The sequence below is a fragment of the Lissotriton helveticus genome, chromosome 11, assembly GCF_964261635.1.
Source record: "Lissotriton helveticus chromosome 11, aLisHel1.1, whole genome shotgun sequence".
NCBI classification, from domain to species: Eukaryota; Metazoa; Chordata; class Amphibia; order Caudata; family Salamandridae; genus Lissotriton; species Lissotriton helveticus.
In genome coordinates this window covers 636,163,679-636,235,767 of record NC_136072.1, presented here as the reverse complement: position 1 = coordinate 636,235,767, position 72,089 = coordinate 636,163,679, and positions in this window count along the sequence as shown.

Genomic DNA, 72,089 nt, shown 5'->3' with positions numbered 1-72,089 from the left:
AAATGCTTCTGGTGTAGCGTCTCGAAGATGACTGAAGTCTTGGGAGTGGGCACTGTCAAGGTAATGCCCAATTTCGCTGCACCACGTAACAGCACGTCCTGGAAGGATACCAGATCGTCAATCGGCGAAACCCTCGTATCTGGGGAATCCGACAAGGTCGGGGAGTAATCCCTGGTCCCTGACGACCTGGTCCGTGAACGAGACCTATGCCTCCTGTGGCGCCGCCTGGATCGTGTGGAGGACCTATGGCGCGAACGTTCCCTCCTTCCGGAACGGGAGCGCGACCTCCCCGCACGTGGGTGCTCCACCGGCTTCCGTGGAGGCGTCTTCCGCGGCCTATCCCGGGGTTTCGGAGTCGGAGTCCCCTTGGGAGGTGTCGGAAGCAGAGGCAATGACACCGACCTCGGTGGCCTGACCGGAGGCCTCTCTGGCAAAGGCGCCGGTCCATGAGGGGGAACCGGCGGCGGAGGTTGGCCTGTAGGCGGAAGTGGAGGAAGTGGAGGTAGAGGCGGAGTAACAGGAGGAGCCTCCTTCGGCAGAGGTGGAGGAGTCGTAGGCCATGGTGGTGTATATACCACCGAATACACCGAGCCCGGTGACTTCTTCGGGGGAGGGACCTGTGAACCAGACCCTCCAGAGCGTGAGCGACGCCTCCGACGTCCTTCACCAGATCCAGCGTGACTTTTCGCGCCAGAATCCCTCCTGCGCCGCTTAGGGGAGGTCGAGCCCCTCGAGGACGCTGACCTCTTCCTGCTCGACGTCGAGCGTAGTTGTTCAGGCGTGGAACGTCGATCCCTCGACTCTGGCATCGAACGCCGTCTCCTCGACGTCGAGTGCTTCTTCCTCGACGCCGATCGTCGTCCCCTCGACGACGAACGGTCAGACCTCGACGTCGAGCGTCGACTCTTCTTCCTCGTCGACCGTTTCCTCCTCGCCGTCGAGGATCCCCTCAACGGCGATCTGGTCGACGACGACCGGCGGTGTCGCTTCAACGGCGAGCGCCGGTGCTTCCTTCGTCGACGGCGATGCTTCGACTCCAACGTCGACGACGTCGACGACGCCGTCGGCGGAGATCTCGACGGCAGCCTACCCAGGCCTCTCGACGTCGATCTTCCACCGTGCCTCGACCCGGAGCCCCGGGGAGAAGGGGAACACACCGTCGTCATCCCTCTCGACGTCGTCGTCGATGCAATCGACGTCGACGGAGACCGGGACCTTGTGCTGGTCTTCCTGCCTCTGGGGAGCCCCCCAGAGGCCTCAGCAGGGGCAGAGGGAGCCTTCCCAGCCTGCCCAGACCCACCTGCAGCCTGCAGTCGCCTCTCTTCCAGGCCTTGAAGCCTAATCTTCAGCCTGTCCCTCAGGGTCCTTGTAGAAAAGGTCTGGCAGATGTCACAATCTTCAGGGACATGCTCTTCAGGGAGGCAAAGAATGCAGACGTCGTGTGGATCACTCTTGGCCTTCTTCCTTCCACATGCTGGGCACTTGTCGAATAAAGCAGGCATTTTAGATCCCTAAAAGCCTGAACAAACACACAGAAGTGAAAAGGAATTACCAAGAATCAATTGAGAACACTTTTAAAGCCAAAAAGTGAACAAAAACTCCAATAAACCCTTGAAAAGGGAGCACTCAATGCACCAGGGTCCTGTAAGCAGGAGCCGGAAAAAAGAACTGAAAGTAAGTTGGACCTGCTATGCATTCTGGGATACTGGGAGAAAGTTCTGGAAGGTTCTCTTAAAGGCACAGTATCCTATTTAAGCCACATAATGGCAGCCTATGGGGCTTGTCTGTCCATGCCTTCCTCTCTATCATTTCTGAGGGGTTTTGCAGTTAAAGCAAGGGAAATCTGGACAGGCTTTGTTGTTTGTGGATTTTTGGTGGAATTTTCTAGTTGAAGTACTGGACAGTGTAGCCTGTGGATATAGGCTGCATTATTTGTCTTTAAATTTTCTCTTAAGTGTCTTTGCAGTTCTGCAATTTTCTGACAACTTAAGAGATTATTTTTGATTGCCGGGGTCCACGCACATGGGCGGGACTATTCACTAGATTATGACTATACACAGAGATCCCCTACTACAGAAGTGCTGTAACTTTACCATTTGAGATCTTGCCCTAAGGAAGGAGGACAGGAGGGTTAAAGCTTGATGAGAGATACCTGGACCCAGGAGTGTAACCTGCAGCAGCGTGGGTGAGATGGTATCAAATACTGCTGATAGATCCAATAGAATCAGTGCCACCCCTTGTCCTTCATCCACTAGATGCCGAATACAGGCCATGGCCGAAATTAAAGCGGGTTCTGTCCCATGTTGTTTCCTAAAACCAAACTGGGAATCATTAAGCCAGTGTTGCTGTTCTGCAGTTTCCATCAAATGGATATCAAGATGCACCTCCAGAATCTTTGCAGTAACAGGAAGCAAGTAGATTGGGCAATAGTTTTTACAGTCCGTGATATCCAAATTTGTTTTTTTTATGAGAGGCCTAATGACAGCCTGCTTCCCTCTCCAAGGGTAGGATCTAGATAGGATGACATTGTTTATGAACTTACATAGTGGGTCAGCTATAATATTGGCCTCCACAAGGAGAACTGCTGGAGGGCAGGCTACTAAAGGTGATCCCGAGTAGGTTTTCAGGAGGTATTGTTCTGCCAGCTTGGGAGAGAGTGTAGGAAACACGCAGAGACCTTTCATCTCTTGGCTTTAACATGATAACGTCCCTTGGGATGTAAGTAAGGGCCAACTAGCGGCAATTGACTAGGTAGGCGTAATAGGAGTTGGGCCAAAACCTGCGTAAATATCCATAATCTTGGAATGGAAGAAAGTTGCTAGTTGGTTACAGAAAGCTTGAGAGCTCTCTAATTCTGCTCTGGGTTGTGGGGCCAAAAGCAGTTGTACTAGCCTAAAAAGTTCTTTAGTGGATAGGGCTATTTCAATTTTCCGGTTGCAATACTTTGATTTTTCTTCAATTAATGCGAGTTTGTATTCTTTAATGCTCATTTTATATGAGATTCTTTCTTGTTAGTCCTGGGTCTTCCTCCACGCCTGCTCTTGGCAATGGCATTCTTATTTAAACATCCTAAGCCTGTCATAATAACAGGGAGCAGATGGGGAGCCCCTTCAGAGGGGCTAGTTTATTGGCTACATTCTCCAGCCATGTAGCAAAGGCCTCTGCCCCGCTATCAGAGTCATCTAGAACTAGGCAGGGTATACAGTTTAGAGTTCTGGCTAGTGCCTCAGCTGAGACCCCTTTCCAATTTCTAGATTGGTCCAAAAGACAAGAGGATCTATTACATCTGGCTGCCAAATGGGGTTAGAGATCAAATGCAACTGCGCTGTGATCAGACCAGCAGATAGGGATGTTTTTTTTGATAGACCAATCTGGAATCATTAGTAAAAATCCCATCCAAAGTGTGGCCTGCCTTATGGGTGGTGCTAGATACCAATTGTGAAAGTCCAAGATTAGCAAGGGCCTCTAAGAGGGTAGTTGAATCTTGGTTATCCGTCTCTTCTAAGTGGAAGTTATAGTCACCCAAGATGGTCATCAAACTCTCAGCTATAAAAGATTCTAGAAGGAGTTTGAGTTAGTTGAGAAAAGGGGATCTAAGACCTGGGGGCCTATAGATCAGCAAAACCCAAACGAGCAGATGGCTGAGGTGATGAGTTTAAAGTGAAGGGCTTCTCAAGTTTGTAGATTGAAGCCTGATTCTATCAGACATTTAAAATTTGATTTAAAAACAACAGCCAGGCCTCCGCCTGTACGTCCGACCCTGTCCACCCTCTGGATAGAGTAGTTAGTCGGGATTGCTTCTACTAGAAAGGATCCAGAAGAGTTATTGGTCCAGGTTTCGGTGATAAGGACTCAATCAGGTTCAAAGTCTGCTTACAAGATATCACACCCCAGCTTGTGTTTAATGAGGGAGAGAGCATTTAGAAGAAAACCATTAAATCTCTCTCCTTCACCAGGGCTGGAGTTTCCAGGGTTATTGGTGGGTTTTTTAACCCTGTGCGGCCTAGAAGGGTTTTGGCATAAAGGCACAAAGTAACAACAAGAGACACATATACATTGATGTTGCTCATGTAGATTCTGAAAGGGGAAGGTAACACAGGAGGGGGGCTTCTCAGTCTCTCTGATCTTCAGCAGGGTTTCTTTACAGTACCTAAGTTTAGTTACCTGTTCCCTATTACAAAAGCCAGGGTTCCGGGTGCCGGGCGCAGTCCGGACTCGGTCGGGTGCAGAAGGGCATGCCTTTGGTGCGCCGTACCCGCTGCGCACGTCCGGGCACACATAGGGCTTATGTAGGTGTGTCTAGTGAAAACAATAGACTGCTAACGGCAGGGCTCTACCTCCCCGAGACAGGAAGTGCCTCAGGAGCCTGCTTCTCTACACAACAATTAAGCAGAACTGCTCATGGCGGACCGGGAAGCAGGAAACCCATGGAGAGAAGCGCAGGTGAGTGGGGTAGGTAGAGGACAGTGCAACCAAAGAAAATGAAATAAGCAGTTAAAATGAAGTTAAGAAAGTAATTTATCACATATTAGAACATTGGAATGTTGGGAGCTCCATTGCAGACAATGGAGTTCTCCCTGCTTCTACGGGCCAGTAAAGGCCCGCAGAGCAACATTCCAATGTTCTACAAAGGCTTCTCGAAGTTCGAGGGGATTTATATCCCCTCGAGCTTCGAGAACCCTTTGTTTAATTTGTTAGAACATTCTGCCCTCTAGTGGCAGAATGTTCTAATAGCCTTATAGCCCTTCGTAGCAGGGCTATACCGCTATTAAAGTCCCGCTGTTTCGTTAAAGTCCCTCACCTTCGGCTCGGGCCTTTAACGATTCAGCGGGCCTTTAATAGCCGGTATAGCCCGCTACGGCGGGCTATAAGGCTATATTAAAATGAGCAAACATTAAAAATAGCAAGCAGCTGTAAAACTAACAAAGCAGCAATTCCAGGGAGAGATAAAGGAAGAGTTAAAATGCGGAATATTCAAGTGTTCCGGACTGCACAATCTACCGACACGTTCGGGTACACATGGGGCTTATGTTGGCATGTCTAGTGAAAACACTAGACGGCAAACTGCAGGGCTCTCCCTCCCCGAGACCGGAAGTGCCTAAGGAGCCTGCTTTCCTCTGCAACAATCAAGCAGAACTGCTCGAGGCGGACCGGGGAAGTAGGAAACCCACGGAGAGAAGCGCAGGTGAGTTGGGCAGGTAAAGGACAGTGCAACCAAAGAAAATGAAATAAGCAGTTAAAATGAAGTTAAGAAAATAATTTTATCACACGTTTGAATTAGCACACATTAAAAATAGCAAGCAGTGGTAAAGCTAACAAAGCAGCAATTCCGGGGAGAGATATAGGCAGAGTTAAAATGTGGAATATTCAAATGTACCAGATGGCACAATCTCTTTGCCCATAACACTTCCAAACATGATTCTGATCTTGAAATCTGTGTTCTTTTTCTTGTCCATTTTTAGAGATTAATTCAGGCCTGGAATTAAAGTAACAACAGTAACAGCATCTTCATTCACCAACCTTTGTACAAATGTAACACAATACAACAATAGACATGAGGACATTTTTCATCATGTCTGTATTCATTTACTATGCATGCATTTAATACTTCTGTGAACTCAGGAACTTTTACACAGTACTTCTATAACATGATTATAATAGTCTATACATGTTATGATACATTCATCTACAAAACTGTGCCTAATCAATAAGAGCATTGAATAAAGAAGAACCTAATCTATAATACCTAGACAAAATTGTGCTGAATAATTAACATATACATAAAAATAAATCTTAAACAACGTAAACCGGCTGCAGTTGATCAACATATCATCTTTATAAGTATGTCCCCTTGTGTGGGTGTTATTTAGGGCCTTATCATGAGTTTGGCAATCCATAGGACTGCCGTACGCATGGCGGCAGTCCGACCACTGCCATACTGCGGGTCCATCCACAGTATTATGAGTGTGGCAGTCGGACCACAGGGATCAAGGATCCAACTGGGCCGGCAGTCTGTCACTGGCAGGAATATGCTGGTGATGCTGCAGCTGGCACACCCGAGCATATTCCCAGTTGCCATTTCACTGCCCCTTTCATTGCAGTGAACCCGTCATGAAAAGGGAGGCAGAATGTCAATAAAGGGGGCCCCCTGCCGGCACTGGGCCTAGGCTTGAATACAGGGGGCACATGTAGTGCCCCCCTGTATTTGCAACTCTATTTCATGCATGGTGCGGCATCAATGCCACTCCATGCAGGAAGGTGCAGTCGGCACTCTGGCTGCGGCAATCTGAACGTGAGGCTCTTCTATGAGCCTCACAGACCACCACTGACGTTGCACCACCCGCTGTAGGACCGCCAATGTCGCAATTAGGCCCTAAGTGCCCTACTACAACTTTGGCACTCCTGAAGTTGTGGTTGCACTGTGCTGTTTTCTGGAGGACCGCCAAAGGTGTGGTGCGCTCGCCCGCCTGATTACAAGTGTAACCTGGTCGGGAAGGTGATGCAGGGCAGTCTGATGGCAGAGGTCTGTTAAGCTCACAGGAAAGCCTAACATGCAGATTGCCGCCTTAAGAGTGTGAACTGCATGTTTCTGCTTGGTGTGCCATACATGCCACACCGTGCAGCAACTGGGGGTGCAATACCAGGGGGGCACAACATGTGTCACCCTGCATGCACTCCCAGGCCCAGGAACGATGTAGTTGCCTCTCTGTCGCCTTTTTCATGGCAGGCTCACTGCTATGAAAGGGGCGTGAAACACCAACTCAGAATTTGCTCGGCATATCGGGTACTTGACTGCAGGGAAACTGCCACACTCGTAATACTGCGGGCGGGCCTGCAAGTTCGGCAGTCCTAAGGAATGCTGTACTCGTAATAAGCCCCTAAGTGTCCATCAGTCCAAAGTCTAGGGCTCAATCCCTAGTTATAATTGCACCCAAATCACTCAGTATAATGCATATGCATTTCTATCTCCCACTAAGAGAACTCAATCGGATCTTCTTTGGCACCATGCACTTGTGAATATAACATGTATGGACAACCCTTTATCTCTCTCGTTGTTATTTAGGGTCTGTATGCATTCTTTTTTATGGAGGCTACCTTGAATTCCTCTCTCCTAGACCAAATACACGATTGAGTGACTGCTTCCTCCCTATACATCACTGAGGATGCTGGAGTAGGAGCAAGACACCACCAGCTGCAGTTATGTCCAGGACAGAGAAATTCAAGAAAACAGTTACTCGGCTGAGGACGCTGGAACAAGGGTCTGATGCTACAAGCTGCCCCAGTTTGAAAGCAGGAAAATGGGATTCCTGTGTATGATTTTGTGAATACTATAGGGGAAAGAAGGAAGAAGCCCCTCCATGAAAAATAATGCTTTCTGACCCTTAATCACTATGAAGAAAAACACAAGTTTCCCCAAATAATTGTTTGAAAGCAATTGTCACAATATTATGTTATTCCTTTTAGTCAGGACTGACCTGTAATGGATATTGGGATTGTCCATACAAGTTACGTTCAAAAGAGCAACCCCCAGATTCATGAAACCCATTTTCCTGCGAATTCTAAATTGCGAGAAATACCGAATCGCAATTTAGAATTCGCATAATGGGATTCATGAAATTCTGCGATAAAAAATAGTGATTCGCATTCGGACGCAAAAGCCGATTGCGATTTTCACTAAATCGCAGAATAATTGCTAATTCGGACAATTTCCGTGTTGAAATTGCGATCTCGCTTTTAGCGAAATCGCAAATTGCGATCTCGCTAATAGCGAGATCGCAAAAACAGGAAGTCACATTTCGAGCACAGTGATGACATCACAACCAGGAAGCAGGCAGTTCCCTCCCTCCTTCTGAATACTGAGGCTGATTTGGAAGCAGCACTGCCCAGAGCTCTACTCTAAAACACCTCCAGCTTTCAAACAGGATACACCCCACTGCAGCAATATCACAGGAAGCAGCAGGGAGCAGCTCCACTGGGAGAAAGAGAAAATTGAAATTCTCAGAACAGGAGCTTGAACATCTGATTGAGGGAGTCAGTAGAGATCATGATAGACTGTTTGGGAAGGACTCCAGGAGGGTGCCAGAGGCCGACAAACGGCGAATTTGGTAGCGATTCGCGCACAAGTCAATTCAGTTGGAGTCACCCAGCGATCAATCGACGATCTCAAGAAGAGGTGGTACGACCTCCGAGGTCGTGCCAAGGAGAAGATTGCCGAGAGGCTGGGTGAGCGTGTTGCAACAGGAGGGGGAGAGCCAACAGTCCCTCCCAACATCCCATTGGAGGACCTCATTGAGGACACCTTGCAACCTGAGGCATGCGTGGGGGTAACCCGGCTGGACTCCTCCCGACCCACCCAAGAAAGCCAAGGTAAGTGCCATGCGACTGCGACCCTGTCCCCTAACAATGGCCATGACCCTAGAGCTACCCATTAGAAACCCCAGTCATGCAGCCCATGCACATCAGAAAATCCCTTTTGCATTGTGGGACATGTAGTCTGACCACCATTTACATTCAGCCCCATATAGCCAGATATGTCCTAATAGAGTCAATCCAACAGCCAGTTAGGGAATGCTAGCCTGCATGCATGTAGCGACCTTCCATGTGCAAGATACATGTTATTAATCAACGTCCACTTTAGATCACAGGTGGCGCTGAAGATACCAGCAGCGACAGTGAGGGGCTGCAAATAGACAAGAATCCAAAGGATTCTGAGGATGACGCACATCCATCCACACAACCAGCTCCATCAGGGCGAGCACCAGCACCAGCAGCCTTACCACCACCTGCAACGCCAGTGACAACAGGTGCACCACAACCTCCAACTGTGAGACCCATGCCAGTGGCATCTGCAACACCAGCAGCCGCCAGGCCACCAACACAACGCACACCTACTGTGCCCACCCAGTCCAGCGGACAGGTCAGGGAGCGGTGCCAAACATCACCAGGCGCCGGCAGGAGGGGGTGACTGTGCGTGTGCCGGGTCTTTCAATAGAGCGCCACATGCTGCGCGTCCACCAACAACAGGCACACCTTGCAGCAAAACATCTGCAGCTGCACAATACAGCCAGGAATGTTGGCCAGCAGTCCGACCGGATAAAACGAATGACCACAGCAGTGGAGGCAAAAACTGAGGCCATGCTGACGCAGCGGGACCTCAACCGGCGCCGCCACCGCCAGCTCCTAACATGCCTCTCGGCGTACACGCGTTCCAATTATATAATTGGCAACGCAACATCCCAGATGTCCCGAAGATCATTGGCCATGCAAATACAGATGGTACAATGCTGCCAGGACGTGGCACGGGCACTTGAGCAGGCAACCACTGCAGTTCAGGCACTGCAGGCAACTGGCCACGGCCAGGCAGGAGGGGAGGACGCTAGTGAGGGAACATCTAGCCACAGCAGCCTTTCTTTGCCACCGGTTAGAGTTCCCCGCCGCAGCAGCAGGTCCACTGCGGGATCACGGGTGAATCCGGAGGAAGATGTGGAGAGGCGAATCGGAGCCTCGGGCCGGAGGCGCCATTGACATTTTTGCTCATCATGCAGGGACATGCTGATGATAAAAGCATGCCCACTAACAAATCAGGAGGTGTATGACGCAATACACCTCAAATGTATCTTTTGAAATTAATTCTATATTATTGTGAACACAACAATAATATTTATTCAATAACAGTACATCAGACTCATGTCATTATTTCATTTGTCATGCATGAGTGAAGTGTTGGGTGAGGGGAGTGGGTGGACTAGAAACAGTTATTTGTGATTTGGTTGCGGCGTCTGTGTCCTTCAGCTGGATTTTCCCCGCGTGCATGACGCGCATGTGGAGGTGGGCGGTTGTCCCCTTCCGACTCACTGCCAGATATCTCAACAGGTATCCTGCGCTTGGTAGCAATGTTGTGGAGTATTGCACACACGGCAACAATGCGGCAGCAGACCTCAGGCTCGTATTTGAGGGCCCCACCAGTCTTTTGCAGTATGCGGAAGTGGCTCTTCAAAAGCCCAAATGTCCTCTCAATGCAATTCCTAGTGCGGATGTGTGCTGCATTGTAACGCCGTTGCTGTGGTGTTGCAGGGTTGAGGTAAGGGGTGAGTAGGTACTCACGGAGACCATAGGCGCTGTCACCTGAATGAAAGGAGCAGAGGGTGAGTGCATGTTCTGCGCAGCTACATGATCACAGTGTATTATATGGGGGCATGTGTACTTACCTAGTAGATGTCCTTTGCCAAAGTCTCCCCTGGCCAGTCGTGTGTGAATGCCGCTGTGCCGGAATATGAAGGGGTCATGTGTGCTCCCCGGGTATTGTGCCACTATGTCCGTGATGTAAGTCTTTGCGTTGCACACCATCTGGATATTGAGGGAGTGGTAGCTTTTGCGGTTGCGGTACATGTACTCCATTTGTGCTGGTGGGCATATGTGGATGTGGGTACAGTCAATGCATCCGATGACTTGTGGGAATTGGGCAACGTTATAGAAATGTAGCTTGGTCTCATTCAAGTCCTGTTGGGTGGTGGGGAATGAGATGTAGTGGTGAAGCCGGCACAGCATTGCCTCCAGGAAACTCTTTAGGCAGCGGGACATGGTGCTCTGGGATATCCCCCCCTGCAACAGCGACTATCCCCTGGAAGCTTCCGGAGGCCAGTAGGTGCAGGTAGCACAAGACCTGGACATGTGTGGGCACGGCATTGGTCTTCCTTGTTGGGTGCTGCATCAGGGGGTCTAGGTCCCGGATCAGCTTTAGGATCATTGGCCCATTCAGGCGGTACTTTGAGGAAATTTGCTCCGCTGTTTGGTCCAGCAGGGTGACCCGCAAGCGGAATATTCTCTCCTGAATCCTGCGTCTGTTCCGTTCTGCAGCCTGGAGCCTGCGCCGCCTAACCACCATGTAGAGTCCTGGCATTGTGAGAGTCCTCATGCTACTACTGTGTTTCCTTAAGTGTGTTTGTTCAGGTCTGCACCTGTGGCTCGTTAGTGAAATGTATTATTTTATTTTTTTTCCTTTATGGTTACCACCTGCTTTTGGTTCTCCTTAAATTGCGTCTCGCAAATAGCGATTTACAGCTATTTCGCAATTTGTGAATTTTCATGAATAGCGTTTGCGATTATTTAGCGAATTCGCTAAATAAATTGCAGAATCCATAGATTCTCGCAAATTCCGATTCGTTATAGGGGTTCCTCCTAGATTCTGCAATTTTTTTTAGCGAATTCACAGAATATTTTTTGCGAATTCGCAAAATCTCTATTTTTGCCATGATGAATTGCTTTTCTGTAAATTGCGATCGCAATAGCTAATTTGCAGCTATTGCGATCACAATTTTGGTTCATGAATCTGGCTGCAAGTCCCTAAGAGAGATTGAAATGTGTAAGCATAGCGTCGGAGTGTTTGGGTGCAATTATAATAACTGATTGAGCCCTTGACATTGGATTGATTGACACTTAACACCCACACAAGGGGACATACTTCAACATATTGTATTGATCAACTGCAGCCACATTAAGTTGTTTGAGCACTATTTTGGCTATGTATTATTGATTAGTTTCTTTTTTATTAAATGTTCTTATGGATTAGGCACTGTTTCATGTTATGGAATCACTGAACAAAAATACCTCAGTTCACAGAAATATTAAATCTATGCATAGTAAATTAATATAGACATGATGAATAATGTCTGCATGTTTATTGTTATATTGAGTACCACTACCATCATTGTCCTAAATTGGGTCAGGCCCAAATTGGAGTTGAGGGAATTAAAGTAACAGTGTTTCACTCATGAATGGAGAGCTATGTATTTTGTATAACATATTTGTTTTGTTTAATACTTCACCGTTGCAATTTTTGTTATTTTTGCATGCCTTTTTATGCTCTACGACCGATTGATAATATGTATAGTACAGCTGCTGTGCTTCACTGCAAAAGGATCTGACAATGATTAAATGATGGGCTGGTTCAGTGCTTAATTTGAGCTGTTGTTTGATGCTGGTGCTCAGCACAGGACTTAATTCTCTTTTTTCACATTTTTTTTTATTGAAGTCCTTTAATATCAATACAAATTAATACCAATATACATTTCACCGTCATTTCTTAAACTCGAAAAATTAACATGAGCCTTTTTTGGATAAAGCAAGATCTATACACCAAACATTATAGCACAGCACTTAATTACAATATACTCGAAAAATCTCTCAAACAGAAAAACAATAATTCCTCTCAAATCTAATCAAAGCATGTCCCCCAGATCCTATCAAATCTTTTAATCCCCCCTACCCGCAGTTCAAAAATGTGCTCACTAGCTTTAACTCGTCTCATCTTTTGTAGCCATTCATACGTGGATGGAATTTGTTCTGTACGCCATCGCTGCAGCAGGAGAGATCTGGCCACTGCCATAGCAATATATAATAATTTAGCCATCTGATCGGAAAGTAAGAGATCAGGGTCAAACCATATAGGATTGGCTTCTCGTTCACTGTGATCGTGATATTACATTCGATCTGACAATAAGTAAAAATGTCTTCCCAAAATTTCCCAATCTTAACGCAATGAACCATGACATGTTGGCTGGTGAATGATGAGTACATCTGAGACAGTGTGCTAAATGATTAGAATACATTTTAGAAATAGAAGCAGGTGTACGATAGAGTAAACATTTACTAAAAAATAACATTCTCCAGCAATTAGCCCCAGGCAATGTACTAAAATTAAATCTATTAATGACTGACCAAGTATTCAAGGGTATTGCGTGTTTCTCCAGGTCCTGCCATTTTTTAATTGCCTTCTGACTTAGATCAGTCCTCCTATTCTGAGCGAGACAACGCTTCCAATCCCCAGATTTTTTATCAGATTCGATAATTAAGAGTTCATTAATCAATTGATTTGATTGGCCCAGCAGAGTAATGTCCAATTGGACAAGGAACTTATACAGAATATTGTAAGACCCTAAAAGAATAAAATACTTAGGGATTAATTGTGACATTTCTTCCAAGGTAATCCAAACCCCATATCTCAGGAAGTCTGACACTTTAACAAATCCTGCAGCAGCACAGTTACCAGCTAGATCTGAGCCTTGTATAACCCGAATCAAAGGAAAAATACTGGACAGTAAGGTTGTTGAATTGATAACAAGGAACCGAATATCTTCTAAACTGAGCCTTACGTTTTTTTAAAAACCATAATAGAGAGCTTCTTTAAACATTAAATCAAAAAAGAAATTAATATATAATTTTTACTATAAGTTTGACACTTAAATCTTGATAGATACTGTGCAAAGTATGCATTATAATAGTCCCTGAGATTTGGCAGGGCGAGCCCTCCCTGATCCAGATCCTCAAATAAGGTGCTTAGTGCAATGCGAGGAGTCTTTTTTGCCCAAATGAAGGTCGTAAACATAGATTCAACCTGAGTAAAAAACAAACCCGGTAAAAAGCATGAAATAGTAGAAAACAAAAAATTAAATAAGGGAAGGACGGACATTTTTATCAATGCCACTCGACCTAGAATGGTTAAAGGTAAAACATTCCAGCGTGAAAACAAAGCTTGAACTTTCTGAAGAAAGGGATCAAAATTCAGGACATACAAATCTCTAATCGATGCTGAGAAAAAGACTCCAAGATATCTCTTGGGCTTAGTATTAATACAACAGCATATATCGGGATGTAATTCCAAAGCTTTACCCCCACAAACTAATATTTCTGTTTTCTTTTTATTTATACGATATCCCCCCAAGGCTTCAAACTCCTCAAAGAGCTGGAATACTTTGGGTTGAGTTCGTAATTCGGGATTAATAATAAGCATGATGTCATCTGCATACAATTTCACTTTAGCCATTGATGGAAACGTGGGGAGAATTTCCGCACAGTTCCTCAATGCGACTGCCAAAGGCTCGATAAAAAAAGCAAAGAGGACTGGCGGTAAGGGGCACCCTTGCCTCGTGCTATGTTTAACTGAAACTGACCCAACCATCGAGCTATTTATGATGACATTAGCTTTAGCATTGGTATACAAGTTGCGAATCAGAGATATAATTTTAGCGGAGATACCAAAGTGCTCCAAAATAATAAACAGTGTCTCCCAAACCACCAAATCAAAAGCTTTTTCAGCATCCAATAACAAAACCAAGGCAGAAATCCCTTGTGTCTCAAAATAATCCAAAGCTTCAATTAAATAATGAGCGTTTGTAACGAGTTGCCTGCCCGCGATGAAACCATTCTGGTCAGGATGCATCAATTCTGCTGTGCAATGGTTAAAGCATAGTGATAGAAGTTTTGTTACTATTTTGTAGTCTGAATTTGATAAAGTTATTGGACGATAGGAATTAGGGTCTTTAGCATCCTTCCCCTTCTTCAGAAAGCTCACCACATTACCTTGTCTAAAGGATTCCAGTATCGCACCTCCCTCTAACATAGAGTTTATTAAGATAAGAAACAAATCAGCAAAGGCGCAAAAAAATACCTTTAACACCTTCCATGCTCATGACGAGCTGAGCTTGTCATGAGCATGGAGGCGCTGTGCGCGCCACCCCGCCCCCCAGCACAGTGGGGGAATTACCCCCCGCAGCGAAGGGGTTAAAAATTCGAGGGAAACCTTTCTGGGCCACAGGCCTTACCATTAGGGAGATCCTTAATAACTGTCTCTAGTTCCTTCATAGAAAATGGACTGGCCATAGTTAGTTGTTCAACTTCAGAAAGCGAGGGCAATATATGATTATGTAGAAAGGTTTCTAGCTTTCTAATGTCAATGCTATGGTACTGGTAAATAGAGCCATAGTGATTAAGCATTATATCACCTATTTTAAGTGGATCATCTGTCTCTAAATGGGTAGATGGACACTTGAACACATTAATAAGATTAGCGGCAGCTTGTTCCCTGGCCTGCCAGGCTAGGAATCTCCCTGTGAAGTTGCTTTCTTCGTATGTTTTCTGACATTGTTGTCGAAAGACATCTTCACTTTGGGCATAATAATAGGCACTGAGTTCTCGTTTGACCTGGTCTAGCTGATGTTGAATAGTGCTAGATGGATTATGCAGCCTTATAGTGCTCAGTGCCTGTACTCTTTGCTCTAAGATCTTCTTCTTGGTTCTGACTGCCTTCAAGCTAGTTGCATCCGTGCCAATGATAATTCCCCGGATAAAGGCTTTTAAGGAGTCCCAAACAATATTAATTGGAGCAGTCTCACAATTTTGGGAGATAAATTCTTTAATCTCTATCTTCATAGAATTGACCCAAACTTCATAGTTTAAATACTGTTTATTAAAAACCCACCATTTAGGAGTTCTTACCCCATTTTCTAAGAGAAACTCTATAACCAACATGGCATGATCAGAGAATCCATTGTTAAGAAATCTCTGCTGATTTAAGCGAAGTTTCCTAGAAACCAAAAAAAATCTATGCGCGATGAAGACTTAAATCTTCCGGACCAACATGTAAATTCTGATTTAGTTAAATTATTCGAATGCCACGGGTCGTGGAGATCAAGAGTTGCTTTATAATTTTGGAGAACTTTCAACGATTTTGGTTTAAGTTGTTTTCTTGTCTGAGTGGTAGAATCCAGTATTGGGTCGATAAGAATATTAAAATCTCCTCCAATAACCACGTCTCCTATCACCGTCAGCAGAGATTGAAACAGCTCTTCATATATCATAAAGTTGTCTTCAACTGGCGCATAAAAATTTACAAAAGTTATAGGTCTCTGTCTATGTTTAATTGTGCACGTAGCCCAACACCAACGCCCTAAATCATCGCTCTCAGAATTTATTATCTCTGCATGGATATTTTTGTTTAAAAAAATGGCTGTCCCTCTCTGAGATTCCGAAATCGAAGCGAAACCTCGATATGAGGCCCAAGCCCTGAACATCGAGAACTCAGGCAATTTTATGGATGGAATATGAGTTTCCTGTAGCAAAATTACAGAGGGATTCTCTGTTTTAATCCACATTTCTATAGCCCGCATTTTCTTTTTATTACTTAAACCATTGACATTTAAATGACACTACTTTCAATGGCTCCTTGCTAGACATCTAAATATTTACCATATTTTTTAACCGGTTCATTCTCTCGATACAGTAAGTAAAACCTTAATCGATGAATAACCAAACAGAAAACATAAAGGACTTCATTTTTTTCTTACTTTTACTCCCTTCCCATCCCCTAGGACCCCCCCATAGTGCTCCTACGCCAATCCCTGTGCCCCTTCCCATGTTGTGGCCCTACCCTCCTCCCCCACGCTAGCCACACAACCCTTCCCCCTAGCAACTCGGTTGTCCTGTTGTTACACCCCTGGGACCCATCCCCCCACAGTGCATTTTATCCAATATCTAGTGATTCATTCAAAGCATTTAGTGGATAATTAATTAATCCAAAACATTTTAAGAGTTAATTCGGCATCCCAGCCCATCATACCCACTAATACCCACTAATACTTCCTATCCAAAGGCCAAGTGACAAAACCCATTCACTTAGGTAACCATTCCAATATTTAACACTCATAGGATTTAGCTCTATTCATATTTATCTTTTCCATTCACCCCTTACAGCCCTGTGAAATCTCCTTCAGTAATTCCTGTGCTTCATCCAAGTCCGACAGCATATGGAATTTGCCTTTCACCAACACTTTCAATTTGGATTGCTGAGCAATCGTGGCCTGGGCACCATTCGCTTTGAATAGATGGAGAATTTTCACAAATTCCTTCTTCCTGCGCGCTGCAGCTGCTGACATATCTGAATAAATTCAGCACTTAGTTGTCTCATTAACTGCAAACTGTCTTTGCTGAATCGCCTTAGATAATATAGTTTATTTTAATGCGAAAGTCCGAGAAATTTAGAAGGATTGTGCGTGGCAGTGTGGAGTTAGGAAAAGGGTGGGCAGGTACCCGATGAGCTTGAGTTATAGTCAAGTCCTGTTCATTTTCTGGGATTACTTTTTGTTTTATAAATAACCTCATCCATTGAACTGTATTCGAGCCCTCTTGCCCTTCTGGGACTCCAACTACTCGAAGATTGGATCTTCTCGTATAATTTTCCAACTCATCCAGTTTTATTTCGAGCGCCCGTTTGCCTTTATTTACTACCTTGACCTCTTCTCTGACCTCCGTCATCTGGTCCTCCAGGGTTGAGATTCGGGTCTCAGCTTCTTGAAGTCTCAGTGGAAAGCTTGAAACCGCATCCTCAATCTTCTCCAATCGCTGACGGATAGAGGCTAGCTCAGCTCTCTGAAATCTTTTCAGCTCCCGGACTTCATCCAAAAATTAAATTTTGCATATCTTTCACTGTCATCTGGACCTCGCTTACTGATTCAGTATTCAGACTGAGAATGGGACTGAAGGGATCAACTATACAAGATGGCTGACTGTCTATGCAATCATCCATAGACATTGGCAAGGTCACCTTCTGTAATATGAGTTGTGGTTGTATCTGTGATTCAGTCAAAGAGGATTTAGTTTTGGAGAAGCTGAGGGCGCTGGAAACAACCTTAGACTGGTTGTCGCCTTGTGCTGTTTCGATGTTTACAGGACAGAGGTCCTTTTGTACACTCAACAACGATGATGCCTCGTCTTGGTGGAGTATCGGTCCAGGCAGTGATATGCCATTCGGTCCAAGGTCAACTATATCTAAGTCGGATATAACAGGCTTTACAGGACTTAATTCTCAACATCAGCACAAAGGACAGTACACCACCACAGTATTAAAAGACAAAATATTCTGTTTGGATTGCAGTAATTTAATTCCGGATGGGAGAAGGCTGTGTGTTCTGCATGACCGTGAGCAATCGAGGTATTGAAAAATCTGGTCGGTTGAGGAAATGTGCTTGCGGTTAGATATCATACTGTCTTAACTGTGGTGACTGAATGGTCCAACAAAAATACCAGCTATGACTGTAAAGTAACTTTGGTTGTTAACAACTTGCAATATATAACATTAGAGCAATATGATTCTGCCTCTCATCGAAATGTAAACAAATGTAGCACATGGCAATGTTGCACACTAGTTTATGGCCACAAACGTTACTTGCAGTGGGTGCACCTAAGCATTCCAGATCGTGAGCCTTGCACGCAAATCTCTGCCCGAAATGCATGACATTGTGACACTTTTGCGTAGAGCACCTAAGCTGAATACAGAAAGCAGCGTCTAAAGAAAGTGGCACGCCCACCATTAAAGGGGTCTCGCTTTTGAGATAGTTTGAGCTATTGCCAATATAAATTACAATGCCTTTTATTTATGTGTTGGTTTTCAAAACACATAAATAAAAGGCACTGTCATTTACAATGGCGAGACCTATTGCACTGCAAATGCTTGTTCTATTCCTTTCCATTCTGTTACAGGTTTGAGTTACTTCAACATTATGTATTTTAACTTGTGATAATGGTCAACGGAATGTTCTCTTTCTGGAGCCTTGTCATTATTGGGTCTTATATTCTTCCTATGTTCTCTTCACCTTTGTTAAATACGTTCTTTTTATGGCCAATGTTTAAAAGCCAAGCTGTGCATTTGAATCACCTAGAAACAATTCTTTGAAATCAACAGTAGAAGCTGATTTCTTTGTATTGTGGCTTCTCTGTGGGGTGTGATAACTTGTTGGTTTTAACTATAGTATTACAGTTTTGTTTAGCCTCACACTTGTGGCGAACCTTTCGTAATTTTGCCCAATATTCGCTCAGTTTCATTACATTGTGTGCATTGTGTTTATATAAAATCTGACAAGGTATCGCACTGCAGGTTTTTTTGTGATTTCAAATGTATACTAAAATATATCCTTTATTGTAGTTTCAGTTTAAAATTGGACATCAGCAAACTTGTTTCGTTCCGGATGGAACTTCGTCAGGGCTCATGTTTCTTGATCTTGCTCCAATTAATTTGTATACAACAGTCAATAAATTCCAAAGGATTAGTCCAAATAGGTAGAAGCCTGGATTCGCAAATCGCATATCAGTTGCACAGTATTTCAAACAGATACAAATGGTCCAAACAACATTAAACCAGGTCCTCCGTATCCACAGGGAGGCTAAGTCACGAACACTGGCCACTCTGAATAATACAGGGTCCAAGGGTCCAAGGGTCAAGGCAGAAGCTTTCTTGATTTCCGCGAGGATCATTTGCGAGCCCGCATGTTCTAAAAAAGGCCTTTCAGTATCTTTTTTGTTGGCTGGCGGCTAGACCTAGACTCATAAAAAAGAAAGCCTTACCTTAATTCATAAAGGATCTTCATTACATAGGCTAACTAGTGGATAATGAGAACCTTATCACAAGCAAGACAATCTTTAATTTATGAGCTGATTCAGGACTGCTTTCTTACTCTGCCATAGGTTCAGAGAAGGCACTCACTTTAATATAATCCACAATATAACTAAGTCCCAGTTCTTCCTGGCATATAAAATATGAAGAGGTAGAGGGGTCAGTCAAGAACCTTCGGCAGAAATGAGTTTCCTCCAACTGAATAGCAGCCCAATTTGCAATGCCCCAAATCTCTGCTCCATAAATTGCCGCAGGTACATGCTGAGTTTTGAATCCATTGCTTAGGAGAGCTTTAACCCATGGTGCATGAGATTTAGTGCCCAGGAACCCAAAAAATCAAATGTGATCTCCAAGTAGGGAAAACAATTAGGGGCTTATTTACAAGCCCCATCCACCACCGGTGCATCACTTTTTCCGATGTTAAAGGGATGCATTTGTAAATAAGCCCCTTAATTCTTTGTAAAAGCTTGTTACCAACTGCAAGAGTGGGAATGCGGAAATGTTTTGGGCTGCCTGGCATAATATAGAATATGCAGTAATGTCCGAACAATCTCAGCCTCCTATTCAGTTCTTCACCGTCAGCCTGGTGGAAATGTATCTCTGTGCACAATTGGCCTGGAACAAACTGCCATGATACAAAGGATGTCTGGAGCTTAGGCAGCACTGAGGTCTATCAGCATTGTACGCTTGTAACCCTGTGATGTGGCAGCTCATAAGACATTCCTGCACCGTGGCACCCCTGAATGTAACCTTTAACACTGGTGGGTCTGCATAGGCCTGAACTCAGGCTTACAGGGTGTCAGTGTGGGAGGGGTGGGTGGAAAAAGAATCAAGGAGGCTTAATGTGCTTCTCAATCGTGGCATACTTTATTGGTGGGGAGGACAGATTGAGGATTATCAGGTAATGTTCTTGGTATTTTCCATATCGAAGACTTCTTCTCTTCCTTTAGGGTGGTCTTCTTCCAGGAAGACATCCCCAGGAGTCTCAGGAAAAATAAGAAGGTGGCAGTGAATATTTTGGTAAGTTGATAATTAGATTCAGGATAGTATCCTTCACCACACCCCAGGAGTGATGGACAGAAACCTGAGCTTTGGGCTTTGTGCTTATATTACTAAGCCTGCAAATAATTGGGTTGATACATTTTATTATCTTGGGCCTGTTGGGCTCCCTCTCCTGTCTAATTGAACAAGGAAAGGGTAAGAAACTGAGCGTGCAGAAGAAAACAAAAAAGACAAAAGTGACCAAGCTTTCCTTTTCTCTTGCTCACTTCACTGTGAGTCATATAGACCCTTTCTTTTTTCCCACCTGCTCTTCTCTAGTCGATGCACATGTGCTTACTTTGCATTTTAAAGAGGATCAGCACTCTAAATGTGAAACAAATATGTCAAAACAATCACACAAAAAACACTGTTCTTGTACAGCTGTTGTACAGCGTTCTTGCCAAGCCCCCTTCTTTTCTTTTCCCTGCTTCTCCCCCACTCACCCAGAACCTTCCCGAGACTCCCTCCCCCGTCCATGTCACGTAACACAAAAGCCGCAACTATCCTGAGTTGTGGCGGCATGTAGGCACTCCCCTGGGGCATCCACCACTCTTCACTCCAATCCTTTGGAGCCTCAGCGTCATCTTCCACTTCCCTCGGTCCGGCATCTCCCAATGGCGTCTCCTCTCTGCTTGTCCATGTCTCCCTTGGTCCCCTGTCCTTGGTATCTTCCAGGTTCCTCCAGCTCCACCCTTCTTCCTGCAACGAGCCTTGTTGGATGATGACGTCCTTTTCTTCTCCTATCGAATTTCCTGGTTGGTCCCTGAAACGTGTGGGCCTGCCTCCTTCCTGTGTCAGAGAGTTCGTGTCAGCTGGGTTAACACTTTGTTCTTTTCCTTTCCAGGGAAAGTGTCATTGACGTTCTCCCTCGTGGCGGAAATGCTAGGATGGGAAAGGTAAGTCAGGGGGTTCTATGGGTGGCATAACCTGTTCTTCCTTACAGTAAGCCATGTCAGATGTTCTCAGGCCACACATTTCATGTGCGCTCCATATAGTAGGAGTATCTGTTTCTAAGTAAAAATAAATATCTTCCAAGGAAAGGGAACGCACAGCATCTGTTGCTCTCTGTTGGTATTGCAGTTTGCTTACCTCCTCCTGTGCACCTGTTCGATATTTTGTCCCTCAACGTTGTGATCACGATATTGTGGCCCGTTGATTTTTGGGAGTTGATATCCCCTACTACAATCTTAGCTGTCACATCAATAAAGCAGTATTGCTTCAAAATCTATAAATATATTTTGTATCAAGGCACAGGGCCCTGAAAGGACATGAGTCATGTCAAATAATGATGACCCTCTGACTCCCCTTCTCATGGATCTGCTGTGTGTAAGCTTCCTGTGCATTGGGATCCTAGTGCATCTGCTGTCCTCCCTGAAGCCAAACTGAACGCTAGGAGGACTTGCCACATGTTTTACTGCATATTGGAAACCCTATGTGATGATTGTCCTGTGCATAGATGCCCCATGCACTTGTCACTCAATTCTTTACAATGCAATTGCGGTCGCAAAACACTCGCAATCACCACCTACTTCAAGTAGACAGTAATGCATTCGCAAATAGGAGGGACCCCTTCCCCTTTGCGAATGCATGCAAAATTATGCTTGCCCTTAAATAATGAAAAGAAAACGTTTCATTTTCTTTTTTTTTTAAATGCATGGAAAATGGGATGCAGTTTTTTTTAACTGCTTTATTTAAAAGCAGTCCCAGACATGGTGGTCTGCTGAGCCCAGCAGGCCACCATCCCTGGGAGGGCTGCCATTTCCAATTGGCTCACAAATTGCGAGAGGCTCATTAATATTAAAGAATCTTGCAATTTGCGACCCCATTGGGAATCCCAAACAGTGTTAAACACACTGTTGTACATTTCATTCAGCGACTCGCAATTTGCTACTTGCAATGGGTCGCCAATTGCGAGGCGCTCAATGAAATGGTCGTACATCTGGCCACAAAATCCTTAGTTCTTTGAGTATTTGTTTTGCGTGCACATGTGTGTTTTTTTTCGAATTACTGTTATAATATTTGAAATTTAACTCATACAAATTGCTTGGGGGTCCCCGGCTTCCAGTGGTGACTCAATGGGGGTCCTCAGGAGTCAAAAGTTTGGGAACCACTGCTTTACATGATTGACTGTGGGAAGGAGGCACTGCAGCACGACAGAATTAATGCACAACTTAGCTTCACAAACACATTTGTCTTAATCATGCAAATAAAATAATGTTATATATTTTTGTGTCTGTGTTTTTTATATATAGCTCTAAATACCAAAATATTGTTATTTCTAAGTACTTTAGAACACAATTGTTAATATTATCCAATTTACTGTACTCGGTTTACCCACCTCAGAGGCAGGAGCAGCTGCTACCAGGCATCAGTGGTGGGTGGGCACAAGGAGGGGGAAAAGTTTAAAAAAACGGAAAAATTAACAAAATAAACTTACCTTACTGGCAGTCTCTCCTATGTCCTTCCACGTTGCAGGAACAGGAAGCACCCAGGCTTCCAGACTCCTCTAGCCAATCACGATGCTGCTATGCAGCGTCCTAATTTGTCTGAGCGCCGTAGCTCAGAGCTCAGTTGGGAAACATGCACTGTGCGCATGACTGTTTGGCCAGCCCGAGACGGCCGGCCATACCTTCATGCGCACTTGGGAAGTGCCTACCACTCCTCCCCTGCTCCTTGGGCAGCCCTGCCCGCACCTGGAGGTCCGCTAGGGTAAAATAAACTGATAATAACCTGGCATTATTATCATTTTATTTTGTTGTGAGACAATGCTTCTCCACCTTAGTGAGGAGCCGCCACTGCTCAGAAGAGCAGGTATGCCTAAGTGGACTGCTTCGTTTAACAGCAGCTCACTGAATCATCATCTCGGCCCTTGTCTTGGTGAGTGATGGAGGGATGGACGGGTGATGACTGCAGGCAACCATGCAGCTCTAAATCAGCAGAGGTCCAATAGTCCCTTGAGGGGCTTGTGAAACAGGTCAACGGGGCATTTGGCATTACTTTTAAAAGTGAGTCAGCATCTAGACCAGTTGCTCTTCGGAGTCAAGTGCCACAGTTTGCCTGTTTTTTAGAGCTGTCTCATATTTTGCAGTCTGCAATGGCACACATTTCTTCACTGCGGCACCAATTCTGGACAGACCTTTAATTCCACCGGGCTTTTCCCCGTTGGGATGGAGACCTTGGACTCCGATTTTGAAAGGCCAGGGCCACTCCTGGAGCCTCTGTCACTTTCCACACTCTCAGAGGTTAATTACAGAAGTACCTCGGGGAGGGAGGGGGAAGGTAGAGCGTAAGTGGTCAGAGAAGGAGGGGAGAGGAGAGAAGGAGAGAAAGAGAATGGATGGATAGAAAGAGACGGATTGTGCGAGGAGAATAAAGGAGTGGGGTTGATTTGAGCGTTTTGCGAGTGTCACTGGTGTCTGCAGAGAAATATTGTAGAAGAGATGCACAGATAATATTTTGATGCATTACTCGAGTTTGAACTGATCCAGCATTCCATAAAAATGATCTCGGTTTCTTTTAAAATATATCACATTTCTAGTAAAACAAGCTTCGAAAAGGAAACCTTGGTGTTAATGTTTTACCCTATTGAAGAGAACTATCATAAGCACTTGAAGGAATCCGCCATAAGGAAGCTTAAAGTCTTTCTACATTTGGCACACAAAACATGAGTAAAGGGCAAGTGTCCGGGCAAAATTCCAGCGAAATAAACAGTATCTGCCCAAGGCAATATTTTACCAAAGGATGATATCAATTTCCGTTTTTTTTTCTTTCCAAGGCACAAATCATTCCGATGTGGATGTATGAAGCACTTCTATAGGTGCCAAGATAAATACGGATGAAAGTCTGTGGCTGATGAAATATGAAAGATGAAATATTGCACTGAACAGAACCCACCCAAGTACAAAGTAAAATTAATTCAGTTAGAATTGAAAAACGATACATGAAGCTCTGGAGCAGTGTTTGTCAATGTACATCTCTTTTGCGAAATAAACATAGAATGTTTATATTAGATGTGGGTTTTATTTAAGGGTGCCCAAATTTATAATTTGTCCCAGAAAGATTTTGGACTGTGACAGATACTGTACAGCCATGAAATTGTTAAGCTTGTCACCCTAGCAGAGCTTTGCCTGCAAACAAAAAATTCCACAAAAAATGTTTTTGCTTGACAATTGTTTTTGCACCAATATTTATGTTTGAGAAGATGGTTTGGCACAAGAGTAGGTACTGTTGCCATTTATTTCCATGTAAAATCTAGCTTTTGCAATCTTTGAACACCACATTTTTGTTTTATAATGAATGAATGAAAGAATTATCAGAGTGTTAGATAGCACTACTGCTTCCCGAAAGGGAGTCCAGGTGTTGATAGTCTACCTTACAGTATAGATGCTCTTTCAGAGAGATGATATTGCGAAAGAGACAGACCCTAATCTTCTTTCTAAATGCCAGGTGGTCTACATTGTCATTTAGGTCATCTGATGGAGAATTCCAAGGCTTGGGTGATCTATGGAAACAGTGTTTAATTTGAGCGAGTGGTTGCAAGTGAGTCCCACTTGACAGGCACTTATTTTTCTGTATCAGACTTTGACCTAGAGCAAAAGAGAGAAAATGACAAATGGGGGAAAATAAGGAGGAAAATAAAAAGAGAAAAACAGTAAGAAAGAAAGAAAAATAACCTGAAAAGGGAAATATAGGAGCACTGAGTGTCTGGTGATGGCTGAAAGAGACAGAGTGTGAAATAAAGACTACATTGCCCTGATATTTGGCATCCTCAACATTCAATAGCACCTATTGTAGGCTTCTGAGCAAAAGTTTGGTCTCCAGCACCTATTTTTTTTAATGGTGCATTGGATGCATTCATTTAACTCTATATTTCTCTCAGTTATGTTCTGAGTTCCATGCAGTACAGCTTTGAAAAAGGGAATAGGCTTTATGTCTTTCTGTTTCTGAGCTGTGCTATCTACATTTATGCACTAAATCAGAAAAATATCGAGATAAATGAATGTACTTTACACACTGCGGGCCAATATTTGTGAAAATTGGTGTGCAGGGCGTCAAAGGTGAAGGGCAGGAATGTACTGTATTTATCCAATATCGTGGATTCCTGTCCTTTCTCTCTGTGCTGGCACGGTTTTAGAAGCCTAGCGCCAATGCAGGTACCCTTGCACCATGGTGCAAGGGTGCCTGTAATGCAGGCAGGATTGGTTTTGTGCAGGAAGGGGTTCACTTTATGCACAAAAATAATCCTGAAAGGCTTTTCCCTCTTTCTATGTGTGCTGCAGAATGCAGCACACAGAGGAAAAAACAAGGTGAAATCAAGATATTTATCCTTGTTACGCCTCAACTGGGGAGGCATAACATTTTGGTGCATTCCCAGGTTTTCAATTCTTTGTAAATCTGTGAATGCATAAAAAATCATGGGAGTTGCGTGGGAACACCCACAGTAGCGCCCATGGAACATCTCCTTTGCTGAGTGTAAGGGAACACAACAATGTGTGCTGTGTTGCCTTACTCCAGATTTATGAAACCTATCAAAGTCATTCAAATTAGCTTAGTGTGGCTTCATTAATCTGACTTAGAGGATTGGGTCACGCATGTTCCACTTTGCGAGCTGCAAACGTGATGCAAGCCTCTCATAAATATGTTCCTGCAGGATCTTAAGAAAACAATTGTTCGGCTCAGCACTAAGCCAGTCCATTGTGATACAACCCCACTTCTGCCTTTCTTCCATGAATATCCTATTTTACTGTCTTTTACCTTTCACCATTACACACATTCTCTTCAACAACATTAATAAGCTTTAAAGCCAATTTCAGGCACATAGAAATTATGAGCAATCTATCAGACCACATTTTATAATGTCAGTAATAATGAAAACAAATTCAATCTATATTTGATTTTCACAATGTCACTCTTCATCAACTAAATCTTAATATACATCGATTACTGTGTTGCAGTAGGTGCTCCCAGCACATTTATGGAAGAATCATCCTAAAACATATAAAGGTGTGAATTTGACAAAGGAAGATTCTGATACAATGGAGGTGGCTAGCCCTCAAAAATTACATTTGGTGGTAAACATAATTACAAAACCCCCTTTTGCAGAATTCTGCAACAAAAGGGCGCATTTGGAAAACAAAAAAAAACATTTTTTATGGAAATTTAACTAGAACATGAAACTGGCAAACTTTGGTGGTAAACATAATTACAAAATCTCCTTTTGCAGAATTCTGCCATAAAAAAGCGTGCATTTGGAAAACAAAAAACTTCTTTGATGGAAATGTCACCAGAACGTAAAGCTGGCAAGCTTGCAAATTCTCGTAGTAGTGAAATTTGTCAATTTTGTAAACTTCGCCAGTAGAACTTTAACATTCAGATAGTTCTACCATGAAGATGTGGTGTTCTCGAGTAAGTTATATACCCATTTTTTTCTGTTACATCTTAAGCCGTATAAAATGGGGAATTGCGCAGCTTATGAGCTCAGCAAAAGATATTGTAAAATATATTTTATTGAAAAATATATACATTAACTGACATTCATATAGCGATTGATAAAATTCAGCAGTGCTGCGTTGTGGAAATAGAAAAAATGGAGCTGTCATATTTTGCAAGGTTCAGATACTGATGATATAATTGTTCTTCCTAATGCCAAAAATGCTATTTTAGCACGATGCTAAGCAATGAGCTGCTTGGCAAAGGTGAGTCTGTGCTGCTGTGTGTGAGATTTATATTTGAGTTACACCCTCCAAAATAAACTTCAATGAGATAACAGCCGTAGAGAGTAAGACACATTGAGGTATATTCAAAAGAACGTGTGATAACTACCGCAAGAGTAGGGTAACGCAAATTTCAACATCGCAGTCTATTGCTGGAAAATAACCATGGGTCAACGTGGAATGCACAACGAGGCGGTAGCATGCGATAGACACCAGATAACGCATTAAATGTCCGCATGAAAATCAATGCCACGCTGCAAAAATGCAATACGCGAACGCTAAAAAACATGTGATGAGGCCAACCGCGGTACAAAAAGTAGCGAAAACCAGCCACAGGCCTGCAAACCTCACTCATCTGGCGGGACAATGCACCATAAAAACCCCAGAAAAAGACACACCAGAAACAAGCCAAAGCACGTAGCAACATGGATGCACCCTGACCCAGCGCAGCAGCCAACGCCCTACAACAGACCATGGATATCTCACGCAACCCCCCACCAGGACCCAGCCAGCCAATCTACTCAGAGGAGAACACCAAGCCTGCAACAGACCACACATCAGGTAGCACCCGCAAGCACAGCTGGCTCAAGACACTTCACCCACCTACACATGGCACCCCAATGCCATGTGTCAGCACGCCAAAAGAAGGTGGCCCAACAGGTGTTGGTGGGGGATGAACCCATCGAATGCAAACTAGGACACATGTGTAGGTGTCTATCACCCTTTAGAGCCCACCCACACCCCATTAAGGAGACCCACACTGCCATAGAGACACATGCAGATGCACATTCACAGTACAGAACCACGCCCAGGGCCGCTCAAATAGCAGTCACACACCCATGTTGGCTCTACGTATGACGGTCCTGGCCCCTCCCCTTATGAATTGAGTAGGTGACGACAAAGCTACATGTCCAAGCTCCAAACCCCTGCCTGCGGTGACATGTCTGCATCCGATGTACACAGCACAATGTAATGTCGTGGGGCCAAGGGCCCTTATGCATTCAAGACCACAGAGACACACATATATATCATGTTGAACTGGCTATGGATACATGAGCCCGGCACCTTTATTGGCAGGGCCACATGTACAGTGACGCCTGTTCCGGATGTGTGTGGGGTGAGTGTAAGCTATTCCGCACGGAATGTCTGGTGCTGGCAACCACTTAAACATTGGACACCAGTGCAACGGAAACAGGAAACACATGCATAACAGAGTTAACTGCTGTGCCACTTGGATTGAGCCGGAGAAAGTCGAGAGGACAGACAACATGCAAACAGAAGTGTCCATGAGTTGCAGTGCACTGGGTGTTGGACACTAGAGATGAGCACGCTCACGTGAAGAAAAAGTCTCGGATTGTGTCCCTTCGATATATTCCTGATGCAGATGCAGTGGGGTGTGTTAGACCTGCATTAATTTCCCCATCAACGTCTCAGGGCCCCCACACTGTTTGAGGTGGCATAGCTGCTCAACCGCTCCACAGCACAAAACACAATCAGCAACGGACAATGGCCTGCGGTGCACTGGGTCACTGGCACCTGGAGAGCTGAGCAGGGTATCAGGCCGATGATGGAATCCACGAAAGTTCTGAGCAACTCCATAAGTCTGTCAGGACCACCATTTCGACTCTGGCAGACGGCAGTTGGAGGTGGTCCTTGTGGTGGTGGCCTGTGCCTCATGCAGTGATGCGACATCCGGGCCGTTCTGGACTTGCTTCGGTGTGTGAGCCCTAGTGGGACGCATTTGGGCCCAGAGGCTCCGTACAGCGCAAGGCCACAGAGAAATGGCGTTGATGAACCCAAGGCCACTGTTTCAGGGGCCATCCAATATCTCAGAAGAAGGGGTCCTGACCCGGACCAGCACAGAGTTAGTGGCCCTGGATGCACTGCGGCCAGCACAGGCACCCAGCCATTGGACAGTGATTTGTGGTGCAGTCAGATGGGCCATGCAACCTGAGCGGGTCCTCATCAATGTCTGAGGTTTATGTTGCGGAAGGTTGTGGGGGACAGTGGAAGGTGTCCTCCAGGGCATGATGAGGAAGGTTTGATTTTATCCAGAAGCAGCAAATAGTGGGGTGGAAAGCGCAGACCTCGTTTTCACCACCAATTCGGTATCAACTACATGAGGATGAAAACTAGCCCCGAGTCCATAGACTAAGACGCCACCAATGTACGACCAGTGAGTATCCATGAATGTCAGAAAACATTAGTGGCACCGGGGAAGAGAGGGGATGCAGTCCGTGATGATGCTGGTACACTGATATGAACTCCGCCATTGCTAAATCAAGCCTCAGTCTCAAATGTGTGACCTACTGGACCGCAGTGTAGGCCGATGGCATCAGTAAGCAGTTGCCCACAGCCAAGTTGTCTCACAATGCACAGAGTTAGTGACACCAGGGCAGTTGTCGGTAGTGTTCGATCACCTCCGTAACAATGATCCTTTTTTTCCGCTAAGATGCAAAGCATCATCCTCTTACGCCTCTCCTTGCATGCAATGATATGTAATCTGCCTTTGCATAATCGATGTTCAGTTCTAAATTTGTGACCTACTCGAGTGCAGCCTAGGTCGAGAGCAGTGTAGGCTGGAGGCAGCGGTCAGCATGGCCATTCACTGACTGTCGCCGGCATAGGTTGGTGGCCCCACCGGCCTGCGTAGGTCAGGGTCACTGGCACCAGTGTTCGGTCACCTCCGTGACTGTGACCCAGCTTTCGTCCGTATTGAGCCTCATCTTCCTCTCACTCCTCTCCGTGCGACCACTGGTGTGGACTCGCCATTCATGATTCGCGACTAGTTGCTGGATGTGAGACCTACTGGTCCGCAGGGTAGTACTGGTCCCTCATCCACATGTCGCCGGATGGCGTTGAACTGGGTTGTTGCACCATGTGTCGCTGGCTGACGTTGAACAGGATTTGTGGCACCATATGTCGCGGGCTGGATTTGAACAGGGTTTGTGGCACCACGTGTCGCCGGCTGGCCTTGAACAGGGTTTGTGGCACCATGTGTCGCAAGATGCCCATATGGAACAATGCCTCACTGATCCGGAGGGGTCTGGTGCTCTGACCGCTGGTCCAGATTTGGGGTGACTGCCATTCAGGACACAGGACACAGGACACAGTTTCACATATGGGACCTACTGGGCCGAAAAGGACGCTGGTGTAGTATGTGAATGAGGAAGGAGTAATGTGGGCCAGCGCCGAGGCGGTCAGCGATGGTCTGAGAGGCTGGGAGCGTCGCAGGCCTCAGGCTTGGATCTTACACAGGCACGTGGTGGGCCCGCCTTGACATACGCCGGTGTCGGCAGGTGATCAGTGTGGCCTGGCTGGGCAGGGGCGGGCATGATGGGTTTGCGGTCCAGCGGGCCAAGGTGCGGCAGGGGCACAGAATCACAGGCAACTCCGCTCATGAGGACAGCGTCGGCCTCGTGGTGGGGTGGAAGGCGCCTCCCTGGCAGAGGCATTGGGCTTTCCGGAAAAAGACCACGCACAGGGCTATGTGCTTTTTATTCACACCCCTACGCTGGCCTGGCATACGCCGGGCCATCCCACTCTGCTCACACTTACATTTGTCACCCCGAGTGGGATGGGTATGCTCAGACGTGAGTCCCATGCTCTCCACACCACTGGAGTCAAGCTATCCTGGCTGAAGACGGCTGATAGCCAGAAACCGGTCCTAGGATGCTTGATTCCGGTCCAGGAAAGACATGGCTTGGCAGTTCGGGCTGGACTGTTCCCATGAGGCACAGGATCAAGGTTTATTTGCATATGGCCATGTCTGAACTGGGATGGTGTGGAGTGCAAAAAACCGATGGATTTAGGCCCAGATCTCTGTACTGGGGTGAATGTATGACATTGATCTGCATTCTGTCCATCAATTGTTGTTTTTGCACACTTACAGGGGTGGCATAACAGGCAACATTTGTTGGTGCCGAAGGCCTGTTAGGCGATGATGGTCAGGATGCGTAGGATGGTTGTCCCTTTCAGCCTGTAGTGGACAGTGACATTGTCAGATGTTGGGTCTGTGATGCAGATGCGTTTCCTGGGGGGCCGCTGTCTTTGTCTGCGCTGCCTCTCTGGTGGTCAGGGGGGGATGTTCTGGGTGGGGGTTGGGATCCTGGGGGGTTGCGGTGGGTGTTGTGGCACTCTTGGATGTCCGGGCTGCATGATGAGTGGCTCCATGGATCTGTTGCTCTTCTGATGATGCCCTGGGCTGGGCTCCCTTTTGTGGTACAGGCTGCCGTCCGACTTTACACCAGGTCAGAGCAGGTGTTAATTTCCTGCTGCTAACACGGGATATCGCGTGTTTTGTGTTCTTGTCGCCGATAACGGCTTTTTGCACGGGAACGCCTACTTTGCATCTCATTAGCGATAGTTGCGGGGGTCCTCTGTGGTGATTTTTTTGCGGATGTTATCATGGGTAAACTGGTGCTGTGGGCTATTAACACCAGCTTGGGAATGGGGAGGTAAATTTATCATGACTTTGGCTGCGATAAAGTTTGGTTAATTCGGCGATAGCTTCTTGTTAATGTGCCCCATTGTGTAATTTTGCAGCAAGTACAATTTACATGTAGAACAGCAGCGGTCGGCAGTAGGTGTTTCTGTGATGCAGTGCGTGCAACGAAATTTGTTTTATTTATTTAAATGTTTACTTACCTGTAAAACTTCGTAATCCATACATTATTACCCCCCCACGCTACCCCTCCCCCTGCCCACGTCACCGCCCTACAGAAACACCTACTGCCGACCGCTACTGATGTAGAAACATCTTGTTTGCACTTGCTTTCACACAAATTCAGGCCACAATGTTTTACTTTGCCTGACTTTGCCTTATCCTTAAAAGCTATATGTGTTTGCGTGGTTGTCATGTGCTATGTCTCCTTTGCATAGATAATGAAGAGTGTATGCACTCCTTGATGACGCAAAGCTATTGTGTACTGTGTCCATGTTAACTTTTCAGATAAAATATATATTTCTCCAGAAACTGGAAAGTTGATTGGTGATGCTGATTGCCAATACTCTAATACCCTTGCTAAATAAAAGTAAATCTGGCTTCATTTATTTGATGATGTCATAAAGCAGTGTGCTAAAGGTTGACAAGAACCTTCATGGGGGGGGGAGGGAGCGCAGTTCAGGCCTTGGTCACAGGCCTCACGCTTCTTGGGGCCCCACACTCCTCTTATGATAAGTATGAAAATAATTTTTAAAAAGCATTTGCAAAGCTATAGGTCTTTCTTTTTTTTTTTTACTCTTCCTGTACTTTTTTCTGATGCTGTGCAGCATGGCGCCAAAATCAAAATGCTTTTTGTCAATGCTGTACAACATTGGCAAAAAAAAGATAAAGGTTTTCGTTGCAACAACGTGGAAATACATTCAGGTGACCCGAAAACTGTATTTGTTCTACTTAGGATAAGGGATTTAAAACCAGAGTGGGTCCCACAAATCTTTTTTCTGTATCTCCACTTAAGCTTCTGTCATACCTGTTGCTTTAAACTGGACCAATACTCTTCTGCTGAGGTTTTTCTTTTCATTAATATTGTTTTTTATTGAAGAGTTTTACACTAATCCTTCAATAGTAAAAAATGTGTTAAATATATATGGCGCCACAAGTCCTGTTTCTCATACATCTAATTAGTGTACAGTCTAATCACAGTCACTGATATTCAAAAATTAAGGCAGATTCAATCTCGACTGATAATCTAAATGAAAATCTTTGAAAAGGCAGTAGAGAGAATTGAAGTATTGGGGAGAAACAATGGAAATGAGTGGCAATGTTATAGAAGGGGTTAATGGCACAAGGGGATGTGACAAGGTAACATGCTATTTAAGAAAATTGTACTACATGCCTTCAAATATTTTTACTTTGTTGTCCGTTCTGTAGTAGGCCTTTAACAGACAATTTTCTTAAAAGCCTTTTTATTCCCCTAAAAAATATCGAACAAAGAATTATGAGGATGGAACAGAGTTACAGAGGCCAGCCATAAACTTTGTCCCACACAGTGAACGTATTATACTTTCTTTCGACTTTCACGGTAGTGGAAAACAGACACGCTGTCCAGTATCTTACAGAAGCAGGATGTGAGTGTGTGTGTGTGTGTTGCCTGGAAATGTTGAATGTAATCAGTGCTGGCAAAGAAATAAAACTGCCTTATTTCAAACGCACAAGCAGCTAGAGGGTTTGTGTCCAGAAACGCTGAAGGGTGGTGTCAGGTTAGCTTAAAATACAAGATTAAGATTGCTTTTTAAATCAAGCAGCAATGCATATCTTCAAGGGTTCTGGGGATTGTAGAGAAATCTGTTTCCGTACTAAGGCCCATTCATAAATCCCTTTGATCACTTGAACTGATGAGAGTCTGGCCTCAACATGCACACCACACTCAACAAAGAACTTCCAGTCTTCTTGTTGCTGACATTTATTTTCATAAGTTAATTGCAAATTGAAAGATTTTAAGACAGCCAACTATTGAAAGAACAGAAAGCTTGTCTTGTCGCTGGTCTTTATCATCATTGACACACCAACTTTTTCTGGCATCTCTCAGAGCTATAGAATTCGCTTTGTGTCTTCAGGACTTTGTTTTACATTGTTTTTTTGAGGAATGGCTGAGGTTTTTGATTTAATAAAAATAGTTTTTTGTTTTATTAGCATACACGGGATTTTATTTTAGGACATGTGTGTCTGTTTTCATTGTCTTTGATCAAAATTAGAAACCCTTTACAATGGCTGCTGTTCAAGGTTATCAGATTTGAAATATAGTGCAATAGTCGTAATTCTCTGCTGGAACCTACAAAAAGGGCTTTTAAACCTATTTAATTCTTACATATACACTAACAGCATCAAACCTTCTGCTGTACTTGAAGCAACCACGCATTGAAGCAGTAACACAAAGAGAAATATTCTATGATTATTGCCACAGAGCTAGGCAAGATTATGAAAAATATACAGCTGTTGGGCCGTTTGCACAGACTGACCAGTGTGTAAATGACATTTTGTATCCGTTGCTCAATGTAGTTGTCACTCAGTTCATGTTATTTCAGAATTTGCCAACATCAATGCCTATTTGCCTGGCACAGTGTAATAATGTCTGGCACTGGTGAAATGTATGTGATCTGAACCACGCTTTGAAGCTAAAGCCTGGGTTTCCAACACTTAGTAATGTGTTATGTGGTTGTGGTCTTTTGCACACACCATGTCCCACAAAAGTTAAAACATTATGATGTGACAGAGCTCCTAATTTCCGTACATTCTTCTTATTGAAGTGGCTGTATTTATATAGCGCTTCATACTCTGATAATATCTCGAAGCTCCTTGAGTATGGGTAGCAGGCTACTCACTTTGTGCTTGATCAGAAAGATGTGTGTTTTTAGTGTGGTCTATGTGAGAAGAATTTCAATGTAGTGTGTAATGATCACAGCTGTTATTCTATTTTAATATATGTTGCTGCACTTTAGCCTGTAGTTGAGCAGAAACAAGTGAGAGAGACGAGGCTTAATCTTGGAAGGCGTATTTATATTTGGTTAAAAAGCTTCTTTGTTATAAAGCTATGATACAGACATTTGTACAGTGATATATTGCCATAAGTACAGCCTCAGAGAACAGTCAGAGGTTGGGCACATTCAAGACCTGGTCTCAAGGATTCCTTAACCAACAAGGTCCTTTTTAGGGCTCGGGCCTAGCGTACACTGCGCAGCAGTGTAGCGCAGCCCAGAGTCCTAATCCCGGCATTTTGAAATTGGACCTGGGATTCCACATAGCTCGTGCTTGTGGATTTCCAAGGTCCAATTTCAGTGGCCTTCAGGTGCGTGCTGTTTTTAAACAGAACACGCAATAGAGGTCGCGTAGCTCCGCCTATGACCTATTGGTGTCTGTTACGTGCACCAGAGGCCATATGTTTTGAATTATCGCGGCTTGACAGACGCGATAATTCAAAACATATGCTCGCAGTGGCACGCGCGCGCGCACCACTGCGGTCTTTTTTTCTTTCTTCTCTTTGCAGTTAAAAGTTAATCCCCGATTGTGTTCAGCCTGCAAACAGCTGTCTACAAGCAACCCGGCAGGGAGAGGCTTTGGAAGCATCTGCTCTGGGCTGCCTATACCATGGCCTCTATAGCACACACGTACACACATTTAAGGCGACTATATGGAATTCCTTCTGCCTTCGTTAGACGCGCTTATAGAGATAGTAAATGTCTGGCAAGCGGATAATCCGTGATCTGGACCGCGGATGTGACCCGCCCCCCTCTTCGGTGCGATGAACGGACTTGGGGATTAAGAGGACATGGGGTGTTCGTCTTCATGTATTAAAGGTCTGTTTCCTCATTTTTTTATCCTACTGCAGCGGCGGGAGGAGAAGAAAGCTGTGTCGGTATGTGAGATGCTGTGCGTGGGGACCGTGTGTGCGAGTTGTGGTGCTTGATCAGCAGGCTAATACGTGGAGACGGTTGCTAGGCTGCGAGTCAATGTCCCCGCATCCCTGTGTAATTATGTACAGGCCTCAATATGTGATGCTTTCTGCATGCCTTCGAGGTGTTTTCGAGACTTTTTCTGTTTTCTTTTTTACCAATAAGGGCGTATAATGTAGCCTGTAAGGCACCTGCATGTGGTCGTGATGGTGAAATGCGTCCAGCTTCAAAGGGCACGCTGCGTCGGCTGTCACGAGCCGATGTGTCGGATTAACGTGACTTTTTATGAATGTTTTTCTGCGCCAAGCTGCCGATTTTACTTTCCTAATAGGCTAGCTTACCGCAGGTCATTTGTTTAACTAGGACAGGCATGTGATCTATGTAGGGCATCTGTGTTTTTCGTGTTTTCCTGTTAAATTTACGCACCCAGTATTTATGACAGTGCCTATGCGAACACAGTAATCGAAGGGACATTTTTTTTGTCGTACTTATGTTTTAGCAGCAGCAGCGCGAGTTAGGGATTTAAAGGAGCAGAAAAGCAGATACCTTTTCCATCAGAAAATAAACTACCGTCAGTGGTTGGTAGGCATCATGTCAAATAATGTTTATGCTGCTCGTGGGTTTCATTTCTCTGTTACAAGTAACCTCAAACACAGCAGCTGCCACCAAAAAATGTGTGTGTCTGGAGTAAAATAGTCTTAAACTAATGCATGCAATTATGTATTCCTATTTTATCCCACTGTTGAGTTTGTTTACATTTTGCGAACCGGATGTGATCCTGGAACCAGGAAGTGCCATTTTCGATAAAGTACAAATACTGCTGATCTCCTTAAAGACATAAGCATTCCCCAAATTAGCAGAAAGAGATGCCAGCAGCCCAAGTCTCTCCAAATACACAAACTCCTCCATCATTGCCCCCACCTTCGAACATCTGATGCATCTCTCAAGCATTGCAATAAGATTCTATTTTACGACACAGATTGCTTTCAGTACCAGACTCTCATTTGCCACATAAGTGCATTCTGGGACTTGTAGTCTTGCTACGCCTCACTTGAACCAAGCGGACTACCACATTGGAATATAATGATCTGCTTAACGAAAGTTGGAAAGTAGTGTACCACTGACCTGGAATGCCAAGGTCATTCGATAAAATAATAACGGTTGTCTGTAAAACGTGCAAAGCTCATCTTCTTCAATTAGTGCAGAAATGCTTGAGAGTCACCAACACTTACTTGTTCTTTCAACTATGTCCTTCCAAGCAGAGTCACTGATTTACACACCTAGTAATTTTGTTTACATAGTGCGACCGTGGCGGCTCTCTGAGGGATTGCTGTGGGGCGGTGGGGTGGGGCGGGTAAGGACAGGGCAGGTAGTAGTGGTGTTGGGCATACGACGGCCGGGAGTAAAATATGTAAATAAATAAATACAACTATTTACCTTGCACTCGCTGCATTGCCAACTCTGCGATGCAGCTAGTGCAAGGTAGATAGTTTTATTTATTTATTTACTTACTCTACTCCTGGCCGTCGTTCATCTGACTCCACTACCCCTCCACCCTTCCCCTGCCCCGCCACGCCACTCCCTCTGCGAGGCACCACTGGGACGCATTGATGTGTTTTAGGCACAGAGAGATTGTCCAGTGATTTGCCCAGGATCACAGAACTTTGAGAAATCATCGGATTCGAACCTGGTACCCCAGTTACAAAGTCGTCAAATTATGCCTATACCACATTAATATGTTTTCACATATATAATAGGATTAGATTCATCCCTTTTAGAGAGAGAGAGTGACAGCAGAGTGAGAGTGACAGCAGAGTGAGAGTGACAGCAGAGTGAGAGTGACAGCATGAGTGACAGCAGAGTGAGAGTGACAGCATGAGTGACAGCATGAGTGACAGCAGGGTGAGAGTGACAGCAGAGTGAGAGTGACAGCATGAGTAACAGCAGAGTGAGTGTGACTGCAGAGTGAGTGTGACTGCATGAGTGAGAGTGACTGCAGAGTGAGAGTGACTCTGCAGTGTGAGTGCTCCAGAGAGAGCAGGGTTTGCTTGTGCGCTTGCATGGTGCACTGACACACAGGAGCTAAAACAAAGAGCAGGTGAACACGTGTCTTGGGAGCTTCATGGAGGCAGCCGGCCCTCTGTGTGGGGAGCAGCAAGGAGGGGACGCCCCAACCAATCAAGCCCAACTACTCACAACCTACTGTACGATTACAACACAGGCCAAAGGGCAGAGCTAGGTCTTTTCGCATTACGTAGGGTGAGCAGTGTGTGAGTGTGTAGGGTGAGCAGTGTGTGAGTGTGCAGGGTGAGCAGTGTGTGAGCGTGCAGGGTGAGCAGTGTGTGAGCATGAAGGGTGAGCAGTGTGTGAGCGTGCAGGGTGAACATTGTGTGAGTGTGTAGGGTGAGAAGTGTGTGAGTGTGCAGGGTGAGCAGTGTGTGAGCGTGCAGGGTGAGCAGTGTGTGAGCATGAAGGGTGAGCAGTGTGTGAGCGTGCAGAGTGAACATTGTGTGAGTGTGTAGGGTGAGCAGTGTGTGAGTGTGTAGAGGCAGTGTGTGAGTGTGCAGGGTACGAAAACTCAAACTAAGACCACACACATAAGACCACACACATAAGACCACACACGCACACACCACACACACACACCACACACACACTCTCACACCACACTCTCACCACCACACACTCACCACCACACACTCACCACCACACACACAACCACACACACACACCACCACACACACACTCTCACACCACACTCTCACCACCACACACTCACCACCACACACTCACCACCACACACAAAGCCACACACACAACCACACACACCACCAGCCATCAGTGCACGCTTTCACCGGGTGCAAACACCACCAGCCGTCAGTGCACGCTTTCACCGGGCACAAACACCACCAGCCGTCAGTGCACGCTTTCACCAGCCACAAACACCACGAGCTGTCAGTGCAGGCTTACACCAGGCACACACCTCCAGACGTCAGTGCACACTTTCCCCAAACACACACACACCACCAGCCATCAGTGCACACTTTCACCGTGCACATACAACATCAGCCGTCATTGCACGCTTTCACCAGGCACACACACCACCAGCCGGCAGTGCACGCTTCCACCAGGCACACACACCACCAGCCATCAGTGCACAAATTCTACAGGCACACACACCACCAGCCATCAGTGCACACATCAATTGTAACACATCCACAATTAACTATTGTAGCAATCACAGTATGGTGCACTTTACTTTTAAACATATTCATCTAAAGCGCAGCATGCCACCATTGCTACAATTCCAATCCAACCCACATAATTCCACTACACACCACATGCATACACACCATAACACATGGCTAAAAGACATTGCCATTTACAATGCCATTCGCTCTAACTCAAATAAATCCGAGACCTATTGCATTTCCAATGCTTGTTTCTTTGAGCTGAACCATCTGGAGCGTGGGGTGGTTAATATTATGCTTTTGTGTATATGTTTGCTTGTGTGTTCGTGCGTGTGCGTGTGTGTGTTTGTCTTTACTAATTTGGGTACATGCCACCTAAGAGGACTGGTCTATGCACTGCCCACCTTGAACTAAGAAATAATTGAAAGCATTACACCTTTGAAGGGGTCACAATATATGTGCAGATCAGATAGGCTGTCTGGTGCTGGATGGGTTTTGATAGTCAGAACCTGCTTCAAAGCTTGACAATCCGGTACAGTTTAAGTTTAATTAAACAGTGCTATGTGTTGTCAAATAGTATTATATTGCTTTAAAATTAGTAGAGAGCTTCTGTGAGCTCAGTGAGGTCCATGTTGCCTCTGAGGTGTGTTGGATGCAAGTTAATTGTTATGACTGAATATTCCGTTATGGGCTGTAATTGGTCACTAATTATTTTGGACTTTATTGCTGTGAGTTGGTTATACCATACTTTATGCAATACATGTACCATATAGTCTGTGCGATCCGAGTTCTGTTTAATGTGGTCATTGAATGTTGTATGCCCATCAACAGTAAAGCGCCCAACACATCTGTACTGCTCTTTATTCCAATGCAGTGTTTTCCAGTCTGCCATATTTCGGGTTACTGTTGTGCTTGCTGTGAGTTTGTTGAGGCCGAACTAAAAGGAATATCTGCACTGATGGAGTGGATTGCTGTTGGAGAGCCGGCCAGTGCACCTCAAATCCTTCCCCTTTTCTTTTATTTTCTTGTGTGTATGAGGTGTGTGAGTCCTTCTTGAATTCTGCCCTTCCTGACCTGATATCCTATTCTGCAGGTCATACGCTGTCAGCAAGAACTCAACTTTACTTCCATCGTGGACTTCATTGGGGTAAGGGACCTTTGCGACGCAACAACGCATGTCAATGTTTTTGAGTTATTAAGTTTATACCTTGTGTGTCCTATATTAGTGCATGTCCTGTTTTGTTTCCTAGACTGAACTACACCCACCAGAAGTACACCTGCCTGACACCTTACCCAACGTATGGGGAGAGTGGTGGACACTCCTTGGGTTTTTCCCCCATACTTTTAGGGGACAGCCTTCAGGAGTGTGTTCCCTTTCACATTCTTGTTTCTGTGTCCTGGAAGTATTGGGGATTCTTCTTCGTTCCCGTGGAAACTGGCTGGAATCTGCTAACACACACAACTACATGTTATATCCTCACTTTGTTAGATGTGTGCGCAATGTTCTGTCTGTTTTTGTTGGATGTGGGTTTTTAAGTGAACCAGTTGCATACATAAAACTTTTATGCACCAACGTTCCTCATAGGTGTGAAAAGATGTAATGTGTAAGTGCAATTGGCAGATAATTGGTCACATAATCGAATGTGAACTGTAAATAAACAGCATAACATATTTTGTTAGGTATAAAACTGTGGTTTGATGTGGAGACATGGCCATCCCCAAGAAGAGACATTCCCGTGGTCATTAAGAAGATGGTGAACACCTAAAACTTAATACGTTTGTGGATATTTGGAGACGTTGCCAAAGAATTTACATTGAGTGCTACAAAGGATTTTTTTGTTTTGCATATTTTAAAGGGATGTTGTGCAAGGGACTTCTCCACAAACTTAGGGGCTCATTAGGATGGCGGACGGAAGAGCCACCGCGGCCCTGGAGTAGGCGGAAAAAGCCCTTTCCGTGTACGCCAGCCGCGGATACTCCGTCCGCCATATCAGGATAGGAAAACGTGTCAAGTTTCCGTCCGCGACGGAAAAGGACGCACCGCCGCCGAACTACACACGACCACGTGGCGGACGGAACACTCCCGGAGGCCCCGCCGTACGTACTGACGTCTAAGACCGTCCCCCAAATCAAGATGGCGGAAACTCCACATAAAACCGCAGCGGAAAAACAACCTGACTGAACACGGCGGAATCCGCACAGCGAACATAGGTGACATAGCAGAGATACCCACCGCAAGCTGACCACCACCATGGACCCAGCGCTACACGCTTTCCCGATGCTCTTCGCGATCCACCATGTCCTAGTCATGGCCCACTACGGACGACGACGCAGGTAAGGCACTAACCATTGGCTGTCTGGAGGGGAATACCAGCAAGGGACGTGACGTAGGGAGGGGGAGTGTCATGTTACCGAAACCACTGATGAGAAGCATATACGAATACACATTTGTAGTACGCAAGCAGGAATGACAACGACAGACCACGAGACTTGATAGACTACCTTTATTGTACAAAATAGGGGTATAATCACAGTGTATGCGTGCGCATGGGCAAAGTGGGCACCAGAGCAGCGACATCATAGGCAGGTAAAGAGAGGGCAGAATGCAGTATCAGAGCACCAACAGGGCATTGTAGAGTACAGAGCAGGTACATCATAGGCAGGTAACGAGAGGGCAGAATGCAGTATCAGAGCATCAACAGGGCAATGCGCAGTACAGAGCAGGTACATCATAGGCAGGTAACAAGAGGGCAGTATGCAGTATCAGAGCATCAACGGGGCATTGTAGAGTACAGAGCAGGTACATCATAGGCAGGTAACGAGAGGGCAGTATGCAGTATCAGAGCATCAACAGGGCAATGCGCAGTACAGAGCAGGTACATCATAGGCAGGTAACGAGAGGGCAGAATGCAGTATCAGAGCATCAACAGGGCAATGCGCAGTACAGAGCAGGTACATCATAGGCAGGTAACGAGAGGGCAGTATGCAGTATCAGAGCATCAACAGGGCATTGTAGAGTACAGAGCAGGTACATCATAGGCAGGTAACGAGAGGGCAGTATGCAGTATCAGAGCATCAACAGGGCATTGTAGAGTACAGAGCAGGTACATCATAGGCAGGTAACGAGAGGGCAGTATGCAGTATCAGAGCATCAACAGGGCAATGCGCAGTACAGAGCAGGTACATCATAGGCAGGTAACGAGAGGGCAGAATGCAGTATCAGAGCATCAACAGGGCAATGCGCAGTACAGAGCAGGTACATCATAGGCAGGTAACGAGAGGGCAGTATGCAGTATCAGAGCATCAACAGGGCATTGTAGAGTACAGAGCAGGTACATCATAGGCAGGTAACGAGAGGGCAGTATGCAGTATCAGAGCATCAACAGGGCAATGCGCAGTACAGAGCAGGTACATCATAGGCAGGTAACGAGAGGGCAGTATGCAGTATCAACAGGGCAGTGTGGCCAACAGAGCAGGTACATCAGAGGCAACATATGAGAGGGGCCAAGTGCATCAACAGTCCATTGCACAGAACAGCTCCATCAGAGGCAGCACGTGAGAGGGGCCAAGTGCATCAACAGTCCATTGCACAGAACAGCTCCATCAGAGGCAGCACGTGAGAGGGGCCAAGTGCATCAACAGTCCATTGCACAGAACAGTCACATCACTGGCAGCACATGAGAGGGCAGAATGCAGTATCAGAACAGCAACAGGGCAGTGTGGCCAACAGAGCAGGTACATCAGAGGCAACATATGAGAGGGGCCAAGTGCATCAACAGTCCATTGCACAGAACAGCTCCATCAGAGGCAGCACGTGAGAGGGGCCAAGTGCATCAACAGTCCATTGCACAGAACAGCTCCATCAGAGGCAGCACGTGAGAGGGGCCAAGTGCATCAACAGTCCATTGCACAGAACAGTCACATCACTGGCAGCACATGAGAGGGCAGAATGCAGTATCAGAACAGCAACAGGGCAGTGTGGCCAACAGAGCAGGTACATCAGAGGCAACATATGAGAGGGGCCAAGTGCATCAACAGTCCATTGCACAGAACAGCTCCATCAGAGGCAGCACGTGAGAGGGGCCAAGTGCATCAACAGTCCATTGCACAGAACAGCTCCATCAGAGGCAGCACGTGAGAGGGGCCAAGTGCATCAACAGTCCATTGCACAGAACAGTCACATCACTGGCAGCACATGAGAGGGCAGAATGCAGTATCAGAACAGCAACAGGGCAGTGCGCAGTACAGAGCAGGTACATCATAGGCAGGTAACAAGAGGGCAGTATGCAGTATCAGAGCATCAACAGGGCATTGTAGAGTACAGAGCAGGTACATCATAGGCTGCACAAGTACGTGTCCCTACCAACCCGTCACAGGAACCACAAGAGTGCCACGCAGTTCTCAATGGACACACCATGTGAAATAACATTTGAGTGAAGTGTTCAGCACCTCACATCACAGAATCAGGGGGACTGCGTGAACTACCTGCCTCGGACACACTGGCAGCACCAGCAACAGGAGTGTGAGACACAGCCACAGCCCGAGTGACACACACATGGGCCACGGACCCAGACACACTGGCAGCACCAGCAACAGGAGTGTGAGACACAGCCACAGCCCGAGTGACACACACATGGGCCACGGACCCAGACACACTGGCAGCACCAGCAACAGGAGTGTGAGACACAGCCACAGCCCGAGTGACACACACATGGGCCACGGACCCAGACACACTGGCAGCACCAGCAACAGGAGTGTGAGACACAGCCACAGCCCGAGTGACACACACATGGGCCACGGACCCAGACACACTGGCAGCACCAGCAACAGGAGTGTGAGACACAGCCACAGATGTAGTCACTGACACGTGAGCCACTGACCCAGACAGACTGCCAGCACCAGAAACAGGAGTGTGCAACACAGCCACAGATCTTCTAACTGACACGTGAGCCATAGACCCAGATACACTGCCAGGACCTGCAACAGGAGAGGGCACAACTGACACTGTGCCACCATCTGATACATGAGAATCAACTGCACCAGCGCCACTGGGACAACTGAAATGATGAGCCACAGGGCTGTATGGGCCAGGAGGCAGGGTGGGCCTGGGAGCTGGGGATAGCTGACCTAGAGCCAAATCGGGGTTGGCAGGTGTCAATGGTGTGTGTCTGCGTTTCTTAGGGATGTGTGAGTGCACCCTGGACAGGACAGGACTGGCAAGTGGTGGGGACTCCAAAGAATCACCACCCACCATAGGTGGAGCATCTGCAGCCGGGGATCTGGTTTCTGGGGACGTGCTGGAGCCTGCTTGTCGTTTGATCTGTGCCTGCCGCCTGGACTCGGAATCATGTGTAATGGGAGATGCAACAACAGGGGACACCCTCCTCTGCTTCTGACTGGCCTGGATGGGAGTGGAGGTATGGGGGGACTCCGCCGCGGAGACATCTGTTTGGCGTTCAGTAGAAAACATCAGCCTCAGTGCAGCCAGGGGTAAAGTATGCCTGTCCTTGATTGCGCCATTGTCCATGCTAGATGCCTTGTCCGTAGGATGTGCCTTATCCTTAGGTGGAGTGTTGTCTCTGGATGTAGCCTGTGCCCTGGTCGCCGCCCTGTTCCTGCCAGCAGACTTGTCGTCTGTAGTGCACCTGTCTCCAGTAGACACCTGCTCTCTGTGTGTGTCCCTGCCCTTGGGAGATGGACCTTGCTCTGCTGTGGGCCTGCCCTTGGGAGTCTCCCTGCTCCTAGGAGGTGCCTTTGTCTTGTCACTGTCCTTGGGAGTGTCCCTTTCCTCTGCTGTGGGCCTGCCCTTGGGAGTCTCCCTGCTCCTAGGAGGTGCCTTTGTCTTGTCACTGTCCTTGGGAGTGTCCCTTTCCTCTGCTGTGGGCCTGCCCTTGGGAGTCTCCCTGCTCTTAGTAGGTGCCTTTGTCTTGTCACTGTCCTTGGGAGTGTCCCTATCCTCTGCTGTGGGCCTGCCCTTGGGAGTCTCCCTGCTCCTAGGAGGTGCCTTTGTCTTGTCACTGTCCTTGGGAGTGTCCCTTTCCTCTGCTGTGGGCCTGCCCTTGGGAGTCTCCCTGCTCCTAGGAGGTGCCTTTGTCTTGTCACTGTCCTTGGGAGTGTCCCTTTCCTCTGCTGTGGGCCTGCCCTTGGGAGTCTCCCTGCTCCTAGGAGGTGCCTTTGTCTTGTCACTGTCCTTGGGAGTGTCCCTTTCCTCTGCTGTGGGCCTGCCCTTGGGAGTCTCCCTGCTCTTAGTAGGTGCCTTTGTCTTGTCACTGTCCTTGGGAGTGTCCCTATCCTCTGCTGTGGGCCTGCCCTTGGGAGTCTCCCTGCTCCTAGGAGGTGCCTTTGTCTTGTCACTGTCCTTGGGAGTGTCCCTTTCCTCTGCTGTGGGCCTGCCCTTGGGAGTCTCCCTGCTCTTAGTAGGTGCCTTTGTCTTCTGACTGGCCTTGTCCAAGGTACAGTCCATGGACATGTGAGTATCCCTTGCCTTGGGAGTACCTTTTGTGTTGAATGCCTGTGTAGCTCCTGAAGGCATGTCCCCCAACAACACTTGTGGATCCTGTGTGTGTACTCCAGTGTATCTGACGTCGTCTACGTGAACAGATTTAGCTGATCTAGGGGATGGGGTCTGTGCCCTGCGTGCCCTGACGTGCTGTCTGACGCTGCTTCTAGTGCAATAACCTGTATTTGAGTCCTGCTCAGAATAATCACTACCCCCTGAGACATCCAGTGGTGTAGATGGGGAAACAGAAGTAGCACCCTGTTCATGCGACTGTACTATTGCAGACGACACACTGCTTGCCAATGACTGCACTGTCCTGTGTAGACCTGCAAGATCGCCATGCATCCCTTCCATGAAAGCCACCACCTGGCCCAACTTCCTATCATGGTCCTGGAAAGCATTTGTCATATTGGTCTGCCCCACACACAGCTGTCGCAGCAGATCAACGGCCTCAGCACACAGTGCATTTTGGCTCACCGTGGCAGGGGCAGCGGTGCCTGCACTGAACGCCACTCTGCTCCCCCTACTCCTCCGGCCACGAACAGTACATGGTGCAGTTTGTGGAAGTGTGGGCCCTGTGTGCTGTCTTCCGACAGAAGGTGAAGAGTGCCCACTCCCAGTCTGTGACAACAGTGCAGGCTCACCAAGAGTGTCCGATGAGGAGGACGATGGTGTCTCCACATGCGAGTCCTCAGGGACGGTCCTGTCCCCCTCTCCGGCGCTGGCCTCCTCTGTGTCAGTCTGCGTGTGTGCGAAGTCTGAGCCGGACTCATTTCCTCGACTACTCTCTGCCGTCTGTGGCTGAGTGTCCTCTGTCATACCTGAAATGCACATAAAAGATGTGTGAGTCATGGGCAGACTGACGTACAGAAGGAACAGGATTGCCAAATTACATAGCTGACAAAGATTTTGTAGCCCTCATCCTGCACATGGCCCACCTCTACCAGTCATCCTGACATTTCCTGCCATGGGGCCATGGACCACTAGGGGATGTGCTTCAACACTCAACTACTAAGCAAGTGGCGTGTCAACATGGCGGACCTGGATGTCAAATGAGAACCACCCAATGGGACCAAAATGGCATCACAGACATACATACGCAACACGGAACTCAATAGTGTGTCTGTGCACCAATACATGCATAGCACTCACAGGTTTCCTACACAGACAGTTTGCTCACCGCTAGTTTGCTGTTGATCGGCACTCAGACGTTCGGCCAGTTCAGGATGCGTCACTGCAATGATACGGTGCATGAGAGGGGTCATGGAGCGTCGGGCCAGACGGGGCGTCCTTGGAATCAGGCCCAGTGTTACTTCCGCTACATTCTTGCTTAGCCTGGAAATGTCGTCCCAGCGTTTGTGGCAGTGTGTATGTCGTCTGTTGCACACCCCCAATGCCCGTACTTCCCGTGCTATGCTCCTCCACAGGTCCTTGCGAAGGTGCAGCTTGACCTACCATGATGGGAGACAAAAGGGTTTAAGTCAGTGGACAGGTGGCCTGTCACACACATAGGGGCAAGACGTAACTGTCAGCAGCCATGCACAATCAGGAACATATGTCTAGCCCACACTACACAGCTAAGATAGGAATAGGCCACATCATTTGGCCCCCTCACGCACACCAACATGTCCCACACTGCACTTACCACCCGTCCTGGTGCGCCATAGAGGCGTCCATAGTTGCGGAGTACACCGTCCACGAGGACATCAAGCTCCGCGGCGGTGAAGGGTCGAGACCGGATCTCTTTGCCTCCCGACATGGCAAGATCACGGAGTATGGCACTAGTGCAGCAGTCGGTGGTCAGCTCAGCAGCAGCAGCAGCAGGTCGAGGTGATGGTCACAGGCAGCAGTCGGTGGTCAGCTCAGCAGCAGCAGCAGGTCGAGGTGATGGTCACAGGCAGCAGTCGGTGGTCAGCTCAGCAGCAGCAGTAGGTCGAGGTGATGGTCACAGGCAGCAGTCGGTGGTCAGCTCAGCAGCAGCAGCAGGTCGAGGTGAACAGGCAGCACTGGTCCCCAGGGTAGGAAGTGTCATTTTGGCCAACACACATATATAGGGCCCTCAGCACGTGTCAGTGGCATACGTCGCCAGCAATTGGTCAGCCCTGGAAGCGTGATCGTGAGATGGGCCAATTACTGGCCCTGTTGTTGCGGTGCTCAGCTTCCGCTACTTGCGATTGGCCATATGCGGCCAGCGTCCCTCTTCCCATTGGCTGCATGTGCGGGGACCGTCACGGGCACACATCGGCAACCGCACGTGCAAGCCTCAGGCACGGATGCTTCAGTTGCAACAATGTTCCATCACTGGCGCCACCATGGCGGTGCACATACTCAGCGGGGGAGGTGCAGGCCTATACACCCTGTAGATGTACGCAATGGACATGCCAGGTCATGACCCCCCTTACAGTCACCTTGCATCATCCACCGTACACCGGCCGTAGCGGCCGGGCCTAGGACCGCCGTGCCCGGCCATGAACACAACCGCCGTGCCCGGCCCTGAATACAACCGCCGTGCCCGGCCATGCGGTTGTGTTCATGGCCGGGCACGGCGGTTGTGTTCATGGCCGGGCATGGCGGTTGTGTTCATGGCCGGGCACGGCGGTTGTGTTCATGGCCGGGCACGGCGGTTGTGTTCATGGCCGGGCACGGCGGTTGTGTTCATGGCCGGGCACGGCGGTTGTGTTCATGGCCGGGCACGGCGGTTGTGTTCATGGCCGGGCACGGCGGTTGTGTTCATGGCCGGGCACGGCGGTCCTAGGCCCGGCCGCTATGGCCGGTGTACGGTGGATGATGCAAGGTGACTGTAAGGGGGGTCATGACCTGGCATGTCCATTGCGTACATCTACAGGGTGTATAGGCCTGCACCTCCCCCGCTGAGTACGTGCACCGCCATGGTGGCGCCAGTGATGGAACATTGTTGCAACTGAAGCATCCGTGCCTGAGGCTTGCACGTGCGGTTGCCGATGTGTGCCCGTGACGGTCCCCGCACATGCAGCCAATGGGAAGAGGGACGCTGGCCGCGTATGGCCTTTGGGAAGTAGCGGAAGTTGAGCACCACCATGGCGGCGCCAATTATGTTATCTTGTCAGACGCTGCACCGTGATGTGTTGTGTGCAGTTGCGTCATGAGGGATGTGAGCGTGATAGGGAAAGGTCATATGTCATACAATGTAGCATGTGTGTCCATGCAATGCCCATCGATCGGCACACAATGGGCAACAGATGTGCATTTGTACGTGTTGACGTCGGGTGTGACCCTACATACGTTCTTACATCTTCACAACTACACAGTACATCACGGCTGTGTGCCCAAATTATGCATCTGTTGTCTGTGTCTTGTTCTGGCGAGGTGACTACAGTGGTGGTGGTACACATGCATTCCGTGTATGAGTTTTGTACGTTGTGTCACCATGCATGTAATTACCGTATGTACATCATTCTTGGTGTTGGCATGTGTGCTTGATGACATGGCGTGTGTATAATTATCGTTTGTGTGCATGCAGTTGCATGTGTGTCTGTGATGTGGCTACTAAACATTAGGGTGCAGACTGAAGTATTGTCAGTAAGGTTCACATGTGATGGAGTTGTACACGTATGCGTCGTTTGCAAGTTGACCTAAGTTACATCTCTCTCCCACACAGGAGGGCTCCAAATGTGCATCGGCCATACACTGTGCTGGAGGATATGGTTGACGAGGAGGTGATTCGGAAATTCCGGCTGGATCGACGTCGGTTGCTGGAGCTTGTGGCTCAATTGTCTCCTCATCTGCAGCCACGTAGGACGTATCCTGGGTCGATTACACCCACTGCAAAGGTCATGGGGGTACTCCATTTCTTTGCTACTGGCACATTTCAGTACACAGTTGGACATGCCGGGGGGATGTCACAGGCCATGTTCAGCACGGTTCTTCGGGATGTCTTAACAGCTATGATGCTGTACAAGGATGACTACATACATTTCCCACGTCCGGAAGAGTTGGCAGCTGTCAAAGCTGATTTCTATGCCCTGGGCCACATACCTCACGTTGTGGGCTCAATTGATGGCACACACATCGCAATCATTCCACCACGGGCACGGAAACAAGTGTTCAGGAATCGCAAACACTTCCATTCGCTGAACGTGCAGGTGGTGTGCCTGGCAAACAACATCATCTCACATGTGTGTGCAAGATTTCCTGGATCTGCACATGACGCCCACATCATGCGGAGCAGCAATGTCCCACGACTCATGGCTAATCTGCGACCCGGTCAAGCGTGGCTTGTTGGTGAGTGTGCAGTGGGGACTCTTGTGATCTCTGTGTTGCATGGGGTACCCACCATATCTTGTTGTGATGTTTGTCTCTGTCATCCCCCTACATAGGCGACTCGGCTTACCCAAACCGGCCCTGGCTCCTCAGTCCCCTACGTAATCCGAGAACAGCGGGTGAAATGCGGTACAATGATGCACATGGAAGGACACGGAGAGTCATCGAACGTACCTTTGGACTGCTAAAGTCTCGGTTTCGGTGCCTCGATAAGACCGGAGGGGCCCTGCCTTACTGTAAAAACCTGTGTCGGGTCGGGGACAATCGATATTTGCCCGGCGGTATTGCCTCTGTGACCCTCTAGTTATTAAATCAAATGAAGAGGCAGGCGCTGGAGACTGGAAAGCAGGAAACAAGGTTTTTTATTCTCTCCGGAGGAGAACACAACGAAACGGACAGGAGGTATCGTTCTGAGGTGCTCTCACTGTATTCCTGAGGCCTGGCCTCTTATACACACATTTATGACTTTATTGTAGATTACACATACATGTTAAAGCTTTGATGTACGGAAAAGACATTCTCGGAACTCCCCTTTGGGCCCGTTCCCATACACATTTACAGTTGAAGTCCCCACCCTAGTCACAACAGGTGATGAGCATCGCGCAGCTGGATAATCCGCCGATTCACGGAATGTGGGGGGTTTGATCGGGTCTCATGGGGTGGGGGCTTTGATCAACCCGGGGATTCTTTGATGGGGGAAGCTTTCTATTGTACGGGGAGGGGCAAGGATGGTATCGGCAGAGCTGGGTGTCGGCTTGGGAACGGGGAGGACAAAACGGGCACACGGGGAAAAAGGGGGTTTGCATCTAAGGGCCGGAGATCATGAAAGGAAAGCAGGGAGGTGTCGCGCTGGGAACAGGATGAGGGCCTGGGGCAGAGCAGCGCCGAAGAGGGGTTTATGACTCAAGGCAGGTGCAAGCAGGGGGTGGTCAGCGTGCAGGCTTAGCGAAGGCAAAGGGCTATGTCAGGGGCCAGCGGCATGCAAAAGGGTTTGTTCTGATCGGGGCATCTTAAAATGGCGGGCGCGCACGACAAAAGTGTGGCATCAGGGGAAGAGGCAAGATGGCGCAGATAATGTTCACCAAAACGTACTAATTTTCAACAGTCCTCCCTTTAACATATTCAAGACATCTTGCTGGTTCATTTTCTACTCGGGTCTATTGTGGTGGGCATGAGAAGGAAAACGGTAGGAACCCTAGATGAAAAAATTGTAAACAATACATTTTGAGATTTCTAGTTTTTAGGGGGTGGGCCTATTTGATAAACTTTGATAAACTTGTTCAGCAGGAAAGTCATAGGAATGTAATACAAAAAACGGTTCTGTAGCGAGCAGCAAGTACATATCATAACGTGAACTGGCAGGTTATTACATATTTCAGATTCGGATTGGAGCAGGATCAATACAATGGCGGCTGGGAGAGAAATGAGGCATAGCAAAAACGGTGATTGTGGATGTCAAATGTTCGAAGTTTTACGAGTTCTCATTGTTCTTTGTGGTCTTTCGTTGGCGCTGTTGAGCACCGGCGGTGGAGCTACGAGTCCAGCTCTGTTCTAAGTTCTGCGTTGCAGGGCACGACCCTTTCCTCGCGTTTCTGGTCGGTAAGGTCCTTTTCGCCCTGTGTCCTTTGAGGTGATTGTCAGAAAGTTCCGATGGAAGAAGAGCGTTCAAAACAGTCCATAGGGTAGGTCAGAGGAAAAAGGGGGATGGAGCAAGGCCAAATTGGGAACAAACTAGGGGAACGAGAGACTTCAAATAGGCGGGCGTGTGACAGAATTCAGAGAGCGGGGACTTGTCGACAGGCACTGGACGTCGAGCAGGGGCATCAGGTCGACCCTTTCTTTTCATGCTGTCGAAAACAGTGCCTCGTCCTGCAGCTCTTTTCTGTCGTGGTCTCGCCTTGGCTAATGTCGCAGGTGTTCCTTAGTCTGCAGTCAGGCCTCGTGCTCCCACATCCGGTCCTTCTCTCCTCCAACAGCAGTACCCTTGCGGCGCTAGTCCGTTTCGTGCATTAGACATGGCAAGGTTTCGGATCTTCGCCACACCTCGGCTGTAATCTCTGATGTAACCTGCAGAGGGAGGAAAAAGGGGGGGGGGTGGGAGACAGCATTCGCGCACATTCAAATACATGGATTCATAAGTCCTTTACTTACCTCTTACTCGTCTTTCCTCCTCGGGGCAGGGTCCCTGGGGATATGGTTTCTGGAGTCGAGGGGGGGTAGTGTGTTCATATAGGTCGTGTGCGGGGAAACGTAAAAAGGAAACCAGAGGTGCCTAGTGCGAGGTATCTAGTCAAAAGGATGTATCTCACTATCGGGGTCCTTAAACCTCTTTCAACGCTGTGGCGTTCTAAGGTTCTTCGGTTCTTGGGCCCCTGATACTTTGGAACGTGGTACTTTATAATATTTACATTATTTTATTTCTCCCTCCTTTTACATTCCCTCATTTACACCGTTCGTTTTACCCATCCTTGGAAGTCAAGGTCTTCCTCTACGCGAGAGTTCATGGGTCAGTTGCGTACTTTGAAGGCGGAGTGTCGTGTTGTTGATCCGATCCGTCCTCCAGGGCTGGGTAACCATCTTCCTTTAACCTTAAAGAGAGAGCAGAGTAGGGTGCACAGAAAAAAACTTTCCCACCGATCCCACATTTTTTTAAAATAAAGCATGCAATACCCGTCCATAGTTTCAAAGACTTTATTTTGCAAAATCATTTCAGCATATGGATTATGAGGGTGCGGTTGTATTTGGCCGGTCGTGGCAATGGCTAAAGTGCATACAGTGGGGGGTTTCGCTTGCAGCAATAAAAACATCGGAAAGTTTTACTCGTTCATTTGTAAGTAACTAAAACGTCTATTAATTGGTTGGGGGTTCGGGGGCATTTATTTTCCTATATGCATACCGTACGTGAGCGTCGTAAATGAGGTTTACATCAGTTATAAAAATATAATACATTGTACATTTGTAATCAACATTTGTAACGGGGATCCTTTCATACTGTTCGTCGTGTGAGTTCTCCTTGTCTTTTCTAGCCAAGTGTACAAAGGATCATATAAAATCTCAGAACATCAAGTTTATATTAGTGCGAAGGAACACCACGAGGTGTTCGTAAGTTCCGATTGATACCAGCGCCATTTTGGGCGGGGCCGGCACAGTCCGGAAGCAGCATCAGGGGGAAATGTTTCCATTACTGGCAGTTTGGACCAGAGTCCTTTTCGGCAGTTCTAGAATTCACGCTAACAGAAGGTGTGGCAATGTCATGTTTGTTTCGTTGGCGATCAAGGCAGCCGTCCCTTACCGGAAACCTGCAAAGGCCGAAGGTTCCGCCGGGGACCTTTGTATGATCTTCAAGGCTGCGGAGATGCTGTCGGAGATGGGGGCTCGTGCTCCATGGGACAAATGTTCGAGTTATATGGCTGGCCAAAGTTACTCTAGTGGCCGGGGCCCGCCTTCCAGCGGATCCAGACGCCATTTTGAGGCCCTACAGGGGCCACTCTCGTCGAGTTTGCAAGAATGGAAGAGATCCTTCGGAGTGAAAGGAAGAGGTCCCTGTTTTGTGTAAGCGGGACGTTCAGCTGGGGTGCAGCTGTGATGCCCCCACCTGGGGGGGCGAGGGAGACTCGTTCACATCGTCTCCTTCTCCCGGTGCACTCCATGCCGCTCCTTTTCATCGCCCCGCATGAAGGTCTCTCCACATCCGGTGTTCCCCAAGTGCCACCATTGTACGTTCGGTGCTGCGCAAGTACTGGGGTGCCACCATTGTACGTTCGGTGCTGCGCAAGTACTGGGGTGCCACCATTGTACGTTCGGTGCTGTGGAAGTATTGGCACCATCGCCTGACTGGGGGTGTTCGGCGTCGGGCCGGGGGCTGGGAAACCTCCTATCGGTGGAGGTGGGAGAGGCTCGTCCGCGCCGCCTCTCCCTCCCAGCCCAACTTGGACAAATTGTTGTGGAGGTACGTGCAGGACATCCCGCCGTCCAGGACTGCTGCGGCTGTGACGGAAGAGAAAAGGAAGAGGTGCCTCGTTCTCCTCTGGACATGTGGCGGGACTACCTTAGTCTTTCCAGGCCCGTTGCGGCCGGCCAAGGAGACATGTGGCGGGACTACCTGCAAATGCCCAGGCTGCGGGCTCCTGCCTCTCCTCCGGCTCCCCCATACGTTAAGATTTCCTGACCAAGAGTTGGCGGCCGGGCTCGCCTTATATGGGTTGCCGTTGGTTGGGCGTAGCCGTAACCCTGCCCTACTTTGGAAGGTTCCAGAATGGGGGGGGGGTGAATGTTCTGTTTGACTTTCATTTTCTACAGTTTATCGTTATTATTCCTTGTTTGTTGTGTTAAATTAAAAGTTCAAGTTCATTAATGGTCTACGGATTTTGTTTTACCATTTCTTTCTTTCCAGGTTGCTTTTATGCTAAGTTTCTGCTAACAGAGGTCGAGTAACACGGAAACACGTGTAGAGGGATGACGCAGATTTGTACATTACATACACACAAACTCAGACGGGGGACAGTACAAGTACGACATACAAAGACCCAAGACAAATATAAAAACAGTTATTGGTCATAATTATCTCTTTCCGTCTGTGAATTTTAAACGAGGCTGGGTTCCCGTCTTGACATTGCCCGACCTAGGAGAACTTGAGCATGCCGCTGAGATTTTCCTGGCGAAATCTGTGCCATCGGGCATAATCAAACGTGGTAGTTCTGTCTGGTCTGTCTATGTAAGTCGGGTTCTTCTTTGTCTCGCGCCTTTTCTCGTACTGTCGGTCTGTCGTTCTTGTCGGCCCTTTGCCTTTACTCACGCTCAGTAGAGTCGGGCATTGGGCTTTCCAGTGTCCGACATACCTACAAAAAGCGCATTGGTCTGACCCTAAGTCTGGTCGTCCTTTGCATAGTGTCGGGGGATAAGTTGTGGGTAGCGGTGTCCTGGGGTTGTCCTGTCGGTATATTTCTCTACTTGGTTTGTCCTCGTCTTTTCTCTGTCGTTTCGTAGCCTCTCTGCGCCACATACCGAGACTGTCGAGCATAATTGGCGTTGTCTTATTATTTCGAAGGGCTATTTCTAACGTTTCTATTTTATCAAGGTCAAAGGATCCTGCCAGTGGCCACTGTTTGTCTTGACTCTCTTCGGTATACCTGTGCCATAATTTATTATAAGCTATGGTGACTAACCCATAGTTTATGAACATGTCCTTATTAGGGGTGCCTTCTAGTGGAGCTATATGGTCCACCTCTAACACCCGGTCCGGGCTAAACAGGCTATTTATCAGTGGGGAGAAGACAGACATGACGGCTCGTAACGAGGGACTAAAAAAGTCAGCACTGCCTATCTTATCACTAGGTGCAAAGACTAGACAGAATATTTCTATTCTACGTTGTTTGCAGGCAGTGAATACCTCATGGACCAAAAACCAAAAGACCGATAAATAACAATGGGGAGAATGAGTAGGTCCGCAAAGATCTGCGTTACCTACCCTTTTCACTATCTGCAAAAAGGGTGGTCACTTCCCTGTTTGCAGACAGGGAATCTCCAGGAAACAATAGTTTGCGAACAACAGTTCAATTTCAAGAGATTATTGAGTGGGAGGGAAAAAATAAGCACGGCTGCTGCCCTACCTATCCTCCACTGTTTGCAAAGAGAGAGCCCGTTGTTTCTCCGTTTGCAGACAGTGAATCCCTCATAGATCAAGATAACAAAAGACCGATAAATAACAATGGGGAGAATGAGTAGGTCCGCAAAGATTTGCGTTACCTACCTTTTTCACTATCTGCAAAAAGGGTGGTCTCTTCCCTGTTTGCAGACAGGGAATCTCCAGGAAACAATAGTTTGTGAACAACAGTTCAGTTTCAGGTGATTATTGAGTGGGGGAGAAAATAAGCACGGCTGCTGGCCTACCTATCCTCCACTGCTTGCAAAGAGAGAGACCGTTGCTTCTCCGTTTGCAGACAGTGAATCTCCAAATAAACAAAAAAGAGCAATACTAGTATTTTTTAACAAACAGGCAATCAAACAAATTTCGCGACTTGTCGTGGTTACACGACCTTACCCGGACCGCATGGACAGTTTCCTGTCTTCCGAATCCAGCGCCCGATCGTCCTCTCTTCTCCGTTATCCTCGCGGCACTCCTGATGGTTCCCAGTCAGGACCGTAGATCACTCGAGAGAGGTCTGTTCGGACCCAGTGAAGTTCGGATGATCGGCTGTCAGACGAGGGTCTATCGGACAGACGCGTTCCCGATCGTTGCAGTCGTTCACTTTGTCGTCAGGACCTCTCCCACTGGATCCATGGGTCGCTGATGGGCCCCACGCTTGGGACGCCAATTGTAAAAACCTGTGTCGGGTCGGGGACAATCGATATTTGCCCGGCGGTATTGCCTCTGTGACCCTCTAGTTATTAAATCAAATGAAGAGGCAGGCGCTGGAGACTGGAAAGCAGGAAACAAGGTTTTTTATTCTCTCCGGAGGAGAACACAACGAAACGGACAGGAGGTATCGTTCTGAGGTGCTCTCACTGTATTCCTGAGGCCTGGCCTCTTATACACACATTTATGACTTTATTGTAGATTACACATACATGTTAAAGCTTTGATGTACGGAAAAGACATTCTCGGAACTCCCCTTTGGGCCCGTTCCCATACACATTTACAGTTGAAGTCCCCACCCTAGTCACAACAGGTGATGAGCATCGCGCAGCTGGATAATCCGCCGATTCACGGAATGTGGGGGGTTTGATCGGGTCTCATGGGGTGGGGGCTTTGATCAACCCGGGGATTCTTTGATGGGGGAAGCTTTCTATTGTACGGGGAGGGGCAAGGATGGTATCGGCAGAGCTGGGTGTCGGCTTGGGAACGGGGAGGACAAAACGGGCACACGGGGAAAAAGGGGGTTTGCATCTAAGGGCCGGAGATCATGAAAGGAAAGCAGGGAGGTGTCGCGCTGGGAACAGGATGAGGGCCTGGGGCAGAGCAGCGCCGAAGAGGGGTTTATGACTCAAGGCAGGTGCAAGCAGGGGGTGGTCAGCGTGCAGGCTTAGCGAAGGCAAAGGGCTATGTCAGGGGCCAGCGGCATGCAAAAGGGTTTGTTCTGATCGGGGCATCTTAAAATGGCGGGCGCGCACGACAAAAGTGTGGCATCAGGGGAAGAGGCAAGATGACGCAGATAATGTTCACCAAAACGTACTAATTTTCAACATACTCACCAGGAAAAGTATGCAGGATCGTGATTGCCTGCTGCATGCTCCACAACCTGGCAGTACGCAATGACATTGAACTGCTGTTGGACCCTGAAGACGAAGGAGTTCCTCAGCCTCCCATCCCACCCATGTCGACTGATGAGGATAGTGGTGAGGAGGAAGGTGTGGACCAGAGGCGCCAGCTCATAGATCGCTACTTCCCTTGAATGTGAGTTACTACCTCTAGTGGCGGTTGACAATGCCTCATGTATGTTTGCTGGTGTTGTGTGGATGTGGGGTTAATCAGCTGGGTGTTCTTGTTTGTGATGGTTGCTAATGTGTGTCTTCATTTCTTTGGACATACAAGTCTCCATGATGTGTGTGCTCTCATCCCATGCTTTTGTGATGGTTGTCGTTTGTGTAATGTTGCTGTGCATTGTGTTGTGATGTGTGTGAATCTGTTTCCTGACGTGTGTTTGCTGTCTCTGATTTTGTCTAGGTCACTCCCGCAGCGCCATGATCATGTACGACTGTCATCCCTGAACCTGTTTACGTCTGTTTCCGAAGGCAATCATGTGAATAAACATGGAGGCAAAACATCATTGTGTGAGTAAGTGCTATTTATTTACAGGTTGTGCTTCTGTGCTGGTGAATATTTACAAGTAAGTGGGGTGGAGGGAGTTGGAGTTGAAGGTAATGGCAGATGAAATGTCCGTGCTGACACCACATTGGGGGGTGTCAGGGTAGTCCAGCAGACCAGTGGGAATGATTGTCTGTGGGACAGGATACTTAGCTGGGTGAATGTCTGGCACAGGCGGTGACATTGTCATGGTCGTCCCCTCTTGGAGCGTGTGGATGGCGCTCCAACACTGCTCTCAGCCACTTCCTGCCTCGGCCGGCCCCTCCGTCTCTGAGGTGGTACAGAGTCAGCTGGGAGGGCAGGTTGTTGAAGGGCCACATCCGTCGCCAGGGGCACAGGTGGTGGTGGCGGCGGTGGAGGCGGAGGTGACGGTGGCGGTGGAGGCGGAGGTGGCGGTGGAGGCGGAGGTGACGGTGGCGGTGGCGCTACGACACTTGGTGGAGGGGGGGGGGGGGTTGTTCCGGGCAACCCATTCCCTCCACATCGTTGCCTGCTGGCCCATGATCTGCAACATCTGGCCAAGGATGCCACAGATTTCGCGCTGGATGTTGTTGTTGTCCACCGAGTCCTGGTGTGCACGATCTGCGTTTGCCTGGGACCGGTCGTATGACGCCTGGCACCTGGCAAGGGCTTGTAGGGACTGTGCCACTGGCTGGGGTAGCTGTCCTTCCTCTGCACGGCGGTGTGTGGCTCGCCTGATTGGCTGATGTCCCGTTGCCTGTGTCTGTGGCCCACTCACCCTGCTTGTGTGTGGGGCCGATGGACCAGCGTTGTGCGCTGGGTCATGCTGGGTGGCACCGGCAGGAGTCGTGGTGCTGGTGGTGCTGGTGGTACTGGTGGTACTGGTGGTACTGGTGGTGGTGGGGACTGTGCAGATCACAGAGACAGGTGTCGCTGGAGTGACACTTGCGACGTTGGTCGGTCCCGGGACTCCCTGTGAGCCTGATGGCCCTGGCTGCGTGCTTGGTCCCGCTCCATCCTCCGCACCGGAGCTGCCTGTGTCCTCGTCACCAGAGAGTCCTGTAGGTGTGGGAGGCGAGGCTGGCGGCCGGGTACTGGTTTCCCCAGTCAGTTGACGATCACCTGAGGGACAAGATAGAGCTGGTTAGTGATGTGGACATTACATGGTTATGTAGATTTTTAGACATTTCTGTTTCCTGTCGCACACACCCCACCCTCCACCGACACCACCACCACCAGCACCCTCCCCGTGTGCATGGGGGCCTGTTGGGAGTTGTAGTTTGGGCCTCTCACACACCCCGCCCTCCACCACCACCACCACCCTCCCCGTGAGCATGGGGGCCTGTTGGGAGTTGTAGTTTGGGCCTCTCACACACCCCACCCTCCACCACCACCACCACCCTCCCCGTGAGCATGGGGGCCTGTTGGGAGTTGTAGTTTGGGCCTCTCACACACCCCGCCCTCCACCACCACCACCACCCTCCCCGTGAGCATGGGGGCCTGTTGGGAGCCATGGACATGTTAGTGAGTTGGTGTCCAACGTGCATGGGTTGGGGCATAGGAGATGTTTCTTCTCAGTTGTGTGAGCCTGACCATGTCGTGCTGATCGTGGTGCTTGGTTTGTACTCACCAGTCTCTTCTCCTTCGTCAAGTCCGTCTAGGCTCTCTGGGTGTAGTATCACCAGCACCTTCTCCTCCCAATCGGTGTAGGGTATGGGCTCCGGGGGTGTGCCACCGCCAGTATGATTGGCTCGGGCAAAGTTTTTAGCTCAGATGCCCTTGACCCTGGTCTTCAGGTCATGCCACCGCCTCTGGATGTCATGCTTCGTCCTCGGCACAGTCCCCGAGGCATTCACCCGAGTGACGATCCTGTCCCACATGTGGTTCTTTTGCGCCACGGACGTCTGCTGGACTTGGGCCCCGAAGATGTGGGGCTCAACACGGAGTATTTCATCTACCATTACCCTCAACTCTGTCTCCGTGAATTTGGTTTTTTTTTTGGGTGCCATGGTGTGTGGTGCTCAGTGTGTGAGTTGAGTGAGTTGGGGGGTGCAGGTGTGTGGTGTGTGATGTGTAGGATTTGTGTGGTGGGTGTTTGTGTGGTGGGTGTGGTAGGGTGGTGGTTGTGTGTCTTCTGTGTGAGTTTGCAGTATCTAGATTTTGGCCTCTTGCTAGCAGCAATGCTGTGATGCAAAGGATTGTGGTAGCGTGTGTGTGTCATTTTATAGTCGTGTCTCAATGGCTGTTGGCAGTCAGGTGGTAGGTGGGCGTGTTGACTAGTGTGCATTATTGGATAATTGGGACGTGTCATGGCGGCTTGTGCTTGATGTTGGGGGAGGGGGGGGGCGTTGTCAATGTTGGTATGTTTGCTTTGGACTAGCGGTAGGCTTCCTGACATTTGTTTGCCGCTAGGGATGTTGTGCGTGTTGGCCTTCCGCAGTGATGCTGTGGTTATCGTAGCATTCTTTCCGCCGCGGACGTGGATGGCTGTGAGTTCCGTGGTCCGGGCGGATTAATCCTAATTGCGGCCACGGAGTATTCACAGGTATGGCGGTACATGTGTTATTTTCCGCGGTCATTTCCGTCCGCGGCAGTGGTTGTTCATTGGACTCCGTCCGCCGCGGACGGAGTTGGATGTGTTCCGTCCACCGCGGACGGTGTTGGTGATGATCCGTCCGCCGCGGTCGGAGTTTCGTGACATGATTATCCTAATCCCAAACGCGGAATCTCCACGGCGCGGCCGGGAGTAAAATTTCCCCCACCATGGCGGACAGTGGCCATTTCCGTCCGCCATCCTAATCGACCCCAAAGTGTTTTCTATGCGGAGAATAGAAGAATGAAAGTTACATGTGCACATTTCCGTAATCCTTTCGCTTGTGAATTGTCTACATTGCAGGCAATTCACAGGAGTAGAAGTAAGTTACAAAATTGAAGACTAGACTTTATATGAAAAACTTGTGGATTTTTGTGAATCCGCTAGAATGTGAAAATGTATGCAAATTGTAGATGTCTATAGTTCATGTATTAAGGCATTTTTATGTAACGACCTCTAACCAGTGCCTGTTCCCATCCTTTATGAGCTTGATGTGTTAAATGGTGGGCGGAATATAGACAACATTGACCCATAACTTTTAGGCAGACTGGAGAGTGGAGTGTTTCCCTCCTCTAATCATTTGTGAATGTATTTATTATAACATTGCATCTTCAGATACAACACTCATTGGTAGCACTGGTTGTGTCTCCAGGGCAGACTTACATCAGCTTACTCAAATCAATTCCTTTGTAAAAGGGGCAAGTGCGGCAAGTTCTTCTACTTGTCACTTATTGGCCGGGTCAGGCTAGCCTACAGGGCAATCAGGCAGTGCCCTATAGGCTGCTCTAACAGTGCATTGTGTGGGCCAGTGTTTTTGCTGTTTGTAGATCAGTTTTATGCTCTGTTTGGCCAGTTTTTCACTGTTGATTTCCCTGATTATGCAAGCATGCACTGCCTGCAATAGGATCAAATCCAGGCATCCTTCCATACCGTATATAGCATGGCTTTACAAGTTTAAAACTGCCTCCATTTGCAAAAATTGTCCAATTTTAGCTATCTAATTCAGTAATGGGGCTGCTTATCTTTTGGTGCCTGGGCCTATTTTCTGTCTCAATTCGATCCTGCTTGTTGGTGAATATTTCATGTCAATACCATACTCTCTAGACTAGTGATAGTTGCATGGAAAGGCCATCTCCTCTTCATTTAAACAATGTTGCACCGAGGCATGGACTGGCGCAACTGGAGAGCTAATATCCAATCTGCGCTTGATTTTGCTTTCTGCTTCTTTTCTTAAGCATCTTTCTTTACTGATAGAGTGCTGTAATGTCTTCACAACAAAACAGAGTTGTATTTGTCAGACTGCACAAATGTAGGCCATTCTGTTCACTAACACATATTTATTAACCTGCCCACCCCACCCCACCCCACCCCAACACATTTAAATGCTGTAAGTCTCAAGAGTCACAGCAGTTCCCTAGTACCACTGCATCTATCTATTTAGAATAAGGCCTACCTATAGTCAAAGTCAAATTGGCTGGGGGCGGAGTCTGATCTCATAGGAAGATGGCCAGCTCCTGTTAGAGTGCATGGGCCACCCGATGCTCTGACGCGGTTATCCACAGGCTCTGGGACACTTCATCCTGGCGTGGGAGCCAGCACTGCGCAGGGGATGTGGAAACTCCTCCGGCACCCATGGTTGCTGCACTGATGGAGATGCGCAGGTCGGGCAGTGAGACCTTCCTCCATCAGATAGATGCAGCCTGTAATGCTGTGACCCTCAAGTGAGTCGTGTGCTGCTCTGAAGGCCTGAATAGCAGCGGCTCAGATTGCGTGTGGGGTGAAGCATGCTATTTAGAGTGGAGGCATTGCTCATACTCGACCGACGGACTGGCCCTTGGACTTCCCTACAGGACCCTAGATTGGTTGAGGCTCGAACTGTTCTTTTGCCTTGGGGCCTTCTCTAGAGTCCATGGTTTATCCCCTATGGGGACCCAGGCTTGCATGTTGAGTGTACCCTAGTGGGGGGATGAACTGGTGCCTGCAGGCCATACCGCTATGCTTTCTGCCCCCTCCTTATCTGCCAGGGACTTCGGCCATGCTATGGGGTGTAGAGGATAACTGTGGTCCTGTGAGGATTGCGGCCTGCACCTAGTTCATCCTGCCCACTGATGGGCAAGCCCTGAAGGCCGTGAACTGATGCCTGAAGGCCTTTTTTGTTTTGCTGTCTAGTACCTCCTTATCTGCAGGGGATCTCGCACATACTTTGGGGTGCGAAGACCAGCTGGGAGTTTTCTGTTGCCACCCCTGGTAAGACCCACCTGCCTCTTTGGGAGATTGGATGTTCTCCTTGTTTGACCATGGGTCACTTCTGAGGGCTGATGGGGGTTTCCACTTTGGACTTTAGGGGCACCTGCATTTTGGAGGACTAGTCTTTTTTGTGTGCCTGTTTGCCTCTTCCTTTCTCCCTTCCAGTGGTGTGTTGAGATGCCTTTGTAGGGCTGGGTGACTGTGTGAGGTGCAGGGTTTGCACGGGAGCCACTTGCTTACATTGACTCAGAGCCGCTTTTGTTACTATTGTTGATTGGGAGTATTGGGTAAGCAAGAGACTGGGAAGTAGGCTCAACTGGTAAAAGTTTTGTTTGTTATTGCCTTTGTGCATATTTTACAGAGTTATACACACTTTCCCTGGGTTTCTGGGGGTTGTTGCTTTGCTGTTGGTTGCTGCACCGTGGGATGTGTCAATTCCCTGACCTTGGAGCTGCTTTACCTTTCATTGCTGCTAGTGGCTTTCATTTCAGTGTGCCTGCTGCTCTCTGTTCGGTTGCACATATCCACCTTGTCCCAAGCGCCCTCCACAAACGCACCAATGGAACCCAAGTGCCCCAACATTTTATCCCTTAATGTGAATGGCCTTACCCACTTCATAAAGCATGAGAAAACCCTTACCTATGTAGCAACACACTCCCTGGCGAGGGATTGGGTGGGGAAGGTTGTCAGCAGTAGCCTTCTGCCTGCTGCTGGGATGTGTATTCCTGCCAGTTCTCCACCTTCCCCCCAAAAATGCAGAGTTGTCATCCTTTTCTGAAAGTCCTTTTTTTTTTGCTGTTTTGAAAACCTGAACAGATCCCCTGGGTCGCTGTATGTTTATTACATTTAAGACCTTAGGCCAGACATTGATTGTAGGCTCCATATATGCACCTTATCAGGCCTGTGTGCTTTTCCTCACCTCACTGTCAAAACTCCGGAGCTTGGCACCACCAGGGTAGTTATTGGGAGAGACTGGAATGTGGCACTGGACGCTCTTCTTGACTGCTTGAGTCCTCTGGGTAGAGCCAGTGTTAGGGATAGGGCTTTCCTGCATAATGTCATGGGTTGTCAAGGGCTAATTGACCTCTGGTGTTTGATGCACCTTTGGGAAAGGGACTCAAGTCATGTGTCCATGGCACTTGATCCCAAATTAACTTCTTCCTTCTCTCTTACTCTACCTTGCCCTTGCTGCGTGTATTTGCAATATTGCGTTGGGGGATCTCAGACCATGCCCTGGTCCTCCTGGAGCTTGACCATGACCATTTCTCCCCTCCCTTTGAGTGCTGAAGTTTGAACCTCTCCCATTATCGGATGTCGGAGGCAAAAAGACAGTTGAGGTAGCACTTCTGCAGCTATTTCAGCAACAGCAAACCCTCTGTATCTTCTTTGCAGCTTCTTTGGGCGGCAGGCAAGGTCACTGTGAGAGGGGCTGTGATGCAACACTCCGTGCTTTGCAAGCAGGTGGGCCGGTGTGACCAGGCTCGGTTGGAGGGTGACATTTGATGGGTGATGTTTGATGGGACACGTATCAGAGGCTGTTTAGAAGCAGTCTTTGACTGGTTCAAGAGACACGGCCTGAAATGCAACTCCGATAAATCGGAGCTGCTTTTTTTCGGGTGTGTCTCTGAACCAAATTGGAAAAGTTGGTGGCCCCAGGATCTTTTCCCTCCTACCAATGCTAGTACCAAGGTTAAAAATCTTGGTATCATTGTAGACAATGAGTTGACTTTTGGACCCCAAATAGCCAGTCTTGCAGGGAAATGCTTCGGTATCCTGAGGATGCTCAGGAAATTTCTTCCTTTGATTTCCGTGAACCATCGCAGGGTTATCGTCCAAGCATTGGTAGGGTCTCGCTTGGACTATGTAAATGCCCTTTATTTAGGTCTTCCTAAATATTTGGTAAAGAGACTTCAGGTTGTGCAAAATTCAGCTGCACGGGCCATCTACGGTCTTCCTAGACGAGCGAGTACTTCTAACCTGCTTAAGGAATTGCACTGGCTCCCTATAGCCAAAAGGGTGCTGTTCAAGAGCCTGACTCTAACCTATAAGGCTCTTCACGACCTGGGCCCCAGGTATATTAGAAAACGGCTTGCTCTGTACAAACCGAGCAGAGCTCTTCGCTCTGCCTCCCTGCTCAAAATGTGCGTTCCATCCATCAAACGCACTCGTCAAGGGGGGCGCTCGTTTCACTACCTGGTACCACGTGCCTGGAATGAATTGCCTTTCGATCTTAGACAGGCCCCTAGTCTGATGTCTTTTAGAAAGGCATTAAAAACCTGGCTTTTTAGTTATGAATTGTGAAGTCTTTTAATCCCAGTTATGTTTTCTTTCCAATAAAGGTCCTCTTCGCCAAAGCGCCGGGACACTCCTTTGTGAGTAGCCGTTGCGCTATAGAAGAGCCCAATTAACATAACATAACATAACATTAGGCCCCTCTTGGAGGCATGCATGAGGCGTCCCTCCCCAGATCTTCTCAGTCACCTGAAGCGTGCCAAATATGAGTTGAATGCCCTTTTCACCTCTCTGGCAGAGTACGCCCTGCTCTGTGTGAAGTGGCAGCACTATGATAAGGAGGAGAAGGTGGGTAGGCTGCTGGCCATGAAGCTGCACCAATGAGAGGCTAGAAGTGCCATTCCGGCTAGCCTGAGGGAGACAGGGTGACCTCCTTACACACCTGGTGGAGATAATGGTGGTGTTTGCCCACTTACTTGGAGCGTTTTACTGTTTGGAGGCTCCTGCTGATCAGACCATGGAGCAGGAATTTTTGAGGACCCACTGACTTCTCACCTTGTCGGAGGCAGGTCGTCTGCTCCTAGAAGGCGGATGCCATTGGAACAATGTCCAATAATGAGGCCCATGGGATGATGTATTCCCCGTAGAGTTTTATGGGATCAATAAGGACCTGGTGGTCCCTTTTTCTACAAACTCTTGAAAGAACTGGACGGCCCGACACTCTGTGCCAGAATATAACAAGGCACATATTGCTTTCCTTTTGAAGCCCAATAAAGACCTAACTAGCTGCGTGAGCCACAGTCCAATCGCGCTTCTCAATGTGGACATGAGGGTGCTTGTCTCAAGCGGGTTATCCCAAACCATATCCATGACTTCCAAGTGGGCTTCATTCCCGACTGCTCCTCTTGCAACCACATACACCTCCTGGCTAATGTCCTTAATTATGAATAATAGGGACAATAATCTTTTCCTGCCTTTAGATGCCGAGAAGGCTTTCGACAGAGTTGTGTGGGGGTACTTGTTCCATGTATTAGACAGGGCTAAACTCGGTCCCATTTTCTTGGCCTGTGTCAGATGACTTTACACTTCCCCCACTGCACAGGTTGATTGTGGTGGCCACTTGCCTCAAATCTTCCCTATGCTGTAGAGAATGAGGCAGGGGTGTCCGTTGTCCCCTCTTCTTTTTTCCTTGGCATTGGAGCCCTTACTGGCCACCATCCGACAGTCTGCCCTCATCAGGGGTATGGTACCCTGCAGATGAATGCAAGATATTACTTTATGCAGATGACATTTTATTGCCCTTGAATGACCCAGAGACTTCTGTTCTGCATCTCCTTGATTGATGAGTTTTCAATCTTCTTGGGGTACAAGGTCAAGAGTGAGGTGCTTGTGTTGAACCCTGGGCTTCCCTGACCACTAATGACTTCACCTGGAAAACGGTGGGTTTGAAGAATGTAGGCCTCTTGATCAACAGAGGTCTTTCTAATATGGTACAGGGTAACATCCAGCCCTTTATAGCCCGCATCGAGCAAGACTTTGCTCAATGGTTTGCACTGCAGGTCTCTATGGGGGAAGAGTCCAGATGGTTAAAATGGTTATAGTTCCTCGGTTGAATTATGTTTTCAGCATGCTGCTGCCCCATATTTCAGCCACACTGCTCTGCACTATTTAACAGACATATCAAGCAGTTTGTGTGGGTGGGCAGGAAGCCTTGATTCAAGCCTGCAAGGTTCTTCACTGATACTAGGGCCATGGGCCAATGCTTGCTGGATATGTGCCTGTATTACCATGCGCACCATCTTTCTCAGGTGGATTACCTCCTGGCCCCCGTGGATTCTCTCGCGCATTGTGCCTCTTAAGAATGCACCATGGCACATGCACTGGAAGGTCTGGTGCTCTTGTACATTGCATTGAGGACAAGGAACTCACATCGCCTTCTCACTCTGTGGGCTACTTGGGCAATGTGGAAGGAGTCACATCAGCTCCTGCGAGTTCATCCCACGGGCCACATAGGGGTACCATTGTGGTCTAATGCAGACATTACTGTTACCCGATGACAGATTACCTGGGTGCTCTGGGTGGAATGGGGGATCCGGTCAGTGGGAGACGTGCAGGAGGGTGACTCCTTTAGTTTATTTGAAGAGCTTAGATCGAAATTCCACCTGCCCGAACAACAGCTTTGGTGTTACTGGAAGTTGAGACATTGCCTCTGGGGTCTTCTGGGCCGAGACCCTATCCAACTTCCCGTCTTACCAGTGCTGGATTACCTAAGCCTGTGGAGTCTCTCTTGGGGGGTGTTTCAAATTTGTATCAAGTCCTTGTTGAAAATATTTACTCTCATAACATGTGCACCTCATCTCAGGTCTATTGGCAGGTTTGTCTGGGGACAGATTTTTGGACGAGGACTGGAGGGAAGTCTTTGATTACCATATTGCTCTTTCAGGGAGGAGAATCTGAAGTTTTCCTACTTCAAGATTCTCCACAACTGGTACTGGACGCCATATAAACTGTTTAGAGCTCAGCTCCTGCAGACAAATACCTGTTGGTTCTGCTCCTCTGATTTGTTCCATGTTCTCTGTTCTGTATGGTGCCCTACTCTCATTCTGTGTGGCAGACCATCCACTCTACTAGCTTGATCCCCTTTTGGGACTCAGCCAAGGTAACTCTGTTACATGACTTTACTAAGCCAAGGCATAGTTAGCGGAGTTTTACTCAGTGGAACTCCACAAAGTGCCTGAAAACTCCTCCACACTCTGCAGAGTGCCGCCAGCAGCGGAGTCTGTTAAGTTGCGCTGCTCACACTAATCTTTAGCGCCTGAAGTTTGTCTTGTGCTTTAAATTCAATGCGAACTGCACTACGTGTTGCACAGAGGATGATGCAGCTTTCTGCTGACTCGAGTAGACATTCTACTAGAGTGGCAGCTTCCTCAAGGCAAACGGCAGATTTCTCAATGCGAGCAGTTTTACCAGAGTTAGTACATTGGTCCTGTTGAAGGAGCACTCATATGCCTTACTTTGGCCGCTGAGACACTGTGTGGAGTTCAAGGTTTTGGGGCAGTTGCACAAGTCTGGTGCAGATTTACTGATGTGGGCGTGTGATGATGCTGGCTGGTTAGGGTTCATTCTCAGCAGGCCTATGGTGGAAATGCTGCTAAGCAAGGTGCTTAGTTTGACTGGGGACTTTTTATTTTTGCTGCTGTGCATGCTCCTTCACTGATGCCTTTGGCTTTTGTTTCTTGCCTGTTGGTACCTATGCTTTTCCCACACATGATGTCTGTAGTTTTCTTTCTACTGTATGTATGTCATGGGGTGTTGTCAGTTGATACCTGTAAAACTTTGAAAATCTGAATAAAGAAATATTTATAAAAACATGATCACATTGGTTACAATGCTGTTCTTATTTGTGGGTCATCTTTATTCAAGGAAAAACACGAGTTATGGTGCACTCTGTTGAAACTCATCTGTGATACAGGACTGCACGTGTAACCACTCTCTTTACCATCACTTTCATCACACATGTACACCCATGTTCTACAACAAGCAGGATGCATTCACCCCATCGCACTGCACTTCAGTCTACAATACACCCATTTTTCAATCAGACAAATCAGTCTCCACCTGTGCTGCCCCTTGATAGACTTCACCTCTCCTTGTAGCTCTCCTTCATATAGTTTGTAACCATTGAATGAATTTTCCACCTTTGTACCTAGGATCGGAAAATTAAATTAGTGTCATATAAAGTTACTGGGTGAAAATGTCTGATCATTGTAGCTACCTCAACGCACAATGGAATGTCTTCTACACCACGCCAGCTGTTATCCTGCAAAATACTATCATTTTACTGGTACTGATTGCAATATTTGTTGCAATATTTGATATAACATTGCAAACGTTATTGTTAATGTCCCTGTTACTATTATTATCAATTATACAATGCAATATTAGTAATAGTACTACTATTTACACTGTGCTTATTTGTACTTCAACTATTTTATGAATGGCATGAAAGCTATCACAGCCTGGATGGCCGCGAATTTTATCCAGCTAAATAGTGGAAAAACTGCAATTATGCTCTTTGGTGCAGCACAACTATTATGGTCCCCTGAGTGGTGGCCACCCGAATTGAGAGTGCCACCTACTCCAAAATCTTCAGTGAAAAACCTGGGCATAAAATTAGACCAGAACCTAACTAAGAAAGACCAGGTGATGGCTATCCCAGGCACCTGCTTTCATGTTAAGAGGTTACTAAGAACAGCTTTTCCAGTGCGCAGTGCACAAGTCCCTAGTCCAAGCACCGGTGATCAGTCACCTGGACTATTGCAATGCTCTTCTGGCTGCGGTCAGCGAATGCCTCCAGGATAAACTCCAGGTGGTTCAGAATACAGGGGCTCTCCTAATTCATAATCTACCGGCAAAATCTGCCTTGGTTCCTTTACTGCACGCATTACACTGCCTGCCGGAGAGAAACAGAATTATTTTCAAAATCTGCTGCCTAGTGCACAAAGCACTCAAGGGCAAGGGACCCAGTTATTTGACGGAAATACACATTCCCTATCGACCAGTAAGGTCTCTTAGATCTACAAACAATTCACTACTCATTGTACCACGAATCAAGAAAACCCGCTCCGGAGACCATGCATTACCCCCTCATGGGTCCTCCCCGTCCCAGTCCTAACAACGTGAGGCAGTCCTGCCTCCACCCAGCCAATCACAATGCCAGTATTTCCATAGTACATAAACCCCGCCCACCTACCGCCATACCTGTTTTTTTTTCTGCTCCGACGGCTATCGGAACGCTGGTGCTCCAGGTTCCGGTCCGTGGATCCAGTTTCCTTTGGTGGCGGTTCCGTGAGTTTTTCTTCTGTGTTTAATTAATTCTGTTGTGTATTTTGTAATGCACGGCTCGGCCGCTCCGGTTTTCCGGTTGGGCGAGCTCCTGTTCTGGGGTTAGGTGCGCTCCCCGCTCATGTGCTGGGCTGGGGCGGGGAGATTCGATGGTGTCCTGGTCTCGGGTCGTTCCGGCGCTGCTGCACTATCGCAGCATCCGGCCCCCGTGGCCATTCTCTTTTGACCAGTGGCTGTGGGTGGAGACGTCAGGGCTGCCCTCTTTTTATTTCATTGTTCTACACAGCTTTGCGTGATTGGTTGATTGGGGGCAGTATTTATTGGAGGTTGCTGGGCACTTCCTTTGTTGTGGTGATTTCCTGTTTGGTTACTTCTGGGTTTTTTCACCATGAGTGAGGGGGCTTCTTCTCCTGTGCCGGCTAAAGCTGTTTCCAAGCAGCATAATGTTCAGGATCTGCAGGAGGACGATGTCTTGCAGATTTCTAGGGCTGATTTACGGGACTTGATTGATTCTGCGGTCCAGTCTACACTGCTGGAGCCTGTGGCTAAGCGGGCTAAAGATGATGAGGAAGAACTGGACAATTCCCCTAAGGGAAAGTACATCCAGGGCAAGGTGTTTTCGGACATGCTAGTGCATATTTGAGAGGTGCTTGGGTTTGACCCTAAATCCCTGACTGAAGATGGGTTTCACGCACAGTATAGTTCCTCTGTGGTGGATGACCTCCCCTTCCATGATGTCCTGAAGGATATCCTCATGAAAGAGTGGCTGGAGGTGGATAAGCAGGGTATTCCGCGATTCCTGGGGAAGCGATATCGCCTGGCGGACTTTGATTCCCAGTTTCCTATGATTCCGAAGGTTAATTCTCTTTTGTCTTCTATGGCTTCCTCCTCTTCCTCTTTTCTTCGGAGGAGGCTTCCCTTTCTGATCCGGTGGAGCGTAAGGTGGACTCTGCTCTCAAGCGTTCTTACGCCGCTTCTCACTTTGGGGTGCGTGCTAGCACTTATGCGGCTTATGCGTCACAGGTCCTGCTCAAGGATTTCGAGAGGCTGTTTGACTGTCTTCAGGATCATGGGGACCCTACTCCTGTGTTGGCTCAAATGGAGGTTTTGGCGCAATTCCTGTCAGATGTCAGTTTTGATTCCTTGTGGGCTTTCTCCTCCGCTGCTGGGGCGGCGGTGGCTGGGAGGAGGTCTCTGTGGACGAAGCCATGGCGTCTTGATGCTGCTCAGAAGTCTTTGGTCCATAAACTGCCTTTTGAGGGTCCTCGTCTCTTTGGGGATGCCTTGAATTCGATGGTGCAGCGCTCTCCGGAGGAGAAGAAGTTGTTGAAGCCTTTTCCGCCTGCTCCTAAGAAAAGGTCTTTTTACCAGAAGCAGGGGTTTCAGGGGGTTTTGTCCTCTCAGCCCTTTCGTGGTCGGGCCCGTGGTCGTGGGGCCGCGTTCCATTATAAATCCCGGCCTCAGCAGCAACAGCAGCAGCAGCTGCTGCAGCCTCCCTCGGGTGCTGGACAAAAGTGACTAAGCCGCTGTGGGGGCTCGTCTCCATTTGTTTCTGGACCGTTGGTCAGCTCTGATCTCCGATCAATGGGTCTTGGATATCATCAGGTGGGGTTACCGGATTCCCTTCCGAGGCCCTCCCCCTCTGGATTCTCTTCTGGTTACCCCGTTGTCAAGAGACCCCGGGCAGCGGTCTGCCATGTTGTCCGGCGTCACCCTGTTGTTCCAGAAAGGGGCGGTGGTGCCGGTTCCAGTGGAGGAAGTGTGCCTGGGGTTCTATTCCCGTCTGTTTCTGGTTCCAAAGCCCGATGGTTCCTTCCGCCCTATATTGAATCTCCGTTCCCTGAACAAGTTGGTGCGGTTGGATCATTTTCGGATGGTCACATTGCAGTCCGTCATTCCCCTCATCCAGGAGGGAGATTTTTTGGCTTCCCTGGACTTGGAGGACGCCTATTTTCACGTTCCGGTCCATCCTGCCAGTCAGCGGTTCCTGAAGTTTGTGGTCCAGGGGATGCATTTCCAGTTTCGGGTTCTGCCGTTCGGCCTCTCCACTGCTCCCAGGACTTTTACCAAGGTATTGGCTCCTGCTGTGGGGGTTTTGCAGCATCAGGGTTTCTCCGTGTTTCCCTTTATTTATGATTGTTTGGTCTCTGCTTCCTCTTTCCCCCAGGCTCTTCTGGCGGTGGAGGCTACGTTGTCCCTGTTCCAGGAGCTGGGGTTCAAGGTGAATTTGGCCAAGTCTCATCTGGATCCTGTTCAGAGACTTCAGTTCATCAGGGGTCTGTTCGACACCTCTCTGGGGGCGGTGTTTCTCCCTCCTGTTCAGATCCTTTCCTTACAGACTCTGCTGCGGGATCTGTTGAGGTACTGAGAGGGAGGGGTCCCAGTGTAAGAGCAACGATAAATATACAGTTTCTCACAAAAAATTTCTGAAGCAACTAATGAATCCACATTGTTTTAATTCACAATGAGGATGAGTATAGCAAATATAGTATCAAATAATTACAACAAGTATAATAGGTTGTACAGTGCCCCAGGGGGAGGAGGAAGTGATTAAGTGAGGATAGTGTAGTACGGGAATTGTGACAGTAAAATCAACCTAGTATCAAAAATGCATTTGTATGGTGTTTCAAATACAAACAACATAGGACCAACGGTTCAATGTAACAATATATACACACATGTCATACTCCAAATGTGCAAATAATGTCGAAATATAGATATGGAGTTGGCAGAAATAGGACAGTTGTAGACGTTTCGACCCACAATATGTCGCAGGGATTAGTGGAGCCCTTGCCGCGGGGTCTTCATCAGGACAGGGAACTGGGCAGGCAACCGTTATAGTTATGGCTCTTGCTGTGGGGGGCTTGCGTCACCGTGGATCTTTTATCATTATTTCTGAATTCGAAGAGAGCGGTGGAGGTCGAGACCGGTGTTGAGTCGTCCCTCAGCCCCAGCTCGTGTTTGGTTGCGGGTCTAGGGGTTGATGGCTGCGACCACTGCTGTGGTTCCTTGGGCTCGCCTCCATCTCAAGCCCTTGGTGACTCATCTGTT